Source organism: Salvia hispanica, chromosome 1 (assembly GCF_029641045.1).
Source record: "Salvia hispanica isolate PSC_SH4W2 chromosome 1, Shi_PSC_v1, whole genome shotgun sequence".
Taxonomy (NCBI): domain Eukaryota; kingdom Viridiplantae; phylum Streptophyta; class Magnoliopsida; order Lamiales; family Lamiaceae; genus Salvia; species Salvia hispanica.
In genome coordinates this window covers 58,223,409-58,289,262 of record NC_142692.1, presented here as the reverse complement: position 1 = coordinate 58,289,262, position 65,854 = coordinate 58,223,409, and the positions used below count along the sequence as shown (strand labels likewise).

Genomic DNA, 65,854 nt, shown 5'->3' with positions numbered 1-65,854 from the left:
AATTGTCTCGCTTGTTCCAGTTTATATGCATGTTTCCTGTTTCTGCCTAGATCTAGTTGTTAGCATAGCAAATTTCAATTACCAAGTCTAGTTTAAATTCCTCAACCCCAAGTTGCGTGGCAACAGCCATACCACCCAAAACCCCTTTAAATACGTACTTTCGCATCTGTCCTCGTGGGATCGATCCCTACTTCCCTATACTAATTATAGTATACGTGGTTGAGGGTTTTGAAGAGATATTCTATGTGTCCGACGACCGAGATCTTTCAACGTTCCGTGAGTTCCTAAACCCTGTGATCTAGTGGATTCTTTGGACCCAGGAAGCTTGACATTCCTTATTGTGGACGCAGTTTAAAAATATCCGAGTATCAAATGGCGCCGTTGCCGGGGATGGATGGCGTAAACTGTTTGCGTGTTTGAGGATTTGGTGTATATAGTTTAATTTCTGTTATTTTGTTTTTCTTGACAGTTTATGAACGCGGGCTCCCATTCTGGAAGTTGGGCTAGTTCATCTGGGTCAGGAAATGCCCGATACAAGTGGCAAGTCAAGGAGTCTACGTCCACTGTCACTACCAGATCAGGGTTAAGGACGGTAGACCCGTTCCCGTTCGAATCAGAAAGTGAGAAGGAGTGGAACTCATCGGGAGAAGAGGACCCGAAGTCATCCACAGAAACAGAACATTCCGAGAACGAGGGTGAGGAAGACGCAAATATGGCACACTTAGTGGATCCCGATCCGGAGATAGGTTCGCTCACCGCGCATCTGGACGGTGAGCCCGCCCACGCCATAGTCTCGAACCAACGCCGGAGGTCTATCGATATCAAGACAAATGTGCTAGGAGTTTTGCCCACATTCTCTGGGCGAAGGAATGAATGTCCTTATGAATTCCTAAACGAGTTTAGTAAGCTGTGCAGTATCCAAAAGCGACCCAACGAGGCGACTGAGGAGGACTACCGTTTTCGAGCAATCCCGTTTTCCCTTAAGGGGGAGGCTGATACCTGGCTGCTGAGGATCCCACCAGACTCAATCAACACATGGAAGGATATCAAGCTAGAATTCTTAGATTATTTCTTCCCGTCCAACAAGAAGAATGCCTTGAAGAAGGAGATCCAGGAGTGCAAGCAAGAGTATGATGAGTCTCTGAGCTCTTATTGGTCCTGGTTCAAGGGACTGTTGGATGCTTGTCCGAACCACATGATGATCGAGGCAGAGACTTACTACCTGTTTTATGAAGGCGCAAACCCTGAATCAAAGGATTTGATGAATTCCTCGAGCGGGGGTAATTTTACCAAAAATAAAGCAAGTGAAGCCAGAGAGACCTTGGGGAGATTGATCGAGGCGAAGAAGGCCTATGATATCCCGCGGAGCATATTGAGGAGGGGATCGGCCAATGCAGTAGCAGAGCAAGACGATACGAAGGTGGAGGCCAGGATAGATAAGTTGGAGAAAGCACTGTTGAATGTAATTGAGAAGTACAACCCTCACGCCCCACCGGAGAATGAGAAACCCCGGGTCCGGAGGAAAGGCAACTGCAACCTTATTACGGTCAACCCTGCGAAGGAGAGTACCAAGCCTAGGCGAATTCGATGGGAAGCTGGAATCCGGATGGAAGTTGGAATCAAGAAAGGCAAAAGGAGGCCCCATGGAGAACTCACCCTAATTTTAGATGGACTGACAATGATCAAAGTCAACCGCCTCTACTACAGATCACAAATTATGCACACCCTCCAGAGAGGCAGTCCAACTGGTCAGGAAGGAATCAGGAGGGGCAGCTGCAATTGGGATACAGGAATCAGAATCATACTAATTGGGGAAGCAGGAATCAGAACAATCCAGGGAGCTCCTATGTGCCACCACATCAGAGGAATAACCAGGGAAATTACCAGAATTCCCAACCTAACCACCCAGGGAATCAAGGATCTGGCAACCAGTACAACAACCATCAAGGGAATTATCGGCAGAACCAGGGACCAAACCAAGATCAAGGGTCGAACTCGAATCAATTCAACTCCAGACCACAAAGGAGTCTGGATGATATGGTCCACGACCTAGTGAATTTGCAGCAGTTCATGCAGAATAACCTGCATTCCAACAATGACGTGGTGCACAAAATGCAAGACGCCCAGTTGGAACACAAAGCAACCATGGACATGATGGCGGAGCAGTTTTCCCAGATCGCGGTTTCTTTGAATGAGATGCGGGGGAATGAAGGAAAACTTCCTACAACAGTCAAGCCACATGATCGAGCAAACATTAGTCAGATCACCTTGAGATCAGGACGGGGTTATGAAGGACCGACCCTGGAGACCGATGAAGACGCACCCGCACAGGCAAGTGAGGGGAAGGAGAGCCAAGTGTTTCACAAGGCCAGCCCTAGACCCAGAGAAATTCATGCTCAAGATGACCTCCAGAAGGGAGATTTAGAGGGATCTTTACCTCGAGTAGCTGATCCATTTTTCCTAGATCCAGAGCCTGAGTTAGAAAGTAAGGAAGTGAGCAGGGAAATTGGCGAAACACCAGCCGGGAGTTCCACAAATGCGGTGAAGTGAGCGAAGCCGTTTCCATACCGAGGGAAGCCAAGAAAAAGAAGGATGATACAAAGGACCTCATGGAAATTTTTAGCAAGCTGGAAATCAACCTGCCCTTCTTGCAAGCCCTGAAGATGCCTGCTTTTAACAAGTTCATCAAGGAATTCATAGCTGGGAAGACAAAGCCAGACGGGAAGATTGTGATCGGGGAAAACGTATCTACTGTGATACAAAAGAGAAGGATGCCCTCAAAATGCACAGACCCAGGTATGTTCACATTACCCATTTCTCTAGGGGACATCAGAGTCGAGCATGCCATGTGTGATCTAGGGGCGTCTATAAATGTTTTACCACTTTCAATTTACAAGAAACTGACAGGAGTTAGGATGGTCGCTACTAAGGTGGTAATCCAGTTAGCAGATAGAACTTGCATTTGTCCTGAATGTGTGTTAGAAAATGTCATAGTTAAGGTGCATGATTTTCTATATCCTGCTGATTTCTATGTTATTAAAATGAATGATAATGAGTCTGCTGAGTCTAGTAGTGTGCTCTTGGGGAGACCATTCTTACGCACTGCCAAGACCATTATTGATGTCTTTGATGGAACGATTTGCTTGGACAATAATGGGGAAAAATATACATTTAGCTTAGATGAGGGAATGAAAAGACCATTAGATGTTGAGAATTTGTATGCTATAGATGTTATTAACCCCTTGGTCCAAGAATATCTTAAGACTGAATTGATACAGGAACAAATTGGCAACTCGGAGTTAAGCCATTTAATCGACCAAGAAGTTGTAGGGTGGTGTGCAGCAATGAACACAATGGAATTGACAGATGAGGAACTAACAGAAGCCATCATAGAGTTTCGCAAAAATCCTGAGTCAGCTAGATCAAGGGGATCAGCCCATGTGGCTAGTCTGGAGAATTCTCCTGGGTCTGGAAAGAAGACATTACCTGAGATTGCAGAAATAAATCCCTTGCCCCAGGAGACGAACGACACCAAGAAGGAACTGAAGACACTCCGACCAGGTCTCAAGTATGCTTACTTGGAAGAGAATAAGGCATTCCCAGTGATAGTCCACAGTAACTTGACCAAGGAGCAGGAGAAGGAATTGTTGGAAGTAATCAAGCGGAACAAGAAAGCAATAGGGTGGACCCTCTCCGATTTAGTAGGAATCAGCCCTGATCTCTGCATGCATCACATCCAATTAGAGGAGGGTGTAAAGGTTCACCGAGACGCACAACGGAAGCTGAATCCGAACATGCGGGATGAAGTTCTGAAGGAGGAGTTGAAACTGCTCTCTCTAGGGATCATCTACTCCATCCCGAATAGTGAGTGGGTCAGTCCAGTCCATATGGTGCCTAAAAAGTCTGGAATACAGGTTGTCAAGAATGAAAAGAACGAGTTGGTGCCCACGCGGTTGGTGACTGGGTGGAGGATGTGCATCGACTACAGGAAGCTGAATGAGGCCACAAAGAAGGATCACTTTCCCCAACCTTTCATTGACCAGATGTTAGAAAGGTTAGCTGGCAAACAGTATTTTATTTTCCTTGATGGATACAGTGGCTATTTCCTGATCTACGTAAACCCAGAAGATCAAGGGAAGACCACATTCACATGCCCTTTCGGTACCTATGCATACCGAAGAATGCCGTTTGGGTTGTGTAACGCACCAGGGACGTTCCAGCGGTGTATGATGAGTATTTTTTTGGACTTGCTTGAGGTGTGCATTGAGATATTCATGGATGATTTTACCGTATACGGGAATTCATTCGACGCTTGCTTGGCCAGCCTTGACCTAGTATTGAAAAGATGCCAAGAGAAACACCTGGTTTTGAATTTCGAAAAATGCCACTTCATGGTGACTGGAGGTATTGTCCTAGGTCACGTGGTTTCTGAAAGAGGGATACAGGTGGACAAGGCGAAGGTGGATGTGATATCAAAATTACCTTACCCCACAAACCAAAAGGAAGTTAGAGGCTTCTTGGGTCACGCAGGATTTTATAGGAGGTTTATTAGAGATTTCGCAAAAATCGCGCAACCGCTCACCCATCTGTTGCACAATGATGTGGAATTCGTCTTTGATGAGGGATGCAAGCAGGCTTTTCAAATGCTTAAGGACAAACTCGTGTCAGCACCAATAATCAGGGCGCCAGACTGGAATTACCCTTTTGAAATAATGTGCGACGCTAGTGATTTCGCTGTGGGAGTTGTCCTAGGTCAAAGGATAGATGGGAAAAGTTATGTGATCTTCTATGCATCCAAGACTCTAAATCAAGCTCAGAAGAACTATGATACCACGGAGAAGGAAATGTTGGCTGTCGTGTACTCATTCGAGAAATTCCGACCCTATCTGCTTGGGTCGAGGGTTATAGTTTTCACAGATCACGCAGCAATAAAGTACTTACTGGCGAAGAAGGAATCTAAGCCAAGGTTAATCCGTTGGGTGTTGCTTTTACAAGAGTTTGATTGGGAAGTGAGAGATAAAAGAGAAACAGAGAATAGAGTAGTCGATCACTTGAGCAGAATTTTTCAAAGGGAAACGGAAGAGGCCATACCCGATGCCTTCCCTGAAGAGCATTTGTATTATCTAGGGGAATTCCCTAGACCGATCATTTGGGAGGCAGTTTTGGCATTAACCGGTCTAGGAGAATCCGACAAGGGAAAGCGAACACTAAACGCAGAACCATGGTTCGCTGATTTGGCAAACTACTTTGTCACGGGAGAGGTGCCAAGTTCAGAAGAAGTTTCCCGGGCCCAGAAGATGAAAATTAAAAGTGAAGCCAAATATTACTTCTGGGATGATCCGTACCTATGGAAGATGTGCTCAGATCAGGTGATCAGACGATGTATTCCCGAATGGGAACAAAGAGATGTGCTGAATCATTGCCACACTTTGGCGTGTGGAGGTCACTTTGGACCAAAGAAGACAGAGAAGAAAGTATTGGATAGTAGGTTCTACTAGCCGACGCTTAATAAAGATGCTTTTGAGTTTTTCCGGTGTTGCGAGAGGTGCCAACAGACAGGGGGAATTTCAAGGAGGGACGAGATGCCCGAAGTCCCGGTAATTGTCTGTGAAATTTTCGACGTATGGGGGATGGACTTCATGGGACCATTTCCATCATCCTATGGGAACACATATATATTGGTCGCAGTTGACTATGTGTCTAAATGGATAGAAGCCAAGGCCACCACGACGTGTGAATCAAAGGAGGTAGCCAAGTTTTTGAAGGCCAATATCTTCAACAGATACGGAGTTCCTCGAGCCATTGTCTCGGACCAGGGAACACATTTTTGTAATCGCACCATCGAGGCTCTGATGAGGAAATATGGTATGCACCATAGAGTATCTACCCATTACCACCCTCAGTCTAACGGCCAAGCAGAAATTTCTAATTGAGAAACCAAGGCAATACTGGAGAAGACAGTCAATCCATCGAGGAAAGACTGGAGTAAGAGGCTCGGTGATGCATTATGGGCCTACAGGACTGCTTTCAAGACTCCTATTGGAATGTCGCCTTATAGGCTAGTGTTTGGTAAAATGTGCCACCTGCCCGTGGGAATAGAGCACAAGGCGTACTGGTCAGTCAAAGAGATGAGCATGAAGCCTTCGGCTTGCGAGGAGGAAAGGAAGTTACAGTTACAAGAGCTGGAGGAACTGAGGCTGGAGTCTTATGAGTCTGCTATGTGGTATAAGGAAAGGACAAAGTTATGGCATGACAAGAATCTCCGGGTCAAGGAACTCCATGTGGGACAGAAGGTGCTCCTTTTTCAATCCCGGCTCAAGCTGATGCCAGGAAAGTTGAAGTCTAAGTGGATCGGTCCATATACCATTGTTGGCCTCCGCGCGAATGGGGCTGTAGAGATCCAGGGAAGTGTCTCTAACTCTGTCTCTTTCCTTGTTAATGGTCATAGAGTGAAAGTCTATAGGGATAATTCTGAGTTGTGTGTAGTGGAGGAAGTGTCACTGCGCGCACTCCTTATTATCACCTAGTCAGACAAGGAAGTATTCTCGATGAATTCCTGGGTCAGGTAAATGTGGATACATTTTTTTAAAATATATACACTGAACCAGGGAATCTCGGGAATACTCAAAAGGAATGTGTAAATAGTTTAATTGCGTTTTAAAAAAAAAATCGAGTAAAATTTAAAAAAAAAAGGAGAAAATCTAAATCTTTCAAAAATATTTTCGAAGCACCCGAATCCTTAGGAAAAACGTTTGTCTTGTATTTCATCCTCGACCTAGGAGTCTGGCGTCTTCAATTTCTTTTAAGTGTAAAGTCGTGGTCAGGGAAATCAGCTAGGGAAGGAGAGTCTAGAGAAGGAGTTTTAGGAGGGATGGAGATAATTTGAATTTCAAATTGGCCAATATTTATGAGAGGTGTACGGTTGCTTACATCACGCCTGCAACCGCACCATCTTTTCACCAAAAAGGCCAACCGGCAGTTTCTCTCTCCAATAATCCCAAACGACGAACCGTTTTTTCTCTCCCTTCTCTCTACTTTGTTTCTCTCTCAAGAAATACAAACTCTAACCCGATTTCTACCAAGTTTTCTTTTGATTTCAGATTTACAGTGATGGATCCAACTCAGGCCACAAGAAGTTCACAGCCGGAGGCGTACGACGCGGTTCTTCTGGCGGAATTGACCCAGAAATTGGGAAGCGTCGAGAAGGCGAAAGAGGCGTACGCCCTATTCTCAGCCATCCTGATGATATCTGCGGCTGCCACACCACCGCCGACGATCCCTGTGGATTCGACGGTCCAACCCGCAGTTCCCCACGATGAGAGGCTTCAAGCTTCAACCAGCGTACCGGACTCTGGTTTTCAACAAGAAGGAACCTCTCCAAGCACAAGCCTACTGGAAGCGGACAAGAGGAAGGCAACAGGTGAACAGGCGGCAGATGGTGGGCGGAGTGATGGTGATAAGACGGTGGAGTCCGAGAGACAAGGTAGTGAAAACCCTAACTCTGAGGGTGAGAAAAAGGGGGAAACCCCTATTCTAGAGGAAGTTGTTGAGGGGGAATCCCCTGTTATGATAGAGATTGCTAGGGGGAAACCCCTGTTCTAGAGATGATGGCTGAGCGGGAAACCCCTATGGAGACCGGGGATGAAACCCCGAAGGATTTCAGGGGAACGACCCCTGAACCAATGGAGGAGGGGGCAACCCCGAGTGATGTCAGGGGGGAAACCCCTGTTTATATTGAGGGGGGGGACCCCAATGGTGGATGATACGGAGGAAACCTCGAAAGAGCATTTGGAGGAGACGAACCCCGATACTGCTGGAGTACTAGAGCCCGTCGAGGAAGGGCAACATTTAATTGTGGATCTTATGGATGACCAGGAAGAAGACGAACCTCGGGTGGACGAGAGAGCAGAGAGGCGAAGGGCCAGGAGGAGTCTCCTAAACGAAGTAGATGACTTGGTCTATTCTGAGAAAGAGGAGTTCCCTGCCCGAGGGATAGAAGCTGACGAGGCGGAGGATCGCCGCCTGGCCAAGGAAAGGACGAGGAAAGGAAAGGCAGCTGTGACCCAGTCAAAGCGGTCAAGGAAAGCTCCCTCCGTCAAGGAGGTTGAGGAGCCACTTTCCCCATTGACCGAAGTTCCCTCTACCTAGGAACAAGCCGAGCCTACTCCTGGGACCGATTCCAAACCCGGAGAATCTGATGAAGAGTTTAACTATGAGCGCCCGGAGGTTTGGGTAACTAGGGAGTTGCTGGAGTCAATGAGACGCTTTGACGATCAGAAAAGGGCAGCCACATACAAGGAGAGATGTAGCGCATGGAAGATGGCGAAATCAAGCAAGCAGTACAATCCCAATGAGCTTAAGATGATTGCATGCGATGAGGAGTTCCGCGCGTGTATCTACGCGATCGGATTCGAGTGGTTATTGACGCACAGCCAGGCAAAGGTGCCGGTGGACTTAGCTCGGGAGTTTTTCTCGACGTTCCGACTCAAGAACACTTCTGACCTCGATGCAGACTCCATCACATTCAGGCTTTTTAATGAAGAACATGAAATGAGCATCAGGGAGTGGTCCTTGAGGATGGGGTTGTTTTCCAGGGCTGAAGATGACGAAGGCATCTGGAATGAGAGGATGGTCGGCGTACCAAAGAACACACCAGGTTTTAAAGTGCAGGCAGCATGGGAGCTGGTCACCCACTCTAACGCGGGGACGTTCAAATCCAGCTACTCCACATTGAAGACTGCATCCTCTGATTCTCCCAGACATTTATTAGCTACAATCCGATGGGAACGGCGAACTCAGCTCTGACAACCACCGACCTCTACTTCACTTGGTGTATGGCGAAAGGCGTGAAGGTGCATCTCGGCTACTGGTTGGCTCAAGCATGCCATCAAATGACAAGCAATCCCGCTCGACATATGTATACATGCCATCTCCTTGGCGCCTACCTCCAACGGAACATCAACATGAAGATAGCCAAGACCGCTCCTCTGGTCGTGATGTGTGATCCCCCGGAGACTTTCAGCGTTGAGTATTTCTTCAACAAAGGGCTGCTCCAAGCACACGACAAGGAAACCTTCTTCTACGAGGTAGGAGACAAGGTAAAGACGGAGTCGGAGGCTGTGGAGGCTGTGCCTTGTGAGGAGGTCGAGGAGCTGAGGAAAGAAGTGCAAGAGCTTGGTGGGATGCGGAAGGAATTAAGCGAGAACCGAGAGGAGGTGAAAACACTGCAGGAGAACATTGCAGACTTGGCGGTGAAGTCCTCCAAGCAGAATGAGCGGATGACAGAGGCCGTGGAGTTGATAATGAAAATGTTAAAATGGTTGGAAAAGACACTCCCCCTGACCCAGCAGAAGGTTCTTCCTGGATCCGGCAGTGAGGTCAAGCAGCCCGGCCAAGGCAGTTCTTCCCTCCAGCGAACCCCACACCCGCTCAAGCAAGTGGTCACCCCATCCGCGTCCAAGCCAGTGTTAATCCTATACAAATCAAAGTCCCTGGCGTTAAAGAAACAAGTGTCCGATCAGCAAGAGAAGGAAGAAGAAGAGTCGGAGCTGCCGGCGAAGAAGAAAGTGAAGATGACCCGACCCGGAATCCCACCCCAGTCTGGCTCTCGAGGGGGCCAGACCCAGAAGTGAATTGCCCCCATGACCAAGTAACTTTTATTTTCTGTTTAGCGTAATTTTTGTTTTTTTTATGTCTGTGTTATTATATGGCCTAGGACGATTCCCTTCTAGCACCATGAAGTAGCACTTCTCGAAATTCAGAACCAAATTCGTCTCTTGACATCTCCTTAGTACGAGGTCTAGGTTGGCTAAGCAGGAATCAAAAGAATTCCCATACACAGTGAAATCATCCATGAAGATCTTGTTAGGTTTGGTATACTGAAAAGCATGTTTCGAGCAAGTTTCGCGCGAATAGAATCTTGCTTGTATACGTAAAACTCTACAATCCATTTTTAACCCGATTCAGTATTATTCGAGCAGTCTCGCACGAATAGAATCACTATTATTATTCCATTGTGTTTGCTTGTGCATTTATAAGATGTTTTACAAACATTTAAATGCATAAGAAGTAAACAAAGTCTAAGTCTTCTGCTTAGTAGACCGGTTGTGGGCGTCGTCCACTTTAAGGTAACACGGTCAGATCTATGCAATGCTTTGCAAAAGAAAAAGAAGAATTTCACAACCTAGATAGGCTTTGGCTACCTATCGTGAAAGGTTGCAATGTCAGTCCGCATATTTCTAAGCCTTACTGAAATAAGATGACATTGGTGTGGTATAGCACTGAACGGATCTAACAGCAAGACATGTCTTTATGCTATCTACTGAAAGACTAGGTCTTGATAAAATACTATTTCTTAATCTACAGATGTTAGCATTGAGCATACGGTATTGATTATGCACTACTTTGACTTATCAAATGGTGCGGGTTTTTCGCAACCCAATAATCCTAATATATTGGGTGGTGGTGATTAATATCTAGCGGTGCTAGGATTGCTATTATGTTGAATCGTGCACGAGGTGAGTCTCGTTTGATAATATCCTCAAGAGGAGCTCGAACAAGGTTTTATTATTCGGAAAACTGGCCAGTTGGAGTTTTATTACTCTATGAATAATAAATAAGTGTTTTTCGCTAAGTCCACTCTTGGAATTAATAAGATATTAATTAATTAAGTCCATAGCAGACATTAATTAATTAATGGACATTTATATCTTAAGCGCGGGAAATAAATAATAAAAGTGGAAACCCGGATTACTTGTAATTTCGGATTTGGATGGGGAGAGTTCGATATTACTTCTATAGTGGTTGCTCGTAATATTCCAATATAAGCTTGTATTAAATTGTGGGTTCAATTTAATTAGTAAAAAGCTAATTGGGGGAGCCCATATCCAAAACCTTCCATAGATCTCTGTCTGGGCCCAAAAGGAACTTAATATAAATAGGAGAATAAAGGAGACAGAAATCATTATTATTATTATTCATAATTTTCGTCCCCCTCTACCAGGAGGAGTTCGAATATCTCTCCTAATTGGAGAATGATTTCTTCTGTCTTCTTTATTCGAGTCCTAGTATTTTGATAAGACCAGCCCACCCTGATATCGAGATACAGTTCGGGAACCAGAGAGAAGATCCGTGGTCTAGTATTGAAGATCATCACGTGGAGAAGGCGCGAGCAATCGACGATTCTTGGAGAATCAATATCGGTAACCCTAAACCGTAGAATTCATGTTTTAGGATTTACTTTCTTTGAGCATGAATTATTTGCATTCTAGCATGCAATTATCTGTTTAACATGTGAATTGATTAATCGCATAATAGGTCAAATAGATCCGTATCTGATTTATTTGTGTGGTACAAGTCTTCCGCTGTGCAAGGGGCTCCAAACCACAGCAATTGGTATCAGAGCCAATTTTTGGCTCTGATTATATGGATTAATTTCATGTTATGTGAATTGTTTGAACGCATGATTTTCTTTGATTACGTGGTTGTCATTATTTTTGAATATATGAACATAACGTGTATGCGAAGAAGCCGAATTGGGAGAATTAATTCTCCAGACTCGATTCTTACAATCTAATTTTATTGGTGGAGTCAATTTCTTGGGCCGCAATTTTTGACTTCTACCATCGGTGGAAGAGAATTCTCAATTCTTAGTTATTCCATCAAGAATCAAATTGATTGTTTTAGTTTTCAATTTGGACATGAAGCTTGCAACGTGGGATTTTACTCCATGCGCGACGCAGAACAACAGCAGTTCGCGAATCGAGTGGGAGCCCTTCGTGGGCAGTTCCCGAACTCGACGGACGATGGAGACGTCGCACACCTCGTTTCGTGACTTCGCTTTCCAAAATTGATTAGGATTTTCTCATCCTTGGTTTCAATTTGGAAAGAAATCAAGATTAATTTGGAAATAAGATTTGAATATATCTTTTGTGGATTTTATATATTATATAAGATTTGATTATGAATTAAATCATGGATTAATTAGATTTTTTTCCTTATTTAGGGATTCATATGGATTTTATTCCTAGATGAATCCTAGTTAAATTTGGATAATGACAATCTAATTTTTATTTATATCCTATGGATTAATGTGGATTTATCCCTAGACAAATCCTAGTTGGATTTAGATAATGATAATATTATTTTATTCTTATCCTATGAGTTTATATTTATTCATAGATAAATTTTAGATGGATTTGGATAGTGATAATATAATATTTTATTCTTATCATATAGATTTATATGGATTTATTCCTAGATAAATCTTGGATAGATTTGAATAATTCGAATATAATATTATTTAATTCTATGAATTTATATGGATTTACTCCAAGTTAAATCCTAGATGGATTAGGATTAATATTAATATTGATTTATTTTATCCTATGGATTTGAATAGATTTAATTCTATTAAGACAAATCCTAGATGGATTAAAATAAGTATTAATCCAAGTTATCCTTATCTTTTGGATTTATGTCCTAGATAGATTAGGATAAAGATGATATATAAGAAAATCCTTATTTAATTGGATTTAGATAAATTAATTTATCTAAGAAATCCTAAGTAATGTTTGATATATTCTGGATATCTATTCTAAATAGAATTAAGATTTGTATAAATCTTGGTTGATAGGATTTTATTTTTATCTTATGGATTATGATGGGATTATTTCTATCTAGTAATATCCTAGTGCGATTTAAATAATGATAATCCTAGATCAACGTTATCTTGAATTGTAGGATTTGATTTTATCGAGATAAAATCTAGAATAATCCTAAATGGATTTGGATAGTTTACACTATCTTGATAAATCCTAAATGAATTTGGATAAAGATTATCCAATATAAAACTTAGTTATTTAATTGATTCTCCCTTGACTAGATTAAATAATTGTCGTTAATTATCCTAAGTGTTTAAAATGTCATGCATTAAATAGATTTATCTATTTATTTGGTGTTTATCTATTTTAAGTGGATTATCTGCTTTATCTACTTATGTGATAATTATGCAAAAACCATACAAAATATCTAGGTGATGATTACAACAAGTGCGTTGTATACGGTCTCCATCGGTTGGTCTGCCAAATTTTGTGAAGCTGATTTTCTAATATTATCGCCATCTACAGAGTAGGGACAATAATCCTACGAAAACAGCAAGTTCATAAGGGCGGACTTCTCACATAATAAATAGAATGAATTAGAAAGTGGTTCCCAATATTATTGCCATCGGCAGAGTGGGGACAATAATCCTAAGGAACTGCGAGTTTCAGGGTTCAATCAGAATTTATGAGATAGCTTGGTTTTGTTATCAGCACATGAACATTGTTATGGGAGTGTGTTGTAGAAATAAAATTCTGTAATGCTAAATCTGATGGTTGTGCTTAGGTAGCATTAGGCGTATCAACCTTCAGAGGAGGAAGCAATTGATGCGTCGGTGTTGTGACCAGTAAAATTGTCAAAATTTTAATGCGTATTAACCTCCAGAGGAGGATACAATTTATTAATTTTGCTGTTGTAAGATACATAATTGTTTTGTGGTTATTTGTGATTATGTATTGAGCATGAGTATGTGATAATAAGTTTATTTGCCAAATCTTCATCATGTCATTTAATATTTGTCTGCGATCCTTAAAGAAAGACAACTTGAATGCCTAAATTATGTAGACCGGAAACGAAAATGGATGAGATTCTCATCGCTTAAAGCTTGGAGTTTATACTCAATGATTCATGTCCTCCATTTCCTCGACATAATTCCACAAAGAATGTTCGAGAATGCATTATGCATGTACTTGACAAGTTCTTTGAGGAATAAGGTCAAGCTATTTTCCTTTAAGTAGCTTGACAAGTCTTGGTTAATGACGATGAAAGATGGATATCAATAGAATCTGTCAAGATGATTCGATTGGAATATCCTAGAGTGACAGAATGTTTTGAGGATTTTTTGATCACTCAAATAGTTTCTGACACAAGTCATCGCCTAAAGTAATAAGAAATGACTACAAGAAGGTTTAACTGAAAAGTTGAAAATCTTCAGAATAATAGTCGTATATTACTGTTAGAGAAAAGTAACATGATAGATGACAAACTCATAAAGGTTGCATTTTTCTTAAGTCCCAGTTCATTTGAACAAAAGACTAGATATGGAAATGGGAGAGCCTGAATTGTCATCAAAGTTTGTTTAAAGCGAGAAAAAATGCTTTGTGGGTTGGATTGACCTATATTATAGAAGGACAATGACTTACATGACAATGCAACTTCTAAGTAAGAGATCTTGATCCAGTTAGGTTTTTGTTGCAGTGGGAGCTATTAATGCTCAACTATTGTTTTATGGTTGATGCTTAAGGCATCATAGTATTAAAATAATATAAGTGCGACAAGGTTGAGTATCCAACAACACATCAACTTCTTAATCATTGAATGATAAAGTATTTATGGCTCTTAGCCTTAAGGCCAAGAAAATACTTAGAAATTGTTCGAATTGATCTAGACTATCAAGATTTTAACATTTCGTTAAATAGCTTGAGAGTTGAGAAAGTCTATTTGATGCACTATGAGTTACAATCATTTGATATTTCAAGAGATTCAGAATACTTATAGAAGTGCAATATAGAAAGACTAGCGAGTCTTAATGGTTTACACCATAAGAAGACGAGCAAAGGGTTATGATCAGTAGTGGGAGTCTAATCTCCATTAACGAATCCAAGCATTCATCTAATGAATGGGATAGTTATGTAAGAAGGAATCGAAGTCTTTCTAAGACAAGTTTGATTATGTGATGAGTTGTACTCATTAAAATCTTATCATTGATGGGATAAACATTAAAGAAACTACCAACATCAGTACCTTCTACAAAACACGAGTTGTAGACTAGAGCGTCTCTAGTCTAGCACATCTCAAGGTGTAATGTTGTTCCAACACGTGTTGGAAAAGTGTCCAAGTGTACTGATGCATGTTTTAAGGTTTTTCCCAAATGATGTAAGGTTATAAGTTCTGTAATCTTCAAAGATATAATTCTTGTATGAAGATCTAGAGATGAACTACAAGCCTAACAGCGTGATAACTCTCAAAATAAAGAGAGAGATATCGGATTTTCCACATTACCAAGAAGTCATACCATTAGAAACTTTTGCACTAATAAAATCAACTTCAGTACCTAAGATTGTAAGAATCATATCGTAGTGGGAGCGTTCCACTGGAACACAACAAGTTCATGGGTCTAAGAGTGTCGTAAGACTCAGTCTTAGATCAACTTGAACATAATCCCTTTAACTACAATGAAGTATTGGTTCATTTGGATATTCATCCTTGAAAAGGTGATAGATTTCAAACTACAATCTAAGATAGACAACATGTTTTACAAGACTTGCAAAACTACCTATAGGTTGTGTCAGTCAGTGGGAGCTAGTAAATTTGCAAGTGTAAATATGGATCTCAAAAGGCTAGACAATGACAATGGGTTATGCCCAAAGAGAATTATCTTCTCGCTATCGTTGTGCCAGGATTTATTTGATCCTATTGTCTATTAGAACTTACATAAATTAGAATGTATGTATTATGATTGTCAAGACAGCCTTCTATAAATAGAAGTCTTGAGGAAATCATCTACTAGAACATTCTAATGGATATGTAATTAAGGGCAAGAAACGCATGATTGGAAGCTTATAAAGACCTCCGTGGTCTTAGGCAAGCATCTAAATCAGAGTATATGTGTTTTATCAAAATTGTCAAATGTCTGGAATTTGACTTTTGCCCATTGCAGTGCTGTAAGCACCAGGAAGTTGAAAGTGCATTAAATGTGGTATTATTGGTACTCTACGATGATGAAATCTACAAAAGTTGCAAACAACTAAGATTGGCATCTAGCGTAGGAAACTGGTTGTCTACCCAGCTTAAGATAAATGATTTAAGAGAAACTAATTACATTCTTAGCATCTAAGTCATTTTTAAGATGCTAGAAAGAATGTTGAGATTCTCTTAGGAATCCTATATCTACACATTGCTTGGAACATTTAAGCATTAGAAATTCCATGAAAAGGTTTATACCTCTCAAGATGGAATTGTCTTGTCTCTAGTCAAGTGTCGTTTGACGCTTAGTGAGATCAAGAATTATGAGACTAGTTTCGGAGATAGTTGTGTCATGTATGCTATAATGTGTACTAAGTTTTATATTAGTTGTGCTTATGCATATCAAGTATATATCATATTAACCATGGCAAAGGATTTTGATTGAGGTGATGAATATACCCTAGTGCTTGAGAAAGACTAGTAACTATATTCTAGTTTACCAGTCATTCATGTAATGTCCTTGGGGTTACACTGTCTTAGTTTTATGACTAATCAGTGATCGAGTAAGTCATCCTCTTAATATGTGTTTACCTTAGGAATATCTTCCTGATAGCTTTAATCGTAAGTTTGGGTACGCCTATGAGTATTATTTTTGGATTACTCTAGTAAGGCTAACTCAAGGGACACACGAGTTTATTAAGCTAAGCAATCACATATGGGGATGAAATTAATTAAAGATCAAGTACGCAGCAAAGACATTATGATGAAAAAGATATTATCAGAGAACAACCGAGCAGATTTTTCTTTCACTTAGTGAAATGAATGGTAGTTCTATATATCTAGTACAAAGACCTACTTTGAGTATAAGTGGGAGAGTTTTTGGCAGTGGGTATACTTGAAAGCATGTTTTGAGTATAAGTGGGAGATTGTTAGGTTTGGTATACTGAAAAGCATGTTTCGAGCAAGTTTCGCGGGAATAGAATCTTGCTTGTATACATAAAACTCTACAATCCATTTTTAACCCGATTCAGTATTATTCGAGCAGTCTCGCACGAATAGAATCACTATTATTATTACATTGTGTTTGCTTGTGCATTTATAAGATGTTTTACAAACATTTAAATGCATAAGAAGTAAACAAAGTCTAAGTCTTTTGCTTAGTAGACCGGTTGTGGGCGTCGTCCACTTTAAGGTAACACGGTCAGATCTATGCAATGCTTTGCAAAAGAAAAAGAAGAATTTCACAACCTAGATAGACTTTGGCTACCTATCGTGAAAGGTTGCAATGTCAGCCCGCATATTTCTAAGCCTTACTGAAATAAGATGACATTGGTGTGGTATAGCACTGAACGGATCTAACAGCAACACATGTCTTTATGCTATCTACTGAAAGACTAGGTCTTGATAAAATACTATTTCTTAATCTACATATGTTAGCATTGAGCATACGATATTGATTATGCACTACTTTGACTTATCAAATGGTGCGGGTTTTTCGCAACCCAATAATCCTGATATATTGGGTAGTAGTGATTAATATCTAGCGGTGCTAGGATTGCTATTATGTTGAATCGTGCACGAGGTGAGTCTCGTTTGATAATGTCCTCAAGAGGAGCTCGAACAAGGTTTTATTATTCGGAAAACTGGTCAGTTGGAGTTTTATTACTCTATGAATAATAAATAAGTGTTTCTCACTAAGTCCACTCTTGGAATTAATAAGATATTAATTAATTAAGTCCATAGCAGACATTAATTAATACTTAATTAATTAATGGACATTTATATCTTAAGCGCGGGAAATAAATAATAAAGGTGGAAACCCGGATTACTTGTAATTTCGGATTTGGATGGGGAGAGTTCAATATTACTTCTGTAGTGGTTGCTCGTAATATTCCAATATAAGCTTGTATTAAATTGTGGGTTCAATTTAATTAGTAAAAAGCTAATTGGGGGAGCCCATATCCAAAACCTTCCATAGATCCCTGTCTGGGCCCAAAAGGAACTTAATATAAATAGGAGAATAAAGGAGACAGAAATCATTATTATTATTATTCATAATTTCCGTCCCCCTCTACCAAGAGGAGTTCGAATTTCTCTCCTAATTGGAGAAGGATTTCTTCTGTCTTCTTTATTCGAGTCCTAGTATTTTGATAAGATCAGTCCACCCTGATATCGAGATACAGTTCGGGAACCAGAGAGAAGATCCGTGGTCTAGTATTGAAGATCATCACGTGGAGAAGGCGCGAGCAATCAACGATTCTTTGGAGAATCAATATCAGTAACCCTAAACCGTAGAATTCATGTTTTAGGATTTACTTTCTTTGAGCATGAATTATTTGCGTTCTAGCATGCAATTATCTGTTTAACATGTGAATTGATTAATTGCATAATCGGTCAATAGATCCGTATTTGATTTATTTGTGTTGTACAAGTCTTCCGCTGTGCAAGGGGCTCCAAACCACAGCAGATCTCAATACACGCCTCTAGTAGATCTGAGAAGATACTCATCATGCAATGCTGGAAGGTGCCAGGTTGATAAGGCTAATTTCATGCATCGGTTATATGGTGAAAAGCACTATATTTTACTGGGTCTAACACAGTGTTTAAGCCAGGTGTGTGACAGAATTGCTAGATCCAGGAGATGCTGGAGGAAACGGACTAGCGAAGGAATGAAGGAAAAGTGAGCAAAATTAAAGGAAAAAAAAGAGGCTAGAAGAAGGGAGTCAATAGCTGAGGGCAACAAAGTCTATCTATACCTCGCTGGGCCCCACTTCAACGCCTATAAATAGAGGAGCATGCAACACACAACATATACGATTTTATTCCGCTCTTAGCTCACACACAACTCACACACTTGGGAAATGGGAGTTCTGGGGTAGTTTAGGGTTTTAAGGGGTCTCATCTTCAGAGGAAGTCCGTCGTAACACCGTCCGCGTGAGGGCGAAGATACAATCTATTTACTTTCGGTTCTTTTGCACTTATTTCGTTCGAACTTCACTTTTGGAAGTCGATTCGGTCGTTGCTGTTACTGATTATCTATGCATTTCCTTTAGTTTCTGTTATATTTGTGTTATCTCATGTTGATCTATGTTGATCCTGTTGTTTGAAGTTTTATTTCGGCAAGTTGCATGGTAATCTCTGTTTTTGTCACTTTGGTGCTTGATCTGGGGAATTTGGCGGTAGATCTGTGGTGTTGTTGTTGATCGGAGGTTGTTTGGTGATTTTGTAGTTATGGAATTTTTTTGGCCGGAGTTTGTGTCGGATGCTTGGATCCGGAGTGGATTTAGCATCCGAGGTTGGATCTGAACAGGGGAAGTCGAGTTGTGCATGGATTTTGAGTTTTCTGTTTACTTTCTGTTTTACTTCGTCTAGTAGCCGTAGATCTGCTTAGTTCGTAATTGTTTTTTTTTGTTAATCACTAAAATCCAGTCTGCTCTGTTTTCCGATTACGTTTCATACATGTTTCTTCTGAGTTTTGTGCAATTAGAATTGAAGAAGATGATGTCGTTGTTAGTTAGTACTTTAGTTAGTTGTTTTCCCAGCTTTTCGTCCGTACTTGCTTTTTCAGTCATGGTCCCCACCGTCAGTTTATTTCCCAGGTCTAGGTAGTTTAGAATAGTTTCTTAGATCTAGTGATTGTCTCGATTTCATTTTACATGCATGATTTTTGTTTTGCCTAGATCTAGCTGTTAGCGTAGCAGATTTCAATTCCAAGTTTAGTCTAATTTCCTCAACCCAAAAAAATGGGTGGCAGCAGCCAACCCAAAAATAATTTCCAAATCCTTGAGCGTGTTTATTACGCATCCATCTCTGTGGGATCGATCCCTACTTCCCTGTGTTAAGTTTTAGTATAAGTGGTTGAGGGTTTTTGAAGAAGTATTATGTGTGTCCGACGACCGAGCTTTTCCAACGACCAGTGAGCTCCTAGACCCTGTGATCTAGTGGATTTGCTGGACCTAGGAAACTTGTTATTCTTTTCTGTGCATACAGTCTAAGCGAAAAACTCGTATCTTCGCAGGTGCATTGCACAAACCAAATGGCATTCTCCTGTACGCGTATGTGCTGAACGGGCATGTAAAAGTAGTCTTCTCTTGGTCGTCGGGGTCTGCATAGATCTGGAAATACCCACTGTATCCGTCAAGGAAACAAAAATACAGCTTTCCAGCCAGTCTCTCCAGCATCTGATCAATGAAGGGTAATGGAAAATGATCATTTCTAGTGGCTTCATTCAACTTACAATAGTCGATACACATTCTCCATCCGGTCACCAGCCGAGTTGGCACCAATTCGTATTTATCATTCTTGACCACTTGTATCCCTGACTTCTTGGGTACCACGTGGACTGGACTGACTCATTCACTATCCGGGATGGAGTAGATATTGCCTAGAGATAGCAGCTTTAAAACTTCCTTAAGAACTTCCTCCCTCATGTTCGGATTTAGCTTTCGATGTGGATCCCTACGAGCCTTTGCACCTTCTTCCAATCTGATATGGTGCATGCAAAGATCGGGACTAATTCCTACTAGGTCTGAGAGAGTCCATCCCATGGCTTTCTTGTTCCTTCTGATCACCTCCAGTACTTCCTTTTCTTGTTCCTTGGTCAAGTTGCTGTTGACGATGACTGGGAACGTCTCATTTTCCTCCAGATATGCATACTTGAGGCCCGGCGGAATTGTTTTCAATTCCTTCTTAGGTATACTCTCCTCCTGAGGCAAGGGATTCTTTTCTGTTGCATCAGGTATCATTCCCTTCCCTAACCCAGAAGCATTTTCCATACTAGCCACATGGGCTGATCCCCTTGACCTGGCTAATTCTGGATCCCTGCAAAATCCGAAACACCATTGGCTAGCTCTTCGTCTGTCAACTCCTTTGTGTACATTACCTCACACCAACCTGCTACCTCTTTATCAATAGAGTGGCTCAACTCTGAATTATCAATCTGCTCCTACATTAACTCAGTCTTAAGATATTCCTGGACCAGGGGGTTAATAACATCGATAGCATGCAAATTTTCAATATCCAAAATTTAAAAGTATATTTACCATATGAAATATTCTTTTGAGTTTGAGTTTAATATAAATGATTAAGATAAAATTATTTTTTTAATATGATATACACCATCTATTTCCTAAACACATGAACTTTGGAAAAGGCACGAGTTTCAATGTAAATAGCAAAGTAAGGGAATTCATAGTGGTTGAGCCTATCTCACACACATCTCATAGTCTATCTTCATTTCCTCCTGCCACATCATCATTTTTATCCCATAACCTATCTCCCTGCAATGGTTGAGCCTATCTCACAAGTCATCTCATTTTCACATCATCACAACTTTTCTTTAATTTTTTGTACTTCTATATTTAATATGTTATCAAATAAATTAAATTAAAATACCAATATACTCCCTCCGTCCCATTTTAGGAGTCTCGGTTTACTACTTTTGGGTATCCCACTTTAGGAGTCCGGGTCAGAATATTCCATAATTAGTAATAGGTCTCACATTCCACTCACCTTTTTCCACTCACATTTTATTATAAAACTAATATATAAAAGTGGGACCCATATTCCACTATCTTTTTTCACCTACTTTCCTTTGTATTTCTTAAAACACGTGTCGAACTCAATCGGGACTCCTAAAGTGGGACGGAGAGAGTAATATAATTTGCAATCTTCATTGTATTATAATATTGGAAAAAAAATTGCAACGAGAAGCAAACTCAAATAAATTAATGTATGCATTGGATGATTAAAATAACGATATTTATTTTCATCATCATAACCATCAACTATCTACTATATCTCCGTCTTATTCAAGATATTCACCTTTCATTTTTAGTTTGTCTCATTCAAGATGTCCATTTTCTATATTTGAAATAAATATTTTTCTCTCATCTCTCCTCATTAATATATTCAATCACATTTTCCACTTCACTTTATCACATATAACTACTCCACCTAAAACTCCGTGTCATTTATGAATGTGGATATCTTATGTGAGACAGAAGAGCGCAGGAATACATATCAAGTAACAAGGAAAATGAAAAAGGGAACAAAAATTAAAAAATAAAAAAATAAAAAAAGGAATAGCCGATGATCAGCTGTCTCGACTCACAATTGGCGCCGACTGGCCGCCGGTCTCGGGCTCTCGGCACCCTGTCCATGGGCGATTGCTGAAGGATTGGCGGTTTGGGGAGGTGACAGAGGGCTTCTCTTCCGAGCTGATCTCCCGTCGTGTGATCGACTCTCCATAATGAATGTTCTAAGAAAGAGAAGGAAAAAATGGATAAAGTAAGAGAGAGAAATAGAAAAAAATAGTGAAATTAAAGAAATTTTATTTTTAGAAGAAAAGGGAAATACTATTTGAGTTTATTACAAATAGTGGGGAAACTGTATTAATCCCAATTATAAATGTCAATTGAATTCCTAAACTTTCAACCGAACATCTCCTGCTCTCATTTTTTTTTTTTTTTCAAATCACACCCTAATTTACTGGAAAATCCTAATCCCCAAATTGAAAGAACATTGAAGTGGGTTGCATTGGGTTGAGAAAGACAAGAAGAAAATGGAAGGGAGCTCACATCTAAATCAAGTTCCAAGTGAACCTGCTGTGAAGCGTTTCAGGATTCTCTGGCGTGTTTTTCTGCTTTTCAACTTCGGTCTTGGCGGTGAGTTCCATTAGGAAAACTATGGACTTTTTTCTTGCCATTTTTAGTTTAATCAGCGATGATGTGCTGTGATTTATGTTTCAATATCGGAACTATGATTTCAGATGTATAAATTGAGAGTTTGGCTTGGTTGATTTGCTGGTTCTTCGTTTTGAAGAAAATCACGATTCAAATATTGGGTGAACTGCTAAATCAAAGTATTTTTATGACATTTTGTTTAAGCTCAATGATCTTTCAAGTATGGATGCATATCTTTGCCTATCTTGGTGTGTTTGTTGAAATATCAGTCAACAAGAGTTTTAGATAGTTAGTTTTGCTTTTGGAGTGACTGATTTCTATTGGCAGTATACACTGGCTTCACATAAAAAAAATCAAGAACGAGTAATTTTGTAATTTTCCATTTTGTAACTTCCACTGGGCACTTGTCTTGATGAAGAATTCAATTTGAATGGTACCTACGGCCTCATGATTATTGATTCATGAACTAGCGGAGTTGTGATTGTTGAATTATATAGTAGTATATTAGGGATACACAAGTTAGAAGCAACTGCTATGGTGGGGGAGATTGGTAGTTTCATGAGTGTGTTATTCGTAATTATTATTCTTTGCTTCCACTGTACTGTTAAGAAAAGTGAGAGGGTGTGCCATGATTCTTTTTTTTCAACCTTGCAGATATATGAGTTTATAGGACCTGGAGTATTGATAGCTTATATATGGTTGTTAACGAGTTATTATGGTAACTATTGGGGGCAAGCAATCATGTTGGTGCTAGAGCTCCTAGGCTAGTATCACCAGATATTGGGTTGTGTGTCATTATAATATGCTAATAATTATGATAGCTATGAAAAAACTATAGTCAGTCATGAGTCAACTAAGTTTGCATCCTAGAGAGTTATTTAGTTGGATAAAGAAGTTGGACCTTTCTTCTTGTCAGCAAAGGAGTATGTTTTCTGTTACTATCTTATGCTTGTATCATAAATAATTATGTTTAGCGATTTTTGTTTTGACCGGGGAGGCTGAGAGGATATCTGGATAGCATGTTGCCTAAGACTTTGTGGCCTATGAATGATCTGGAATCGAGATAAGAATTAAGGTTAATGATTATGGTTGCATTGTTTTGTTGGTAGCAGCATCAATTCCCAGAGCTAAGGAAAAACAAATTGGTGATGTTTCCGGAATTTCAGAGGTTAAAGAATGCCTGGAAGATCACATTTTTTTACGAAGGGGACTCATGTTTTACATTCTTATAAGACTCTGTGCCATTAAGGAAATGACCCCACAAAAACAAAATGACAACAGTGTGGTTGGAAATAGTTAGATGATTTATCATAGAAGTGATGGAGCTATAGAAGAGACTGCGGCATGAGTGTAATTATTGTGATTTATAACATGAACACTCATGTTTCCGGATGATATACTGATCTAATGTCATTAAATAAAATAACACTTGACCATTACCTCAGACTAACTGGCTTGTTTTGCTTGTCTACTGCAACTGACTCCTCTTGTCAGTCAGATTGTTTTCGTGCAAGTTCCATGTTGTGATCACTTTTCTAGACCAACTTGTTCTCGTGTCTTTGTGCTCTTGATTTTACACTTATACGAAGCCCTTGATGCTCAGAGGGATCTGATATTTATTCATTTTTGTATTTGCAGGGTACATGTTTGCACAGGGTGGTAAGAAAGAAAGAGCGGAGAAAAAAGCCATAGAAGAGCCTCCTCCTGCCCCTCCGACCACAGTGACTGCCCCTGCCCAAGAAGAGCCCATAATCATCACTCCTCCTGTCGAAAGGCCCGTGCCTGTGCGGCCACCGGTTCCCGCGGATCAGCAACGTGAGATCTTCAAGTGGATATTGGAGGAGAAAAGAAAGGTTAAACCTCAAAATCGACAAGAGAAGAAGCGTACTGATGAAGAGAAAGCGATTCTTAAAGAGTTCATCCGTTCAGAGACAGTCCCAAAGATTTGATGTCCAGTGACTAACTTGTTGTGCTTGCTGCTTGTCATTAGATAGACTTTGTAATTTTGTAAGCATTCAAAACATCTTCATCATTTGCATTTGACTTGTAAGAAAATCACAATTTTATTGACCTGAAAAATTGTTTAATTCTTTTGTTAATTGAATGTGTATCCATCAATCGAGAATTGACTGTGTATTTATCATCTGATTTGTTCTTTTTATAACAATTTGCAATTTAACTTCTTTCTTGCTTTTCAACCCATACTTTTGTTTACCATGAGGTTTCCATATTATTAGGAGTAATAGTTGGATGTAGGTATTTAAGATTCCACTATTACATCAGGGGCAGGTGCATTATATGCATATTTGTTAAACAATGATAACATGTCACAAAATTCAAGTTGCAATATGACAAAACAAAAAGGAAATCAGGGGGCAAGCTACTAATCATCTTTGAATTGAATCAATATGGTATGAGAATTGCCACATTAGTGTAATACAAAGTTTGCATATTATTGTGTTATACACAAATTACTAAAAAGTTTTCTTTGATCTACAAGTTACTAGTATATCTACTTTGCATTCCAGTTAATATTAACAAAAGAATATCACTGAAAACTCAAATACTCAGTCCCTACATTTTGACATAGTATGAGTTTTAACGAGTATAATAAGTACTATGAGTTAGCGGAATGCGAAGTCTATTTACCTATAGGGATGAAAACAAGGTGACCACTTCGCAATCACTCATCCCGTGGACGCCAAATTCCCGATGATTATGCTATAACTGGCTCGCGAAAGCCACATAATCGCCATCTCTCACCACCTCAATATCATCAATCTCTGCTCCTTTTTGGTTCAACACTCTCACAAAGGGAGCACCATATCTCTTTACACCAATCTCCTTCAGTTCCTCAAAGCTACGAGGGCGCAACACGAGCTTCCCAGCAACATCTCCCTTCTCCGGGCAGGTGATCGTGACCCGGGCAGCAGGTGCCACCGGGGACAACAATGCATCGTCCCCGGTCTGCGCAGCTGCCCTCATGATCCCAAACAGAGAGTTGTTGTAGTTGCTGGTTCTTCTCCGCCTCGTCGTCGTCCGAGACCTGATCCATGATCCGTCCGCGTGATTCACAGGTAACATGATCGGATCGCTCTTGAATCTCCCCAAGAAACGGGCGCCATTGGGCCGTGCTTTCTCGTCAGCATCGCTCTTGACTCTGTTATACGAGGCGAAGAGCTCCTTGATGTCGTCGTGGCCCTTCTGGTCGGCTAGTTCCCTCGACGTGAGGCCGTTTTCATCCGCGAGGTCCAAGTCAGCGCCTTGGTTGAGGAGAAATTTGACCATTTCAAGGTTGCCTTGACAAACAGCGATGTGAAGCGCTTGGCGGCCATCATGGTTCGGCCAGGTCACGTCCCCATCGCGACAGACGATTTCTTTAAGAAGATCCAAGTCGTTGTTCTCTGCCGCTGTGCAAGAAAACATGCCTATGTCACCAGAGGACAATTTGGCACCGTTGTCGGAGAGTAGCTTGATGACCGGTTTATGGTCCCCGAGCATGGCTTCCCACAGTGGTACACTTCCTTCTGAATCTGTTGAAGAGATTAGATGAGAAGTGGAATTGAGCATTAACAACTTTATATTGACTAATTACCTCTGCAGTTGGGATCAGCCCCAGAGTTGAGCAAAAGAAGCACACAATTTTCATTTCCTTGAGATGCTGCAATGTGCTGAGCATGATGAAGAAAGGTGTTTTAGAGGCGAGCTAAATGAAATTTGGTTAATCAAATCGAAATTGTACTCACCAGAGCTGTTCTTCCGTTATTGTCTGATTCATTTGGATCAATACCTCTCTTCAACAAATGACGCATCAACGATTCGTCTCCTCTAAGTGCTGCAAAACATAGGGTGAGGGGCAGATCCTTTCTTCCGTGTGCAATCATATTCTCGATATCCAACAAAATCCCCTCCATTATCGGGTCCTTCGCTTCCTTCAAATGCTACAAACACCATAGATTTCATTGCTTAAATGTATGTAAGCCAAATGTCATCTAAACTATTGAAGAAACACTCAGTTCTAGTAATTCTTTGTTGTTTCTGTAGTATGTGCAGAAACACATTTGTATGATGAATATCATATCCAATGTAATGTGTGTGTATATATATATATATATACCTGCAAAAGGTTATTCATGATTATTGTCCCATCTCCAACATTGGCTTGAAGAATGTTCAGAAATGTAGTGCGGTTCAGCCGTAATAGCTGAGTTAACTTTTTTGTTCTCACGGTGAACAATTGAGGCCTATAACAAAGTACACCAATCTCGCCACAAAGCTCACCGGTTCGTGCCTCGCCAACAACCTGCATTGTTGTCACAACCAAGATCAGTCTTCTTGTGGGTATAGACATTTATATTCACAAATATATATTGAACCCATTAAACAAACTTACATTTGGAACTCCATTTTTCATGACTATTAGCTCCTGAAAAAGGATAATGAGAAAAAAAAGAAAATAATTTCCACATGTTAAACAAAACATAGTGCATAATGAATGAGAAATTTAGAGATCAACTTTACGGATCCATTTTTTTACCACTGCCCCATTGACCAGAATATAAAAGTCTGTTGGCGCTTCATTCTGCAAGATCACATCTTCATTGGGAGCGAAATATTCCGCCCTCATCTCAGAAACCTATAAAAGAGTGGCATATGAGAGTGATGCAAGTGGTGAAGAAAAAAATGATTAATTAATTCTAAAATGTTATAATGAATTTACCAGCTGAAAGAGCAAGTCATTGGAGACTTCACGAAACAAGTAGACCCTATTAACCAAATGGTGGAAAAGGTAGTGCGAGATACTCGACCTAATTGCCTTTGGAAGTGAATCGAGCGTGTCTTGTCTTTGAAGCCCCTCTGAGTCAGTTCTAAACTTCAACGACAAATGAGATATCATCTGCTCTTGAAGGCGAGAAGGCAGTTGGTTCCTTTGTGCAAAACTCGTAGCAGCTTGAATTGTATCCCTCTATTTTTACATAAAAAAAATTGATTACAAAAATCAGTAATCTGACCCAATACTCATAGAAAACAACTTGATATGTTTCGATTGAAGTGACTTACATAATGTCTGGTCTTACTAGTGCCATGAACCACCAAATTCGTCATATTTCCAATCAAATATGCTGTGAGTCCGAGGTTGAAGAGCATGTAGAAAATGGCAAACATCATCTCTTTTGAATTCACAGCATGCAAGTCTCCATAGCCAACGGTGGAGAGGGTTGTGATGGACCAATACATGGAAGTAACATACCGAAACCATAAACTTAGTTGGCGAAAATCGACTCCAGGAGGCATTGATTTACCAATCCAAGTGTTTGATGGATCGTCATTATGAGTAGCAAGCAAATAATTGAAGCATCCAGCACAATGAACGGAAAAAATAGTAACCTATACACAACAACAAAAGATGTATAGTTCAATAGCTAAATCATTTATTTTAATCAATAAGCTAATGATAAGTGTATACATTATAATATACTTACGCATATCAGCTTTGCACACCTCACCCAAAAGTAGTTAAAACTCTTATTTTTCTCCATTCTGTTTATTTAAGAAGAGAAAGAGATTAATAACAATACATAAGAATCTTATTATGAGATGAGAATATATGGTTTTACCTAGCAAATAGAGCACTAACTCGTCTAAGACGCCAGAGACGAAGCATGTTGAATAAGCCATATTCCTTTAAAGGCCGAGGTGAAACATACCAAACAAGTTCCGAAGGGATTGTGGAAATCACATCAAAGGCCAACCAAGAAGTTGCATATTTCTTTGCAATCTTCTTATGATCGTCAACAAAAAGATATGTGCTTCTGTCCAAGTAAGCTACGAAGAATGTGAGGATGATATCAATTGCGAAGAATCCATTAACAACATTGTCCAAAATAGACATAGGCCTCCTTGGTCTATCAAGAAACCCAAGCTCAAATGGAGACGCCCATGCCGTGTAGATAACCAAAATAACCAGAAACGCTTCCCAAACCCTGTCATATCAATCCAAGCCTAATGTGTTTTCAGTAAAAGAAAATTATTCTTTACATTTTACAAGCTATGTATAAATTTCAAGTTTAAACTACAAAAGCAAAACTACAAATAAAGTTGTTTATGCAAGAAAATGGTCTGTAAAATGCCATATTCCAAGAAAACTGAAACCAAAACCATAAATAATACACCTTCCGTCCCTGGAAAAGTATTAACATTTGGTTCGGACAAGTTTTAATGGATAACTGGTAAAATAAAAGAGAGAGAGAAAAATAAAAAGTTTTTAAAGTATTGTCAGTGGAGAATGGATCTCATAAGTTTTCAAAATTAAAAAGTTCATTTTTTCAGTCGGACTAAAAAGAAAAGAGTTCAAGCCTTTCGGAGTGAGTAGTAAGAGATTTATGAGATTTAAGAGATTTTTCAAAAAAAAAATTGAAATAAAAAATAAATAAAATTAATTTACAGAAATATAACAAATTTTCAAAAAGAATATTTTATTATAATAATATTTTTTTAATAACAATCCAAAATTCTAAAATTTTAACTAATAAAATAACAATATACTACTGGCCCTGAAAATTTGATACAGTTTACTATTTTGGTCCGTCCCTGAAAATTTGATATACTTCACTTTTACCATTTTTTGCAGTGGACCCCATATTCCACTAACTCATTCTTACTCACATTTTATTATAAAACTAATACTTTAAAAGTAGGACCCACGTCCCACCAACTTTTTCAACTCACTTTCTATTATATTTCTTAAAATCCGTGTCGAGTCAAAGTGTAGCAAATTTTGGGGGACGGAGGTAGTACTATTTAACATTAATATTTTAATACAAAATATTACCTTTAAAAATTAGAAAAATTAATTGGAATCATTGGCCCCCACCCGACCATGTAGCTCCGCCGGTAAATAAGAGATTCGACAAGCATGTTTTTTGAAGCATAGTATAATACTATACTAAAAGTGTAGCCAAAAAAGTAAAAAGTTGACAATTCTTTGAAAACGAATAACGCAGAGTTAAATTTTGACCAGAAAAGACATACTAGTTGAATACAAACAAAAGGCAATATTGGGATATATCGCTACAACAATAATCCGAAATTGGGGGAGAAATTTGAGCAACTAGAAATTATTGATCAATAAAAAGTACTCCGTATAGTATTAGTAACATCTACTAAAACTAAATAGAAATTTGTGAATCTTAAAAAATAACATGCATAAAAACAAAGTAGTAGCATGTAGAGAAGGGAACCTATAGCGGCGATCATGAGGAGAGATAACGAAAGAGCCGAGTTTGATTCTGCGATTGCTTCTGGCACCAAGAGCGGGAAGAACTGTGGTGGTGAGGCTGTAATGGCTGCTGCCCTCGTAGGACTGCTGGTCGAAATCGGGCTGTCGGCACGAAGCTCTTCGGCTAAAGAAATTGTCCATTGTTAGTTAGCAACAATTTGTTGTGGTTGTTATATGACTATATGCAATTATGCATAGGCATAGTTCATGGAAATATTATGTAGTATGTATTTATATAGTTGTGACGGCAGGCAGGCAGGCAGTTATGAGCAGATTCAAGGAAAGGTCATTATGACTAAACAAATCAATTTCTTTTATAATGTTCCTACAGCCACATATCTGTTGGTTGGGCTTTTTTTTTTTCTTTAATCTTTTCTTTTTGCATTTTTTGTTCACTTTTCGGAACCCTTGGCCCACAACCTTATAAAATTTTAGTATGTTTTAATTACAGATCGATAATTCCTAATGACCAATTACTATTAATTAAAATTAAATGTTAAAACATTGTACAATGATAAGGGAGAGTTTACATTATTTAGTAAGGTAGATTGAAACTTTAGCTAGGGTTATTATATTTATAAGGCTCTTGATAATTTCAACTTTTTGAGATAACCTACTTACGTACTTCTTATTGAATAATAAATCATTGTACGTATTTAAGTTCATAACACAAATAAAGAAAACAAACAATAAAATGTAATTCAATTGCTGGTAAGATATTTGCTCTAGTTAATAAATACACATTCATGTAATCATGTTGTTCTTTTTTCCATTTTTTCTATCATTCTATTTTTGTTAGTTTTCATCTTTAAGTTTCCATTTTTTATTATTTTTTTTCTTTTTAATTTCTTAAATTTAAGGTGTACTACTATTTTGTGTTGTGCAATTTAAAAGAAAAATATTTTTATGTTATTTGCAAATTTTATTATGTACTCTATCCATCCTCTATTAAATGCTGCAACTATACAAATTTAGAATATCCACAAAACAAAATATTAAATTTTATTTTTACTATTTTAGTAAACAGATCTCAAAATCCAATAATTTATTCGATTCATATTTATTATATAACTTATAAGATTTGTCATTACGAGGGTGTCGAGGGAGGGCCATAGCTATCTAACAATTTTGAAAAAATATAAAAATTTTATTATTATAAAAAATATTCTCTCCATCCCAAGGTAGTTGAGACATTCTTTTGGGCACAAGATTATTTAAGAAATGTTCTCTCCGTTTCACTCAAGATGTCCACTTTTCCATTTTAGTTTGTCCAACTCAAGATGTCCATTTTTCATATTTGAAAATAAATCCATATTTTCTTTCTCCTCATTAAAATATCCAACTATTCTTTTTTTTCTCACTATTTACTACACCTAACAAGTAACAATTCCTCCTAAAATTTAGTGTCATTCAAGAATATGGACATCATAAATGGAACATATGGAATATAAAATTAGAACATTAAACTATATGTTCAGTGAAATCAAAGAAAATTCTATAACTCATGGGTCAAAATTCCAAATTACTTGAAACTAATATATTTATAAGATGTATATATTGTGGATCTTAATTTTTTTATGATTTTCTTGAAGCAATGTCATATTTTACGCATTTCACTCATCTTTTATTATTGAATTAATATATGCTAAAACTAATTAAGAATATTGAATTTTTTTACTTTTTATAATAATTATGATTCACATTGTATTACTTTTCTCACTCATTTTTTTTTATAAAGAGAAATAATTTTTTAAAATTTACTCTTTTATAATGATAAATATATTTCTTAAAATTCGTATTAATAACGGAGAGAATAAAATGCAGTTGTCACTTCACATGCATGTTATCGTGCCATTTGCAAAGTTATAATAGTAGTAATAAGGAAATAGTACCCACCACTTTAGCTCTCCAATTGCCATTTTCTTAGTTTCGCCTACCAATATATGCCATTCTCTATGCTTTTTTTTGTTATTCGTTCTTTTATATAAATTAATTTATAAATTAAGACCGCCTTTCAATATCAGTATTTTTGTTGTTTATATGTCTAACTTCCCGAATCTTATTTCTACAAGTTGTCATGACATGTCTTGTACGTTTTCTCTTTTGCAATTACTCCAAAAATGTATTATATCAGAGTTGAAATAATCGAGGTTTCCAAATGCTACATGTAAATAACAAATGACATTTTCTTGTTACATCGTTTTTGTAAGTTGGAATCCGTGAAACACAAAGGGAAAATGAACTTATATTTTGTTTTAGACTGAATTATATTGTAGCTTCTTGGATAATTTGGTTCTAATGTTTTCGGTCACTGAGTAATTTTATTAGAACTAATTAATTCTTGGACATATGGTATAACAGCACCTCCAGCGGCTCCCTTCCCGTCGCCCTTCGAAGAAGCTTCTGGGAAGGGCGTCGAGGACGTCCGCCGTTGAGGCATGGAGAGGCGGACGCGGACGTCCCCTGAGGACACGGGAAGGGTGGGCAGACATTCGCCATTATGGCAACACGCGAACGTCCGGCGTGGACATCCGCCATTTTAATTGAAAAAAAAAAAAACTCTATATATACGGCTCGTTGCAAACTCTGTATATACAATTTTTTAAAAAACTCTAACGCATGTATTATTGTCGGAAATTAAGACATAAAACAAAAACATATCATACCGTCGGGACCCCCGTTCAGCTAGCAGCAAACTATAGAGATTCAAGGCATAACATGTACTTTTTTTAGTTTAAATATGTATGCTTTTTTTTAAATAAAATCATTGCATTTTCCCCGTCCGATTCCATATCGAAATTTTAATTATGTAACGTAAATTGAATATTTGTGAATTTTTTTTATTGGGGGAAGTCCGCGTGGGAACGGCAATGGGAAGGGCGGATTGTGCAGTGGGAAGTCCTTATGACGTGGCAGGAGGTGTTTTTGGGAAGGGCGACGGGAAGTCCGTCCCATGGAGATGCTCTAACCAAACTGAAGAGACTTTTGCACTATTTTATAGATATTTTTATCCTTTTAGCTATTTTTTTTAAATGAGGACAAAATTATCTATTGCTATATACGGGATTGATCAATTGCTAACTCACTTTCTAGTTGCTAACTACAACTAATTTAATTTTCGTTTTTATTAATTAAATCGAAAAAGATAAAAAAAAAAAAAAAACCTACCAAATTAGAGTTTTGGATGAAAATGTCAATATAGTGTATTTGAAAATATTAACACAATGCTTTGAGAATGTCAACACACTGCTTTAAGAATGACATTCTACATGTATTATATTTACATATTTAAATATACTATGTTGACATTTGTTGATGTACGAAAAAATTGAAAATTTTCAAAAAAAATTCAATTTTTGACATCGGAACATATGCAAGTGAGATCTCGTTAGAATCCTTATGAAATTATCTGTAATTTGATATATGTTGTGCCAAATAAATTTAAATCGAGAATGATATATGCGTTTTAAAGTTATGGGATATTTTTCAAAAGTTAGTTACAAATAATTTGTTGTAAATTGACCTTAATACCCTTATTGACGTTTTTTGTTGATCGTATTGACATTTCAAGGCTGATGATCTAGGCCCTTGATTTGAATATCTAATGGCTATTATTTAATTGTAGATCTAAGGGCTATTATTTAATTGTAGTTAGCAATTAAGTATTGAGTTAGCAATATAACACTCCCCTTGCTATATATATGTATCCACTAATATGGAGTGAGTGTGTTATATTATTAACTCTCTCTTAAATTGCTAACTACAACTAAATGATAGACATTGGATCATTAAATCAAGGTATAAGATCATTCGTCTACAAATATCAATATGATGTAAAAAAAATGTCAATTGGGGTATTAATGTCAATTAACAAAAAGTTTGTTATAACTAACTTTTAAAAATTATCTCCAAACTTTAAATGATTATAACTATCTCAATTTATATTATTTTTTTACACAAAATATATCAAATTAAAGATAATTTTATAAGGATTCTAACGAGATCTCACTTACATGCGTTCCGATGTCAAAATTTGAAGGAAAAAAAATTGAATTTTCGTATTTTTATTGTAGCTGATTAATGTCAACGTACCTATGGTAATATGTCAATACAATGCATATACAATGTCAATGCTAAATTGTGTTGACATATTTCAATTAATCGTATTGATATGTTTAATACACTATATTGACATTTTGATCTACAACCTAATTTTAGTAGTTTTTTCTCTTTTTAAATTTAAACAATAACAAAACAAAATTTTTATAGACCACTTGAATTTTACAAATTTTATGATTTTAAATTAATTGTAATTAGCAATTAAAGAATGAATTAGGAAGGGTTACATGAAATTATATTAATTGTAATTAGCAATTAAAGAATGAATTAGGAAGGGTTACATGAAATTATATTAATTGTAATTTTGGACATTTTTCACTTTATTTTTTTTTCTTTTTGCTTCTTTCTTCTTTTTCACTTTTGTTAATTCTTTCTTCTTCTTATTTTGTACTCCTTCCAAAAATATGAATGTGAAATATCATAAAATATCAATAGTGGTAAAATTGAAATACTCCTATATGATTGTGTTATTATTGTTTTTATATACCTATGAATCTAAAATCCTAAATGAACGAGTGATTATTGGATTAAGTCCTAAACTATTTTATTTGAACAAAAAATTGCCTTAAACTTTCATTATATCAATAAAATAATGAAAAAACCATTAAATCATATTAACAATAATATTATCATAAAAGTAAATATACAAAAGTGTTAATAATCATAACTAAAATCTATACATAAAAATTAAAAGGGCATGAATTAGTTGATAATTCACCTATTTATTGGACATCTTTTTTAATTAGGCTAATTATTGATTGAATATGCTTAATTGATTTGTGATTATAAATTTTAATATTAATTAATTTATTTCAATTTTATATTATGAGATTAAAAGGTAAAAAAGAAAAAAAGAAGAAATAATTAGAAAAAGAGAAACTAAAATTACAAAGAAGATACCCTAGTATTTAATATCATTTCAAGTACCCTTTGAATGAAACATATTAATGGATAGAGTGGACTACATAAATGGTACATGATCTTTCACTTTCGCATATAAATGATACATGAACTCTTATTTTATATCGTTTTTGGTATCTATAAATTACATTTTTGGTACCTGATGCAATTTTGACCCCAAAATGCCCTCTAAAAAATACATATTTCCATTTGTATCATTAAGGTTATTTTGGGCATAAAAAACTAAGTACCAAAAGTGATATTATAATTTCTTCACTCATTCTTCTCACTCTTTTTACTATTATTATTAATCAATATTAAAATTATTATTTTGATGTTATAAATTAATAATTAATTTATTTTTTAATATCATTCAAATATACTTAATTATAGTTATAGTTATAATTATATTTAATTATTGTAATAATATTATTGTTATAATACTAAAATTAGTTGTAATTAATAAATAATAATAGTATAATTATTTAAATTATGAATCACACAATATTATATAATAATAATAATAATTATTATTATTATTATTTTATATTAAATTAATAACTAATCAATATAATCTTAATAAAAATTTAAAATTATGAATTATATTCATAATGATATTAAGAGTTGAATATTTTTAGTTAGGTGTTTCAACCATAAAATGAGTATAAAACAATTCAATACAAAATATTTAATTGATTTAAATATTTTAAATAATTAATTTAATTAGGTATTTTGTTCTTGATTTATATTATGAATGCAATTAGATGTATGTATAAAACACTAAAAAGAAAGAAGAAAAAGAAGAGAAAAGAAAAGAGAGCAAACATAAACTAATGAGAAAAAGAAAGAAGAAAAGAAGATAAAATACTAAAAAGAAATTAGAAAATGAAGAAAAAGGAAAGAAGGAAAAACTAAAGAAGAAAAAAAGAAATAAGAAATGAAGAAAAAAATAATCACATGTTTGGTATACTATTTAATGGAAATTTCTAAAATTATCCTCCATAACAAAATAATCACAAATTTGGTACCTAGGGTTATTTTTGTTACTGGGTACCAAAAACGATATACAATAAAGATCAGGTAATATTTGCGTGCGAAAGTGAAAGATCAAATATCATTTATGTAGTTCACTCTAATGGATATATAATCGATGAACAATTCTGCCCTAACATTAAAGCACATTTTGAATCATTTGATATTTTCGGTTCAAATTGGTTGACTACATTTTATGGATGTATCCATTCATTTTAATACTATGCTAATATAAGTAAGAACAGAATGGTACATAAAATTAAATCTTATACTTTGCAATTCATGGATATGAGTTCTGTAAATACTGTTACCATTGACTCTGAAATAATATAGTATTAAAATGAATAATTTATTTCGAAAAATAAAAAATAATTATTAAAAGAGTTATAACATGAAAAGTTATTTAGCTTATTTTAAACTTTTTATAGAATTACAGTAAATAGTAAACAGAGTGGCTCTCTTTAATTAAAGTCATGTGTCAAACTCAAAGCTTTGAATTAATTAATGTTTCAAGAAAAACAGCCACGCGTTGACGAGAAATTTTATTAGTAATAAATTTCAAACATGTGATGAGTCCCCACGGTGAAAACATGTAGTCAAAAGGCGTCATATTTTGGAAGCTTCTTACTATTTCCTATGCGGAAAGAAGCCCTAATTAAATACTAGGACTTATTTTATACTATCACTAATTATTCAATTTCTCATAATTTTAGTAAATAAAAATTTATTCATTTGCTAGAAGACGTGGGTCGTTACTTGGGTCTGAATTTTTATTTTTTTTTGGGTAAAGTGGGTCTGATTTTTTAGTTGTTGTTTCATCGATTTTAGCAGCATTTGAAGTGTTGTTGGACCTACTTACCTAGTTTTTTATTTATAAGAAATCATTTAATTAATTTCTAAAATTAGTAGAGAAGGGATAATAACAATATAATGATATTCACGCACAAATTTAGTTATATTACAAAATATCGGGTTGCAACTTGAAAGTAGTAGCATATTCTAATGAGTTAAATTACAAAATATCTGATTGCAACTTGCATGTAATAGCATATTCTAATGAGCTAAATCATGTGTTAACTTTTTTGTGCCACGTTTACACAAACTTTAGTACTAATTCAATCAACAACAAACCTAGCAGCTATGTATTCAATATAACATGCGGTATTTTTGAAGAATATAAAATTCCAACAATCAAGTCACAACATCTTAATTCAAATAATATAAAGAACAAATTCCTTTTCTTTTCTCTATTTATGCTCCCTGCCTAGTACCTTCTAGTGGCAGTGGCGGATTTAGGGGGGGGCAGGAGGGAGGGGGCGGTCGCCCCTTCCCGGCCGTTCGGAGAGCCTAAACTTTCCCTTGAATCGAGCCGAAAATAGCATATCCGCCCCCTCCGTGGAGTGTAGAAATATACTTTGTTTTCAATAAATGGCATATAAAATGGAGTACTCTAATGGTTTGTGTGTTGATTTTTTCCTAAGAGGTCTAAGGATCAATCCTCAACAAGAGCATATTTTTTTCATTTTTTACTCTTTTAGTTTATCAATTCATATTTCTTTCTTATCATCAAAATAATACCTTTAAATACTTTATAAAATCTATTCATATTATTTAAATACTTTATAAAATCTATTCATATTTATTTCTTATCATCAAAATAATACCTTTAAATACTTTATAAAATCTAAACTTTTACTAATTTGCCTATATTTGCATGCTAATTCATGTTTATATTTTATTAACGAAGCTAGTGCTACTTAAATATTAATATAATATTATTTATTTAATTATTAAAAATATTAATAAATTAAATATTAAATATTTAAATATTAAATTTTCGCTCCCATCATTATCGAGGTCTGGATCCGCCACTGTCTAGTGGTGCTAAAGAAAAGTGAAATGTGAAAAAGGGAGAGGTCAAAATGTGTAGGTTAGGAAATATTCGCACCTAACACACACATGAATATTTGTTTAGTTGTTCATTCAAGTCAAAGCAAATCTCTGAAACAGAGGGGATTAATATATAAACCTCCAAATCTTTTTAGTAATTTAGTATATAACCCCCATCGCTGAAATGCCACGTGCAGGTGCAACATAAAACCGTTTTAACTGTATAGAGAAGTTTTGGTTATGTAGAAGATTTCCTTCAACGCCTTCACTATTTATTTGTCCAATACTTTTCACCCCCATAAATAGGAGCAGAGAAATCAGTGACCAAAAATTTATTTTTCTCTGGCATCAGTAGTCATTAATATATTTATACTCTTTTGTACTCACGGCATCCCATTAAAGATATCACACTGTATATGTAATTTTAAAAGGTTTTATTTTAGTTGTTAGGTAAAGAAAGAAAATATAATTTTTATATTTGTGAGAGGATTTAAAATAAAAATGAACATAGCATTTTTAATGGGACAAAGTAAAAAAGAAAAATGTGACATTTTTTATGCGAATATAAGGAAAGATAGAGGGAAAAAATAGAGATGATGGTATTTCAAAGGCAAGATCCCACAATGATCCTCGAAGTCGTTGCTGACTACCGGCTGTGGATGACATGCGTACTTTGGGATTGCCGGATCGAATAACGACATCAACGTCCTACAGTCATCGCCCCTCTTAAATTACCCGTGCCTAGGCGTGGGTCCGACCATTAGTTTCGTAACCAACGACAACCAGCATGATATGGGCTACTGTTTGGCTATGGAATATACCCCAGATAGCCCGCATTTGTGAAGACGATCAAATGCCCAACAGATCTAAAAAAAATTATTTTGCGCAACGATAAGAGGCTGCGTGGAAGGATGTGGAGCGGGCATTTGCTGTGCTCCAGTCGCGATGGGCTGCGGTGAATGGTCCGTCACGACTGTGGTACGACGACTGCATTGATGATGTCATGTATGCATGTTCATCATGCATAACATGATAGTCGAGAATGAAGTTCCAGAACTCACTGATTAGGCCAATGAAAATGGTGTTGGACCAAGCCACGGTGTGGCCACCGCCCCTGTACGCATGGGTATACCCAACGACGACGCCGAAAGGGTACAAGCATTTGCTACTATGCGACAGCAAGAAGCCCGTATTCGACTCCAGCGCGATATAGTCGAAGAGTTATGAACACGTAGGATTGCACATTGATATCGTTTGTATGTTCTTTGAATGGTTGTTTTAATCGTTGTATTTTTTTTACAAAAGTTGTAATACGACGAAGGTTTTCGAATTAGTACTATAAACTATGTTTTTTTCTCCAATTTAATTTCGTATTTGTTGGGCTAGGGTATTGGCTAGGGAATTATTTGTATTTGTTTATTTTTTTTAATTGTAGTACTCATTTTAAAAAAAAATTGTACTCCCTCCGTCCCACAAGAATATGCATTCTTTCCATTTTAGTCCGTCCCACAAGAATATGCACTTTCCACTTTTGGAAACTATTTTCTCTCTAATGAGGTGGGACATATTCTCCACTAACAATACTTTTATTACTTTTTCTCTCTACCTCTCTCTTATTTTATCAATTTTGCATTAAAACTCATGCCGAACCCAAAATGCATATTCTTTGGGGCGGATGAAGTAGTATGTTTTTAATTTTATTTTATTGAATTATGTTTGAACTTTCTCCATTTTTTTTTCAATCTATTTCGTATTTGTCATTTTAATTTGATGGTCTAGGCATTAGCTAGACTATTGCTAGGATATTGCTTGGTTAGGGATTGGCTAGGCTGTTGCTAGTCCATGATGATGTGGCAGAAGGAGTTTTGGTGAGACTATTGTTAAGCATTTGCAAATCCACAACCATTGTGGATGCTCTTAGAGCATCCGCAATGGAGGCTAGCTTACATTGCGGCCGACGAGAACAATTTAGGCTAGCCGATCGGCGAGCTCTAGCCGATTCGCGGGCGCTAGCCGCCATTGCAGACTCGAAATCGGCGAGCGACCGTCTAGAATTAATTTTTTTTAAAAAAAAATTCCGAAACTCATACGTGAATGGCGTGCGGCAACTGGGTGCGAATGTGTGGAAGTAGGAGGATTTTTTTATGTATTTTTTTAATTATGTACTCCCTCCGTCCCAGAAAAGTTGACACACTTTCCTTTTTAGTTTGTCCCACAAAAGATGTCACATTTCCCTTTTTGAAAAAAGTTCTCTCTCACATGAATATAAAAATTATATTTCCTCTCTCCATTTAACACACAAAACAAAACCTCCTAAAATCCCGTGTCATTTTCAAAGTATGCCAACTTCTCTGGGACGGAGAGAGTACTTTTTTTTAGGATGTAATTTTTTTTTTTAATTTAAATAAAATGATTGCATTTTTCCGTATCTGTGTCGTAAATTAATTCTGTATCTGCGTGATTGTAATTTATAATATGAATTTGTTATTTTGTTTATAGCGGCTAGTCCTAGTGCTAGTCCAGTTTCTAGTCCACTATTGTGTAATTGGGTGTCTTAGTGATGTGGTAGGTAGTTTCTAGTCCTGATGACGTGGCAGGAGGTGTCCAATTTCTAGCCCAAGAGCCATTGTGGATGCTCTTATGGGTTTAACACTTCATTCCAGTATGTTTTTACTTTTCGGGGGATGGCCAAAATGGTAAACGAGTCTATTTTTTCGGAAGTATATAATTTTCAGGAATAGGAGTATTTATTAAGTACTACCTCCGTCTACCAAAATTTGTGCCATTTTTCTATTTCCGTCCGTCCCCCAAAGTTCGTCCCATTTCACTTTTATCATTTTTGGTATTGGGCTTCATCTTCCACTAACTCATTCCTACTCACATTTTATTATAAAACTAATATATAAAAGTAGGACCCACAATCCACTTACTTTTTCAACTCAATTTTCATTACATTTCTTAAAACATGTGTCGGGTTAAAGTGGTACTCCCTCCGTTCCAAGGAAGATGACCCCTTTCTTGGACGGCACGGGATTTTATGCAATTTTATTTTGTGTATTAAGTGGAGAGAGTAAAGTAAGAGAGGGGGAATAAAGTAGAGATAAAGGGGTTTCCATTTTAAGCAATGAGTCATTTTGATTGGGACAAACCAAAAAGAAAAGTTGATCATCTTCAATGGGACGGAAGGAGTACAAATTTTGGTGGACGGATGTAGCAGAATTTAAACAAAATATATTTAGTGAATGAAATAAATGTACGTCAGTCATATATGTATATTTAAATATGACTATTTTTGTGGTTTAGCCGCCTCGGAACAGGCGGTTCCTACGCTGTTCCTGTTCCATCTTTTTCATGCCATAACTGGTCCACGTCCTAAAAATTCACGGTTTGTGGTTCTAGTTTTGAACCGTAACCGACTATTTCAATTTCAAAGTTAACCGCAGTATGGGCATCTCTAGTGGTGCCATCGAAAACCACTGATTCAATAAAAGATCCTTGGCGTTACAAAACCAAATAGACATTAAAAAAATGGGTAACGCCCAAAATGATACAACATTAAAATTTTAAAGCAAACACATAATATTCGTATCAAATCATCACTCAAAAGACTATTGTACATTTTATCTTTTCTGTGAGTTCTCATCATCTATACGGGAAACCTGCCTACAAACAAATTACAGAATCAACATATCCTAACAAAGCATCGACACCATCCTAACAAAACTTGTGTACTGGATTTCTTCCCATTAAACAAAGAATTTCACAACTCCACGACCCAAAATGTCAACAAAAAAATATGAATCAAAATTCAGACCTACCACTTCTTCTATATACCGCCCTGCAAACGTGTACGGAAATCCAAAGAAGCACAAACCAATTTCCCAATGAAAACGGTGATACTGTACGAAAGCAGTCCCTAAGCACAGCGTGATAAACTTCAAGGCCCAACAAGAAATCATCGCCTTAATAGATCCCCAGCAGAAAATGCATCCAATGATTGGAACATACTTGAGTCAATGACAAGAAGAGAAGATCAGAAGACAATGACTTGGCGAATCTTGGACGAAGGCATATAAGGAATACCCTCCACCACGAGGATCATTGCAGTTGATATTTGCACAGCTTATCCTTAACAGGTAGCTCCAAAGCAGACATGCATTGTTCCCATGCTCCATCCTTGAGCATCTGGCAACATTTCAAGTAATCAGTGATTCATTGATCATTCTCACTTTCTAAGTCAGGATTTAGCACTGAAGAATTATCAAGCATATCTTCTATCCAGCCATGGATACTGTCCAAATTCTCCTGACTAGCAGTATAATTGACTAAAGAGCACAAATTCAATTTCTAGATTGTTTTACGAAATTGCTGCATGATATTCACATCATTTTTTCCAACCAGTTGCGTTGAGGGTCATGCAATAATATCTCCATGTTATGACAAGACAAGTCCTCAGTCTTCAGTTTGGATCTAACCCTTATTATTTTGTCAGTGATATAACACTTGTAATGTTTTTAATTTTAAAACATATTTACATATCAATATCTTCTGATCAATACAGCATGGCAATTAGTCAACAAAAAGAAAGAAAAATACCGTAGGATAGGAATTGAAAATATTAATACAATATTACTTACTTGTTTATACCCATGCAACACCTGGCAGACTTCATTGTGTAGGTCCTCACTCCTTATTTCCTGGGAACATAGCATATCATAAAATAAGAAAAAAGACTTGTCGCATATTCCACACAAAGAAATTAGTGATGCTTCACTTACATGCCAACTTGCAATTGCCTTGCACATAAAGAGAAGATAATTTAAGGCCCCGGATGGATTTGCTCTAACCTGAAACCCATTGATATCATGTTGTCAAATCATGCTATAAAGGAAGTCACTATCTGAATACCAAGGGCAACATGAGAGCATAAACCTCTTACCATTGCACATAAACCTCTGAAAGCATCTTCCTTCTCTATGTCATCTCGTATCCTAATATTATTCCAGGGAAAAGATTTTTAACTAACATCGAAATGGAGAAAACTGGCAACAGATTTAAATATTCAACAATTTTTTTCCTACTTAGCACAGGAGATGTATTTCAATTTAATTCAGGAGACAGGCGAGTATTTCAATTTAAAAAACTGTGCCCCATAAAAAGGTGTGCCAAGCATGAAAGGAGATGTATTCTCTGCACTTTCCAGTGACTGATGTTCTAACTCATTTTGAAATACGCAATTGGCCTTTATGGCACCTTCTCTTGTAATGCAATAGATGCAATAAACTGATGCCTTAGCTACTCTTAATACATAGAATCGCCTAACAAGTCTCACTTTTTATGAAAATTGAAATGCTAAAGAGAACTTACATGGACAAAGCAATACACCATGACTGCATGAAATGCTCCATGTGTGGTGAGACAAGTTCTGGGCAAACCCATGCAAGCCTTCCAAGTGTAATGGCTGCATTCTCAATGAGTGATTTATTGAGGCCCTGAAATATCAGCATAAGCAGCATGAGAAAAGAAATTAGACAAGTTTAACCATAACATTATCACTGATTCCAATTTGCAGAAAACTAAAAACCGTATACGCTGGCCAACCAACTTGAGCATACTTCAGAGTCTCTTATGTGTGGATCACAAAAGTCAAAAGGAAATAATATTATATGACAAATTGGAAGTACAGAGGCAAACATAGTTTTGATACTATTTCCTACTACTGTGGCAGTTGTGCGCCACATTCTTCCTTGATGAACTACTTTGTAAACAATATTGAACAACATTAAGTATCTAGTATTAGTCTTCTAAATCATTCAATGGATTCCAAGCCACATGCCACATATAAAGCAAGCCTAGACTAAGTATCAGTCTTCTAAATCATTTGTAATGCAGACACAGAAATTAGATCTTGTTCCCAAGTAAGAGTAACAATGCAAGAACACATGACAGATTAGGTGAGAAGTTGATTTAGTAGGTATGATGGAAAATTGCTCATAATTGAAGAAGAAGCATGAACTACCTGAGAGGACGAATTTTAATATAAATCATAATCTCAATTCCTTTCAAGGAATAGAAAGTAAAGCCACCCACACACTAAAGGCAGAGTAAAATTTAAAGCACACATATTAAAAGTCCAACAAAAGAAAGAATCCAGGTGGTTACCTCAGGATGTTGAAGTACTAGGACCAAAGCTGATACCACAGTCAGAACTACTGGAGATATCTCTTTGCGAACCTGATGTTTAAATTCAACCAACAAATGTCAAACCTCATTTAACATACGAGGAGAGAATTATTTCTGCTTTTAAGATAATAGACTCCCCGTTTGCTATTCAGGGTGAATTGTTAAGAACAGGTTTGCACGCAAAGACAATGAGTAATAAAAACTAGAGGAACACTGAAGAACAACACATGCATAGCAGGGAAAGTTAAATCAGAAGGTTAATGACCTATATGAACGCAGAGTAAGTTCAAATAATTTATACATGCAGATACATGCTAGCGGAGGTACTTCCTATTGAACAGCAAAGTGTTGAACTGGAAGGCTTCATGGATCAACTTGCTGTCAATAGTTATCAGCAATCATTTAGCATTATTGTGAAGGCATTTCACAATTACTTCTTTTATCTGACAGCATAAGCATATGACATCCAGGAATGTTCATGAACAAATTAAGAGATTCTGCATTATACATACAGATTATAACATTTATCAATTTCTTACAATTCACAGATTATAAGGCTTGACACCAGGCAAGAAGGATAATACCTTTATTGCTAGTTCACCAATTGCCCAGCATGCATTGTTGGCTACAGATACCGTTTCCTTCAGCTTTGGGAGGTTCTGCTGAGAGTGAAAGGTAACTGAACCATTAGAAAGGAAGATCTAATACAACACAAGCCAATGAATCAGATAAATGATTCTACTTACCAATTGCTTAGCAGAAACATCAAGGAACTCAGCTAATCTTGGATGTAAATGAACAGGACAGACCTAATCACATCATCAAAGAAAACCCTGTTGAAAGGATGCCCCAGCTAGGGTAACTAGTTGGACCAAAGCAAAAAATGAATCTTTCTAAACTTACTCTAGCAAGGTCCCCCAGCAGCGCAAAAGCACTTTGTCTGACATCATAGGCATCATCCACACAGCATTGCAGCAGCAAATCTCGTAAATTACTTTGTGAAACCTTAGTCACAAAAACAGAGTAAAAATGATAAATAGGAAATTTTGAGACCCAAAAAAATAAAATATACAAGAACACAGATGGAATGAACTCATAAGCATAATTTTATGCTATTTCCAAGTTGCATCCAGAACTTGTTACTTAGCAAGTAAGAGTCAAAGTTTGCCAGCAGTATCACAGAGTTCAACAAAGAACTACTCAATGTAGTTACTGTTCAGTAAAATGCTTATGCAATAAGAAATCAATGGGAAGAATATAACACTGAACCACTAACATCACATAGTATCATTAATACGTAGGTTCTCTCCCATTTAACATTCAAAGTACCTCCAACTATATAAGGAACCAACATGACCAAATATAGTAGTCCAGTGCAAGGGGCGCCCCACAAAGAAGATTTCTCCAAGAATAAATTTGCAAAACAAGATGAGTACATGGTGCTGCATCACAACATTAGACATTATCGAGGAAAAAGAATTACCAAACTCTCAATGCCAGGACCAAGACCCTCAGTAAGTCCTGAGAGAAGATCCAAACAGCAAACTACGAACTCTTTATCATATGGTGTGCCAGCTGAAACAGGATTGGCCTGAATGGAAGACATGCAATTCTTAGTGTATTTCATAGCAAGAAGAAAAATGAGAAAAAAATCCAATAACCTCAAAGTATCAAGAGATTATGGGAATATTAATTAAATGTAAAAAAGTCAAGTTGATCCAGGGTATCCATTCTATCAAACTGAAATGCATCAGGCACATTCTAACTATTATATTTGAACATTTTTAAAGTGAAAGAACCAAATAGTTTAATCCCTTAGGCTCTACTGATGATTTATTTAAGTTCGGATCTCGTGCATAAAAAAAATAAAGCAGAAAGAAGTAACAAGTCCAACCAAACCACAACAACAGAATCAGGCTACAATTCAAGTAAATGCTAACTTACTAAGTAACATGATACTTGAGATAATAACTCAGTAAACAGCTAGAATACTAATTCAAACCTTGGCCAGTTGTTGAGTCTGGATGATGCTTATGCACCTCTGATACACTGGTTGAGCAAACTGCGAAAATCCAGTACCCAGTGCCTGAAAGAGACCATGCTACTCAGTTTCTCTTCCACTATCTTGTCTCAGATATATTCACAACATTCAACTCATATAGTTTAGCCCTATTTGCACAGCAACAAGTGAACATATTCAAACATATTATTGCAAAGAGACTACAATTTACCTGTGCTATTGATGTAAAGCATTCAAGGAGTGGGAAAAGATCTTTGTCAGAGTCTGAAAGCTGCTGCCACTTTGTAATCAGTGGGGGCATCAAGATTTCAAGGTATTTAGGCTGCAATAAATAAACATTTTTTGTCCTTACATTGCTGAACAAGGGGGAAGACTAGACGTGTTGAATACTCCCTCCGTCCCATAATAGATGTCACACTTGGGTGATGGCACGAGATTTTAGGAGATGTTTTATGTGAGAGAGGACTTTTTCCAAAAAAGGAAATGTGACATCTTTCATAGGACAAACTAAAAAGGAAAGTGTTCTACTTTGAGACAGAGGGAGTATATAGAAAACCAATACCGTTGAACAAAACATACTATAGTAAATTACCAAAAATATGTTTAGAACAAATTAGTCTCCCAAAATGGTGATGACCAAAGACATTCAGACAGAAATAATAACACAATTGAAGTGCGCAATTATGAACAGTGTAGACCTGATTCAGTTCGCCACCAACAGCATCTGCTAATGTCCCCAGAGCATCATATACAATTCTGAGATTCCTTCTCTGTAGACAAAGAGGCTTGTGAAAAAAGACAAGAAATAGAAAAGGGAGCAAAATGCGCAGTGGGAAAGTTACACATGTTTTGATTAATAAGAAATTTTTAAGCTTCTAACCGCATAACAGTGATAAAGAGCATTCAGAAGAGGAAAACAAACGTACCTGATATTTCCCAAAGGCCCACATTAAGTGTTGCAGAATGATGTCCAATCGTGGTACCAACTCTTCTGCAGCTTCCTGCAAATACAATAGGAAAAACATTAAATGAAGAAAGAAATAACTATGAATCAATCAGACCAATAATATGAATCCATTTACTAAAAGCTTCTTGAAAGACAAAGTTGGAAGAAGAGACCTCTTCAAGTGTTGCAAATGCCGAACAAGCAGCTTCTTGAACCCTCTTATTATCATCCACTAATCTTCGTAGTAAACCCGTCAAAACTTTGTCAAACTGATCATGACCTTCTTGATGAGCTCCCTACAACAATGAAAGGAAGGAGGGGGGTGAATGTAAACTCAATAATCTCATCACGGACACCAAGTGAGCATAGGACCAATAAAGATGAAACAAAAATCAAGAAAACAGGTTTAAAAAACAATAGACCACTGATAATCTGGAGCCAATCGACTGTAATTCTGTAACAGAAGGCTGAAGATATGATAATTGCATGGGTGTGTGATTAGATGAGCAAAGTGGAAAGCACAAGTGGCAATATATTTCCCCAACTTAAACAGAAATACCCAAAAGACTGTCCAATTCTGGGAAATGAGAGAGATTTCCCCAATATGAAAGCACACCAACTCAAAGATTCTTCTTAACTGCAGGTGGAAGGCAAGGAATTACATTAAATTACCTCAACAATATATTTGCTGAATCGTGATAGTGTCCAACAAGAGATGCTCCTTATCAGAGGATACTTGTCATCTAAGAGAGGAACAAGAAATGCAATAATCTGCAAAAGAATATAACACACATGAATCCAAGAAAATCAGATGACGAAAAGCTACAAAAGTATAATAATCTAGATTTAACTTCTGAATAGAACAAACTGATGAACCAAAAACACATTAAAGGAATCCGCTCCAAGAAAACAAAGTAGCAATACAACCAACCAGGATGATAATACACATTAAAGACCGATTAGGCAAGAGCTTTTATCACATGAGGAAATAGACAGATAGCCAGCTTGCATTGAAATTGGTATGACAAGGGGACGAGGAGGGTATAATTGAAATTACAAGGCGGATTAAAAAAAATAAACTTTCAAATATAGAAGAAGTAAAACACTGGCCACATGGCAATTTAGAACCCTTTCAGTGTAAGATTGGATATACTAGAACACCATTTGAGATTAATTTGATTCTATTACTAACTAAATGTAAGATCATCCTAACCAACTAATCCTGATAAAATGAAACTATACTCTTAAGAATCAAAGGGACGTGACTTCCATTCAAAACAGTACTTTTGTTATGCCTCACATCCCTAAAACCTCTTACAAATCAAAGGGGTGTTGGATAATTAAACTCCGTGTGGGAATGGTAATAACGTACATATGAGACCTGTGAACCAGAATGCTGAACCAATCCAGTTTTCTTCTAAGATCGTGATGCAGATTGCAAATTATTTCTACTAAACATAAATCTCGGTACTCTTATTTCTTCCCTCACAGTTCTAGCAACCAATTACCACCAGTGGTGTTAGGAGCATGGGGGACACTGGGGCGATGAGGTAAATATCCGGGCCTGGGGCGACGGGGTATGGCCCCACGAATGGGGGTGCACTAACACCTGAATTTTGTTTATATCTATGCTTTTACATACGGGATCATTCAATATATTATTTAAAAATTTTAAAAGATTAAATATGTCTAGATCTCTTTTCACCAATGGATGAATTCGAAAGTCACGCATGCAATTATATAGTAGAATTTTAAGAAACATAATGTAAATGAAACAAAATATAAAGGAAAGCAACTTGCCCAGGCTTTAAGTACTATCCAGCATATGCTGGCAGGGTAGTATTAACATGAAAGGGGGAATATATATGCTTTCAGATACTAAAAGGGGCTCCAACAAATGCAGCTTTATGTAAGCCAACAAACAACAAATAACTCTTGGTAGACAAAGCAATGAAGCATGACGAATACAGCAACATTAACAAAGTGCATGTTAAACCCAGGATAAGGAGAACAGAAATTACAGAACATATTGATAATCTAACAAGTCATAATGCACATATAGAAGTGTGTCACTAAAAATTACCTGAGACAAATGTGGATACAGGCCGTTAATACATCCCTCGCCTATTGCACCAAGGGCTAAAACAGCAGCTTCCCTATCTTTCCAGGCTTCATCACCAGTAGCAGACAACTTTGCCTGCAAAGAAGCCAACCACGATCTTTATCACCATTAGCTTCCCTGTGTGTCCTGTTAAGTGTTAATTACTGTTTTTTGAACCTTTCATGTCCAGAAACTCAAATATGTAACTGAGGTATTTTGTATCTCATGAACTTATTTAGTTTTATTCAATTAATGTGTTATTTAGTAATATCGTACTCCCTGTGTCCCATTAAAAATGAAACGTTTCCTAAAAATGAAAACAATATCATCTCTACTTTTTCATCCCTCTTACTTTACTCTCTCTTCAATAACTCACAAAACAACACAATAAAATCTTGTGGCGGAACATGTTTCATATTTAATGGGACAAGGGAGTATATCAATAAAAACGACTTCAAACTTGAACAGTGACATTTTCCATAATTAACATATCAAGTCAAGCATAAAACGTATCATGTACACCTGACAGGCTGACACTACAATGACCCTACTCTTTGAATAGTCAATTATTTTCCATGATATTAATATGTATCCAATATTAGTGTCAAACAAGTGTGAAGCTTTACATGCATTTGGACGACCAGCAATCAGGGCAATGCAGCATTCTTGAAAACCTCCAATATATAACCATTATTTAGCAAATGATTATGTTTAGTAAACTCCATCGGGATTTGAAATAAATATTTAAAAAAGAAATTAAAAATAAAAAATCTCAATGATATACACCCTGGGAGATTCTAACAATGATGAATCATGAAAGGGAAAGTAACTAAGAAAAATAAAAACAAGAATGGTTCAATCAACAAAAATCATCACCTGCACAATGGGCATCAAGGTGGGCAAGATCCTATCTCCAAACACATTGGACAGGAAGTCCAGAGCAGCTGCACTGCATTTACGTAAGTTCCATACATTTACGATATCATCATCCTGAAATTACAACAAAGAAAGCACTCACTTAAATATATTAAACAAAAGACTTGAAAGTGGAACAGTTAAAAATATGAAGAAATGATGCAGTACTAATGAATCTGTATTAGTATTGTTTAGAGCAGAAGGGTGAGCAACCCAATTCCAGTCCTATTGGTACTAAATGAGAGCAATCCCAGATTTTGAGCCAATTACATGAGCACTCCTAGGGTTATTTCCACATTTATTTTCCATAGTTGTCTTACTAGTTAGTAGTTGGATTAGCACGGGTGTGTCAGGCTGTGTTTGAAGGACAAAGCTCAACATTTGCATTTTTGGTTTCCTTCTTATTTAAGTATAGGGTTGTAGTCGTTTCTGATCATCTTATAGAACTTTGAGACTGCAGATTTGTTGGGAGGCTACACTGTGAAGATGCTTTCTTTTGCTTCAAGTTCATTCAAGCTCAGCACATTATTTTGATTCATTTCTTCTTTTATCTACTTTGTCCTTTAACGTTACCAATTTGGACCGACTTGCCCTTTCACCACATTCATTATCCAGACGCACAGCATCAAGGATTCGTGGCCTGTGATTGCACCCCACAAGGTAGTTCTGCAAAATCGATCAGTTGACCAGGAACGATCGTCTCGCGCAACTTATCCCCTCTGTTCTACATGACAGGCCTGGACAAGGCCCCAGAGCTGATTCTCCAAGACAATTCATGCATTCACCTACTGTTGCGGTTGTGGGAGACCAGCCTCTTCAGTAAGAGTTTCCACTTTTTAATGGTGATGATCTAATATCTATACCCAGTCTGGCCAAAAAGTATTTCTTCGTCCATCAGACTCCTGATGCTCCCAATTCTTCTCATTACTAATACTGCGGCTAGCCACTAGCCTTGATTGCGATGGATGGCATTTCCATACACCAGGGGTCAATGGGTGCTTTTCTGTCAGGCCAGGTATTGCTAGAGATGTGCCCATCCCGGACTTACTAGGTTAATATGGGTAGTTACCCCATGGTCCATGATCTCTACCACCAAAGAACCAATAAGAAATATCATAATTACCTCATCTTCCACATCCTCCGATCCATGAAAGCGAGATGCGTGAAAACGAGGCTTCAGATCCTGCATTAACTAATTTCTGAGGGACATGTATCATATCAAAATACTGTGACCAAATGAACTGTTAGGATTGCAATATAACCTGCTCCCTATCTGGAAGAGCTCCGTCCTCCTGCAAAAGGACAAGTAGTGAAGAGAAAACAAAGGGCAGTAATTTCAATAAATCAGTGAAATCGAGGGTTGAGACAATAATTACAAAATAAAAATAAAAATAAAAATAGAAATGAACCTCGGCCTCAACAATAGATTCATCATCATCCGAATATGCCATGTTTGAAAGCAAAATCTGTAAAAGTAGGGTAACATATTATGGAAAAAATTGGTAAAGTTATTAGATAGAGAGGAGTGCAATCAAGAAAGAATCATACTGGAAGAAGACGTGGTAAAAACTCTTGCAAGTTTTCAGGAGGCAGTTCAGCTTCACAATAGGCAGACCTGTCAAGCAAAAGCTAGCTACTTAACAACAAAGATAGATCTCAACATCCAAGAGTTCAAACCTAAGAGGAGATGAAAGACAGGGGAAAATAAGGAATATCAAATATAGCAGATGCATGGGAAACAAATGGAAGAACTCGAGTTCCTGTATTTATATGCATGAGAATATATACTGATAATGTTATAGCTAAAACCATTAACGTGATTTACTATGTGTTAAACACTACAGATAATGTTGTCATGCAGCAGATATAATGCCGGAAACTTAAGTAAAATATTTAGTCAATCACTCAATTGAACTTCAAAATCTTCAAAATCAATTATTAACTAAAACTTCATCCACCAGAGAGAATCCCCACAAGAAAGAAAGAGAGAAAAACAACCACATAGATTGTAAAGGTAGTCCAAAATTTAAATATACAATTCACTTCATCTTGCTTTTTCCCTTTCTAACCCTACATAAATACTGATTTACAATTAAGTAAAAGTAATCCAACAAAACATTAACCATCCATATTTAATGAAAACAAGAGCTTCAAAATATTGGATTCATGGTTGAAAGAAGTCTTATACAGCAATCATTAATCGAAGTTGCAGAATTTTTTACTTGTGATACAGAACTGTTAACTGAATAGCCCAATATTTCACGAAAATAAAGTGAAACTTGGTAATATATCAAAATCACAACAAACTTCATCACTTGAAGGCATATACGGTTTCTTAGTGGTCAGTACTGTATTATATATCTTGAGAGCAACTATTTACCAAAATTCACAGGCCTCTAGAGCCACTTCATCATCTTGGTCTTTGTTGACTACCAACATATACTCGATGACGTTCCTTAAATGTGGCTGCAATATATGTTTGAAATGGTATCAGGAACATTAGCAAAAATATTTAGGGTGAGTAACAGAGTCTGATAAGTAGATTATTAGGTCAAATTAACAAGGTAATAGCAAATAAGAATTGGATGATTGAGGACATTCGAAACTTTAAATACTTATATGCATTGAAATATATACAAATGAATTACACACCTCCAATGCAGCAGAACGAACTTCAATTAGCTGAACAAATGCAGCACACACCTGTCAAGCAATGAGTGGAAAACTCTAATTATTCAATATATATTACCTAAAAATTGGATAGCCTCGAAATAATGTATGACCTACCAACAAACCATATTGGCATATAATAGAGAAAAGGTTTTTTACCTCAACAAATCCTATGTTCAATTAATTTGAATAGGCACACAAGAAAAGAAAGACTATACATTTGAACATGAATTGCAAAAGTTTAAACATGCAACAGGCAGGCAATGACAGATCCCATCAGCTAAATTAAAACAAATGCATAAACAATTATAAACATTATACAAAACATAAAAGTGACATAACACTTGAACAACCTATGTCCGTTCAACTTTTATACCCCCTCCGTCCCACTTTAGGAGTCCCGGTTGAGTTCGACACGGATTTTAAGAAATACAAAGGAAAGTTGGTGAAAAAAGATAATGGAATGTGGGTCCTACTTTTATATATTAGTTTTATAATAAAATGTGAGTTGAAAAAGGTGAGTGGAATGTGGGGCCTATTACAAATTATGGAATATTCCAACCGGGACTCCTAAAGTGGGACACCCAAAGGTAGTAAACCGGGACTCCTAAAGTGGGACGGAGGGAGTACATCCTTTGGCACACATCCACAGGTCATTGGTCATTGATCATTGGCATCAAATCACACCAATTTAGAACCCTAAATAATTAAAGAATTCCTTACCAGCTTCCGCACCTCCGGAGTTGGGTCATTAGCAAGAAGAAACAAACCTTGCAAATATTTATCCATAGACACATGTAGAACCTGCAGATTGATCAGAACAGAATTTTATAACATTTGAAAAAGTAGCTAAACAGACACATAAGAAACTAATGTTTCCAAGTCCAATTGTGATGCACTTACAGTAGGCATTAGCATAACATACTGATTCACCGAACCCAAGGCAAGTTTTCGCAGTGTAGCATGCGGTGACTGGAATAGCTGTTTATGCACAAGTGATAAAAAAATATGAAACTCGATAATCATTGGTTAAGCTTTGGTAGACATACGAAAGGAGGGGCAGCAAGAAAAGCATATCGTACAAACCTGAAGGAATCTAGGAATAAAAGCATTAATGGGCCGTTCAGATAATGCAGAAATATCAGAATCAAGTACTTGGGGAACATCTTCACAAATCTGCATTGAATTGAAAGATATATTAGAGCATTCGTAATTGCAGAACTACATAATATGCTTCAGAATTCTTTTCTGAAAACAAGTTATAGAAAGGAAAGGTGGACATCTTGAATGGGACGGAGGGAGTAAAAAAAATATGAGCAGCTCTTTTTTCTTTCTCCGCGAGAAATATAATTTGAGAACAGACAAAGGAAACCAGCATGAACAGTATAACTACAACTGCAAAAGCTATCAGCAAAGAGAATCCCAACAAAATATCTTGTGTTACTCCTATGCATTGCATCTTATTGAGGCTAAGAGATACAGAATGGTACAGTGTGCTTATTCAGATAATCCAACAATGCAGAATGAACTTATGATAAAGAAAAATGATTTAAAAAATAAAAGTGAAACAAAGGAAACAATCTAGGATACTGAAATTCATAAATAGCCAGAAAAATCAAGGTATTATACCTTAGACAAAGCATCCATAGCACCTTCCATGTGATTGAAATCATTACTATCTAAACACTTTACAAGCGCATGTAGCAATTCAGGCCACTCAGCAACTCCCCCAATCTGAACAAAAGTACTAGTAATGGTCCCAGCTGTAGACCGAATTTGTTTATCAGCTGCTGCCACACAAGGTAACAACTCCGTCTTTATATATTGTTGGTTTGCATGCGGCATGGTTTTCAATGCACTTCTAAGGTTGTTTTTCAGTAGAAGGCCCGCTGCTTGCCTGACCTCAACCGAGATTCCCTGTTATATTACATTTACATATAATTAAATTGACTAAGACAGCACATGTTCAACACAAAAGGCTCACTGGACACCATTTATTAGTATAAGCAACTGGCCAACCAACATCATCAAGCCAAAAGTTCTCACAACCCACTAGTTACATAGTTCAAGCGACCACACCTATCCTGGCCAATCCAAATGTGGAGCTCACTTCATAGAAATTTGTTTGATTAAGCACTCGGTATCACCTTGAACACCTTCCATTTTCACAGTATTATCATGTCAGTTGAAAAGAAATGACTTGTACTACTGCATCTTCCAGTTAAACTTTCTGCTATTTTGTTTGACTTAGTAGCACAACTTGCTGAAAAGTTATTATGCTCATTCTAAATCCCCACCAGAATTTATCTAACTAACATAGAACATTACAACAGGTGAAATCTTAGCATTATCCAATAACAATCTGATAGAATTTCAAAACACGACCATATTTGCACAATCTGATACAACAATTCCCCCCCGAACTTAATCTGTTCCATTTTTAACTGAACCTAACAAGTAACAGCAGTCATTAAGACAATTCAGCCTCCAATCACCACAAAATTATAAGCAAAGTCAATGTTCAGAGTTAAGGCTCATATCAACCTCCGCTCGCGCGAAAATGAAGGAGAGATAATTATTGAAATCGGGGAACTGAGAATAGTGCTCTAGCTTCTGCCAAATCACCGATTTATCATCGGCGGTGGGAGCCACCTGCTGCTCTAGAAGCCCACAGATCTCCCTCAGTCCATCCTCCTGCGGCACCCACGCCACCGCTTCGCCACCGGATGCCATCCCTTACTACTTCAACGCAAAATTGAATCCCGCTTACCAAAGCAAAAGAGATTGAGACGATTTTCAGACAAGAAGTTGAGAGAGAAGAGAAGCAGAAGCAACGATGAATTTGAAGGCTCTGTTCCGAGGAAGAAGAAGAAGACAGAAATTTTTCAGAGAGAATTTGGGTTTTTTTGGGCTTTGAAAAGGCGGGATCCGATGCGGACAGGTGCAGAGAACCAATTAGGGAACTTGTAAATTTGAAAGTGGGCCCCGCAGCAAGTGGGCGGTGAATTGCGGGGAACAAAGAAACCATTCCCAGTTGGCTTACTTTTTCGAATCAATCAAATGGCAATGTTCTCATTTTTGCCACAAATCATAAACTAGTCATGTTTTCCCAAATAATCTATATGATCGAAAATTATAGTTATTTCATTTTTCCTGATTGAAAATTATACTAACTTCGTTCCATAGTAGTGAAGTATTTTGCTATTTTTGATAAGTTTCATAGCTAGAGTCATTTCCTTTTTAATAAAAATCAAAAATATTTCTTCTCACTTATTTTACCTACTTAATTCTATCATCTCTCTACCTTTTTCATTTTCTACTTTATTCTTCCTTTACTTAGAGCATCCATAATAGGATTATCCTAACAATAGCTCAGCCAAAAACTTCTCATGCCACATCATCATGCTCTTTTCACAGCCTAGCCCAGCAACAGCCCAGCCAATGCTCTAGCCCTACGAGAAAAAAGAAAACACAAAAAACAACAACAATGAAATGAATGGAAGAAAAAAACATAGAAAAAAATGAAATGGGAATAGGGTATTTTAGAAAAAAATTAAAAAATAATCGACTAACGCCTTTCGTCCACGTCTGACCTCTCGTCTGCCTCGCTCTCATCCTTGCCGCTAGCCGGTTGCAATAGTGGACTAGCCGCGCCAGCTAATCCACTATTGCGGATGTTCTTTACTCACTTAACACAATTTTTCTTAATTTTTATGTTGGAATTAATGGCTCCACTACTATGGAATGGAGGGTATATTTCATTTGGCCTAAATTAATTAAGTCTTTTAAATATGAGATTCAAGAAGTTGATATTTTTTAAGTAGGAAGAGAATAGTACAATATAAATCAAAATAAAATACTTCCGTCGTCTCCTAAAAATAAGACTTTGGAAATGACATAGATTTTAAAGCAAAATTGATAAAGTAAGAGAGAAGAAGAGAAAAAATGGGTAAAGTAAGAGATAGAAAGAGAAAAAGTAGTGAAATATTGTTAGTGGATTGTAAAGTCTATTTCCGAAAATGAGAAGTTTCTATTTTTAGGAAACGGAGCAAAAAGAAAAGTTTTTATTTTTGAGAAACGGAGGTAGTAAGAAACAAAATAAAGTATGAGAGCTAAAGAAATAAGTAAAGTAAGAGTGAATAAATTTTTTGCTAAAAAATGATGCAAGTAGTTTGGGATGGCCCAAAATAGTAGTATAGTTAATCAATTCATATTATGAATAAAAATTAATAATATTTTTGTTCCTAAGTTAATTGAATACATATTTCTTTTGAAATATTTCGAGTTAAATGAGTCATTTCCACTTTTAACGAACTCGCTTACTTTATTATCTTCTACTTTATGCTCTCTTCATTTATTTTCTATTATATTTTATTCTTTATCTATTTAACACAAAAGTTGCATGCTTTTATGGGTTAAACTTGTCGATTTTGATTGTATAACATGTGAATTATAGTCTATACTCCCTTCGTTCACGAATCATGAATAAGAGTCTCATTTTTCTATTTTAATTTGTCTACGAATAGGAGTCACGATTTATTATTACTACTATAAATGGTAAAAGGTCCTGAAGTAACCCGGTCGTGCGTGTTGTTTGCATGCACCCTTGCACATGCTCTAAAATTGGACCTTATTTGATGGATTATATAATTAAAAATATATTTTCATGTATTAAAAATTGATATAGATATTTATACCCATGGGATCTTATGTTAGCCATTTATATATAATCAAGAAAAAGTATCAGAATATTGCATAATAAGTAATAAAAATAAATATATTATAAATATTTATGACTACATGCTCACATGAAAATGCAAACAAAACTATGACAGTAACTCAACTCTTTCTTTCTCTTCTGAAAAATTAAGCAATTAAAATAACTAAAAAAGTTTGATACAAATGTTCCAAAATATCTACATCCTTCAAAATTCATAAAATGAAATGTATGAAAAAAATTCAGAAAATTCGCTTTGGACTATAATGTTATTAAGTTTCCTCATACACAACAGGAACATTACCAGCATTACTAGTACAAATAACATGAAGAGAGAATCATTTTACAATATAGAGTTCTATTAGAATTAGGAATGTAAAAATGGATATCGGGTATTATCCGGTATTAGATACCCGATATTCAAAATCGAAAAAGTCGGATAATTAGATACCCGAAATCCGATTTTTCATGTATCAGATCATCGGGTTACCCGATATCCGATCGGGTAGGGTTGACAATTTTTGGCACGACACGAACCCGCACAAAATCAATGGGTATGTGTCAAAACTTATTGAGTTCGTATCTTTATCGTGTCGACACGATAACGACACGAAAACTCCGTGTCGTGTTCGTGTTACACGTTAAGAAATAGTAACATTAATATATTATAATGATATTATTTTTTTATTTATTATAAAATTTAAATTTAATATTAGAAATAATATTAATACAGTATATTATAATATTATTACTATAGAGTCGTTATTGTGTCGTGTCATATATTTGTTGTTATCGTGTCGTGTAGACCCGAAGTGGTTCGTTCCGGTAATGGGTTCATGCCGTGTTCGTGTCTAAGGGTAGCGAGTCGTGTTCATGTTCGTATTTGGAGTTTTCTTAACGGATCGTGTTCGTGTTTGTGTTTGTTGTTATCGTGTGTGTCGACACGATAACGACACAACACGCACGATTTGTCACCCCTACGACCGGGTATACCCGAATTATCCGATTTATTTTCTAAAATTAATAAATTATGTTTTTATTATAATTAAATATAATTTAATTTCTTAACTACAGTTTAATTATTAATAGTTAGCATATAAAATATGTAATTTAATTGTTTAATTACATTTTAATTTCATTGGCTTGTGATCTTATGAATTTTGAATCTTTGATGATATTATTGTTAGATCTTGATTCTTACGAATTATTGAATTGTGATATTTATAAAGGATGGATGTTTGAACTTATGATTTTGATGGTTATTGACTTATTGTGGATGGATGAAAGATGTTAATATGTAGTACTAACAATATAACTTATGAATTTTGTATTTTTCAAAGTTTATAGTTATTTTCTTTTAAATTCGAACTACTATAATTTTGTATTCCTAAAAGTTTGTAGTTGTTTTCTCATGAATACTACTTCATCTTTGTATAAAATTCAAATTAAATAATACTTTCTCAGTCCCAATTTAAGAGTCACAGATGACATTTAAGTCCGTTCCAGTTTAAGAGTCACATTTAGAATCTACCATATTTGGACATAAAATTTAACCTCATTATTCATCAAATTTACACTCAAATGCAATTATTTTTACAAAAATAAAACAAAACAAAATCTTAAACATACAAAAAGTCAAAAGGATTTCACTTTCCACTACCTAACTTCAATTATTGCACACTCCAACGACCACTACCCCACTTCAATTATTACACACTCAACCAATTTCTTAAAACCCGTGCCATAACTAAATTTTACTCTTAAACTGGGACGGAGGGAGTATTAAATAAATTCTAAAAGTTTGTTGTTAATTTCTAAAAATAAAAAATAAAAAAAAATCAAAATTACAATCGGGACTGGATACCCGAGTTGAGAATCCGAGTATCCAAAATCAAATTTGAGTCGGATATCAGATATTGGATTTAAATTTCAGGATCGAGTACGCAAAGATTTCATATCGGATATCCGTTGGTTCCCAATTTGACAAGCATAAATTTAGAATGATAACCATCTCTTAGTGGTACTAACTACAACTGGTTTGCTAGAACCAAAAATCGGTGGACATGATTCTATCTTCGACTGATGTCAAACTTCAATGCAAAAATTTTCAATAAGAGTGTATTGATGTCAACTCAATATGTAAAAATTATCAATTGGTAGTATGAATAAAAATTGAATTTTGTTTGGTATAACTAATCATTTTCTTTCTCTTAAAAATATCTTAAAACTTTGAACTCATATAATTATATCAATTTAAATGATTTTTTCACAAAACATATACTCCCTCCATCCTAACTAAGTTTCGTATTCCTTTTCGAGATGTCCCAACAAAGTTGAGTCATTTCCTTTTCTCATAAAAACAAAACACTCAATCATTTCTCTATTATTTGTTTTCATTTCTTATATTTTATTTTATTTTCATTTAATCCATTCAAAACAATTTCTTAATTTTCCTGCTCAAAAAATTTTGCCTAAACTTTGTTGTCTTAATTTTCTTGCCCAAAAGGTTATGCCTCAACTTTGTTGGGACAGAGGAAATATATAATTAAAGGTAATTTTATAAAGAACTAAACGCGATACTAATTGCATATATGATAATTTTATATGAATTTTAATACTGCTATTAATAATATTTTTTATAATTAATATACATAAGGAATGGTATTAATATCCCTTTTTATATATTAAAATACTATTATTTTCTAACTTACATATGATATCATTTTAATGAGGAAAAATTTCCTAGTTTAAGCATATAATGATGTCCATATGAGTTGGTATGTCCCACCAATATCTCTTTGATAAATAGAAATAAAATTAACCTACATTTTGCATATGAAAACTTTTCGAAATGGATTTAAAATATTGTTCTAATATTAACCTGTTTCATCTTGCCATGTTCGAGTCTTTTTCTAATATTTATATTCTAATATTTTATAAATTGCAAAAAATGGTATCAATCTTACAACAATTTTTATAATTATGTCCCTGAACCAAATTAGATTATTTTTAATGTTTTATGAATTTGATATGCTATCTTTTTAAAACAACAATCACTCTTTATCTCAATTGATATTAGTGTCACATTTTTACTTTAGTTTCCTATTTTTCTTCTCATTCTATCTTGTCTTAATAATTATAATATTTATTTTCTTTTCTTTAGTAAAAATTCATTATAATTTAATTAATTTGTATCTCAATTTCATCTTTTAACTAAAAACCACCATAAATGAGTTTGGCCCTTTCATACAATTATACTAATAAAGTACTAATATATAAGTACACGAACTAGTAGACACTCTATATTTAATATTTTATTTATTACTAAAGATTCTTTAAATTCAAATAATTATAACTACAAAAACATTTATAAAATTGTTGGAGCAATCGTGTGATGCTTATTTTTATAAAAATCTTATGATACTTGTTGTTGCTTTTTACAAGTTTCATATGCATTATGTTGTGCTTGTTCAACATATTGTGCATGAAGTGTAAGAGCCCGCCCTCCTAGGATACAATAAATGCGGCTGCTGCTATCAAACGGATTCCAAAGAAGTAAACATAGGCTAGGGTTTCATTTAAAGAGTATTGACCAAAATAATTGAAAGAATTATCAGAGTATTTAAAGCAATAACTTAACCTAGAAGTTTAAAAGAAAAAGAAAGGTATCATAAATGACGATCAAAATATCTTAAGAGTACGACATAATATCCAAGACAAAGTCACAAGAAAAAGGCTAAGGCCTCAAACCGAAGGCAAGATGCAAATATTCCAAAAAGAAATTCTAAAGTGTATCAAGATTCAGCGGAAGGCGACCAAGAGAAAGAATAGCTATGTATGAAGACACAACTACGCTTGAAGTTCAACATATCCATATTAATTAGTTATCATGCTCAACACCCGCCACCGCTCGTCATCGTTCAACCTGCACATAAAGAAAACACATGCAGGGCTGAGTATTTTGAAATACTCAGTGAGCTCATTGCCAAAACATTTTATAAGTTATGCCACCCTTACCAAGTGAACTCGAGTTTTAAGCAGTTAAGAGAAATATCACGAGTATCACAAAATATATTTTCATAGACTGGCCAGTCAAAATAATCTCCCATTTTCTCATCAAAATAACAATCACAACATTCCATGGTGCGACGAAAGTGTGGCCACACTTTTCGCCCACGAGACCGGCCGACTAGCAAGGACGGCTCTCGATCCCCTCGTGTACACAGCCTGGTAGGGCTTGCGGCCCATACTCAGACCCGATTCGTATAAGCATATACAATATCACATTAAAACAAACATAGGCATGGCATAACAGTTAAACCTCCCTTATAACACCAAACAACATTTTGATAAAATAAAAGAGAGTTTTTAGACTGCTTAGTTTTCAAGTAGTGTCACTTTTCCGTTATCCGACTTCGCAACCAAAGTTTCACCTTTTAATCACATAAGCACATATCACAAATTAGGTTCAATACTACTCAATACCTTTTTCCTTTTCCCATCGATTTATCTTATCATTACTAATTAATCAAGATTATCTTTATCACACAAGAATATTTAGCCATCAAACACACACTACACAACACAACAACACACACACACACACACGCCACGCACACACACACACATGAACATATTCCCACATCCCTTTTATCTCACTTTCACTCAACCAAGATGCATGAGGGTTCAAGAAGACCGATTAATCGGTTAGAAGAAGAAAAAAGAGAAGAAGAAGAAGAAGAAGAAGAATAAGGAGAACTCATAAACAAAATACCTTTTTAGAGAAAAACGATCGGTAGAAACAAAGTAGAGACTTGGTTCTTCAAGATTCTTGGCGTTCAAACTCTAATTCTTCTCAAAGGATGACAAAATATTGGTGTGTGGAAGAAGAAAATTTGAGAGAGTGAGGGGGGGGGGGGGGGTTTGAAAATTATGGGGGGCTAGGGTTGGGGTTTTGGTTCTTATTTATAGAGCTCAACAAGATCTTTAGGTAATTAGAATAGAATATTTGGTAAGATTTTATTCTCCACAATTAAATAAATAAATATTGTGAAGTAGGGAAGAAGAATTAACAAAAATAGATCCTAGGGCAAATCTCCTAGTTTTCGAAAATTAGGCTATTTATTTAGCCAAGATTTTGTTTTGGTATATTTTACGGAGTAGAATAAAATATCATGGAGCAAAATAAAAATAAGAATTCTCCCAACTTGGGATGGAAATAGGCGTCCCTATGCCTATTTAAATAAGGCATGGATTTTTGAATATTAACTAAAATAAGGTAAGGCAAGATCTCTTGAGGTATGGAAAGATTTGGTAGAATATTTAAATTCTAGGTATGGAAGGAAATCAAATAAGGGATTAACTAAAATAAAATAATTCCTTCCTTCCCACAATAGGTGATTTTCGAAAATCACCAAGAAACAAAGGGGCTTGATTTTTTTCTCTCTTCAAAAGGAAATAATTGGGTCTTGGATTTAATTTGGATACATATCCCAAGAATTAAATTAAATCCGGAAAAATAGAATTCCTCCTCTAAAATCAAGGGGGTCGAAAATCACAAGAATTGGGTGGCAAGTATTTATGGAAATTTTCTCTAATATTCTCACACACCCTTAGATAATTAATTTACCACATAATCTCATAAATTAATATATCACATGCCAAATCAATAAGTTTGACTTTTCAAACTTCCCGGTCAAAGAAACTCATGCAATAAATTCACTTATCAAATAATTCACATCTTCCACGTCATCAATAATTAATTCTAGGGCTCTAAAATTAGGGTTCTAAATTCTGAGATGTTACATCCTACCACACTTAAAAAAATTTCATCCCGAAATTTGGTACCTTTATGGAAAGAGGACCGGGTATAGTTCTATCATCTTATCCTCACGCTCCCACGTGGCTTCCTCGGGCCCGTGGTTTCTCCATTGAATTTTCACGAAGGCAGTGGTTTTATTTCTCAAGGTTTGGACCTTTCGATCTAAGATTATCTGGGGTTGCTCCTCGTAGCTCAGATCCGGGCTTACAGCAATATCTTCGTAACGAATCACATGCTTCGGATCGAACACGTATTTTCGCAACTGCGACACATGGAAAACGTTGTGCATATTCCCAAGGCTGGGCGGCAGCGCTAAACGATAAGCTACGGGTCCTACTCCTTCTAGAATTTCATACGACCCGATAAAACGCGGTTTCAGTTTGCCCTTGACTCCAAAACGCGTTATCCCTTTCGACGGGGATACTTTGAGGAAAACTTTATCACCAGCGTGGAATTGTAAGTCCGTCCGTCGAACGTCGGCGTACGACTTCTGTCTGTCCTGAGCTTCTTTCATTCGCGCGCGGATTTGTCGAACGATTTCGACCATCTCTTCGACTGCATCGAGTCCAAGCGCTCTTCGTTCGCCAACTTCATCCCAGTAGAGCGGAGATCTACACTTTCTCCCATAAAGTGCTTCATATGGCGCCATGCCGATCGTTGCTTGAAAGCTGTTGTTGTAGGCGAACTCGATCAAAGGGAGTGCGGTCTCCCAACTTCTGCCTCGGTCGAGCACCACGGCTCTTAGCATATCCTCGAGAGTTTGTATCATTCTTTCGGATTGTCCATCGGACTGTGGGTGAAAAGCGGTGCTAAAGTTTAAGCGTGTTCCAAGCTCGCGCCTTAAACTAATCCAAAATTTCGAGGTAAACTTCGGGTCACGATCAGACTTAATCGTCACTGGGACTCCATGTAATCGTACGATCTCTTGGATGTAGATCCGAGCTAGCTTATCCGATCCATGGGTTACGGGGATTGGTATGAAATGCGCACTCTTGGTAAGTCGATCTATGATCACCCAGATCGCGGTGTTCCCTTTGAGGGTCCTTGGTAAAGCAGTCACAAAGTCCATAGCGATGTGCTCCCATCTCCACTCGGGTATCTCAAGCGGTTGTAGCTTCCCGTACGGTCGTTGGTGTAAGGCTTTCACCTGTTGGCAGGCTAAGCAGCGCTCCACAAAAGCTGCGACATCTCTCTTCATGCCGTTCCACCAAAAGGACTTCTTCAGATCCTGGTACATCTTTGTGCTCCCAGGGTGAGCAGTGTATGGGGTTTCGTGGGCTTCGCTCATGATCTCATTCTTGAGTCCTTCGTCGTTCGGCACGCATAGTCTCCCTTCAAAGGTGAGAGCGTTGTCGGATGCCTCGCTAAAATTTCCGGATTCACTGGTTCTCACCTCGACTCGAATCTCCTCAAATCTCACATCTAGTCGTTGTGCTGCAACGATCCTCGTTCTTAGGTCAGGTTCTACTACTAACGCGACGATTCGACCTTCCATGGTATCGGGTGTTCTAACTACTTCTATCCGCAGCTTACTCAACTCTCGCACTAGGCTTTCCTCTGCTGTCAGAAAGACAGTGAGTTGCGAATGGTCTCTACGGCTTAAAGCATCTGCTACTACGTTTGCCTTGCCAGGGTGGTAGTTGATGCCACAATCGTAATCCTTCACTAGCTCGAGCCATCTCCGTTGTCGCATGTTCAGATCCTTCTGCTCTAAAAAGTACTTCAAACTCTTATGGTCTGTAAAGATTTCACACCTAACTCCGTAGAGATGGTGCCTCCAAATCTTTAGGGCATGTACTACTGCGGCTAACTCTAAATCGTGGGTGGGGTAGTTCAACTCGTGCGGTTTCAACTGTCGCGACGCGTAAGCGATCACCTTGTTGTTCTGCATCAACACGCATCCTAATTCGACCTTCGAAGCGTCGGTGTAAACTACGTAATTCACTCCAAGCTCTGGCACGACTAACACTGGTGCGGTGGTCAGTTTCTCCTTCAAAAGTTGGAAACTCGCTTCACACTCCGGCGTCCAATTCACCTTGATTCCTTTCTTGAGCTGCTGGGTCATCGGTCTCGCTATCTTGGAGAACCCTTCTATGAACCTTCGGTAGTATCCTGCCAAACCCAGGAAACTCCGAATCTCGTTCGGCGTCGATGGCGACTTCCACTGTTGCACCGCCTCAACCTTGGCGGGGTCCACTCGGATTCCTTCTGCTGACACGATGTGTCCTAAAAAGTTGACTTCCTTCAGCCAGAATTCACACTTGCTGAATTTGGCGTACAGCTTCTCCTTCCTCAACGTCTCCAGCGCGATTCGCAGGTGCTCCGCGTGCTCCTTCTCGTCCTTCGAGTAGACTAAGATATCATCTATGAACACTAAGACGAACGTATCTAGGTACGGGTGGAAAACTCGGTTCATCAAGTCCATAAACACGGCTGGGGCATTCGTCAGACCGAACGGCATCACAACGAACTCATAGTGACCATATCTGGTACGGAATGCAGTTTTGGGGATATCCTCCTTTCGCACTTTCAGCTGGTGGTATCCGGACTTCAAATCCATCTTAGAAAACACTCCGGCTCCTCGGAGTTGATCGAACAGGTCATCTATCATCGGCAAAGGGCACTTGTTCTTCGGGTCAATTTGTTCAACTCTCTATAGTCGATACACATTCTCATTGACCCGTCTTTCTTCTTAACGAAGAGCACCGGTGCGCCCCATGGCGAAACACTGGGCCTAACGAAACCTAAATCCATGAGCTCTTGTAGCTGAATCTTTAATTCCTCTAACTCCT

The 65,854-nt window shown here is 36.8% G+C and overlaps 3 protein-coding genes across 5 annotated transcripts; 1 reads left to right on the top strand and 2 right to left on the bottom strand.

Annotated features, from left to right (window-relative positions):
* Positions 1-22,219: 22,219 nt before the first annotated feature.
* Positions 22,220-24,652, top strand: LOC125219790 (uncharacterized). Its single transcript, XM_048121857.2, has 2 exons — positions 22,220-22,451; positions 24,108-24,652. The coding sequence occupies exons 1-2, from the start codon at positions 22,349-22,351 to the stop codon at positions 24,416-24,418; spliced, it is 414 nt and encodes a 137-aa protein (XP_047977814.1). The 5' UTR covers positions 22,220-22,348; the 3' UTR covers positions 24,419-24,652.
* A 185-nt stretch (positions 24,653-24,837) lies between these two features.
* On the bottom strand, positions 24,838-29,977 carry LOC125220317 (potassium channel AKT1-like). 2 transcript variants are annotated; one of them, XM_089067168.1, is made up of 11 exons: positions 29,711-29,977; positions 28,088-28,453; positions 27,953-28,010; positions 27,531-27,857; positions 27,190-27,435; positions 27,007-27,105; positions 26,863-26,895; positions 26,587-26,772; positions 26,216-26,410; positions 26,065-26,140; positions 24,838-26,002 (listed from the first exon to the last, which is right to left on the bottom strand). In XM_089067168.1, exons 1-11 carry the CDS (start codon positions 29,887-29,889, stop codon positions 25,191-25,193), a joined length of 2,577 nt encoding a protein of 858 aa, XP_088923294.1. In that variant the 5' UTR covers positions 29,890-29,977; the 3' UTR covers positions 24,838-25,190. The 2 variants fall into 2 exon arrangements, with proteins under 2 accessions (XP_088923294.1, XP_088923297.1); XM_089067171.1 differs by having other exon boundaries at positions 28,088-28,472; positions 29,711-29,836.
* An 11,232-nt stretch (positions 29,978-41,209) lies between these two features.
* On the bottom strand, positions 41,210-55,447 carry LOC125222400 (transportin-1-like). 2 transcript variants are annotated; one of them, XM_089067148.1, is made up of 29 exons: positions 55,069-55,447; positions 54,154-54,441; positions 53,611-53,700; positions 53,428-53,505; positions 53,248-53,328; positions 52,507-52,557; positions 52,235-52,320; positions 51,403-51,469; positions 51,264-51,320; positions 51,117-51,146; positions 50,978-51,037; positions 49,816-49,929; positions 48,922-49,035; positions 47,511-47,609; positions 47,012-47,134; positions 46,819-46,893; positions 46,591-46,662; positions 46,104-46,214; positions 45,875-45,958; positions 45,356-45,463; positions 44,776-44,877; positions 44,619-44,681; positions 44,457-44,534; positions 43,852-43,923; positions 43,057-43,181; positions 42,629-42,680; positions 42,468-42,536; positions 42,327-42,386; positions 41,210-41,874 (listed from the first exon to the last, which is right to left on the bottom strand). In XM_089067148.1, exons 1-29 carry the CDS (start codon positions 55,255-55,257, stop codon positions 41,788-41,790), a joined length of 2,685 nt encoding a protein of 894 aa, XP_088923274.1. In that variant the 5' UTR covers positions 55,258-55,447; the 3' UTR covers positions 41,210-41,787. The 2 variants fall into 2 exon arrangements, with proteins under 2 accessions (XP_088923274.1, XP_088923275.1); XM_089067149.1 differs by having other exon boundaries at positions 44,457-44,531.
* Between the last annotated feature and the right edge of the window lie 10,407 nt (positions 55,448-65,854).

Bases quoted from the DNA above. Each gene is read 5' to 3' on its own strand.
- LOC125222400 (XM_089067148.1), bottom strand. From the start codon at position 55,257: ATGGCATCCGGTGGCGAAGCGGTGGCGTGGGTGCCGCAGGAGGATGGA. The intron at 49,930-50,977 runs GTAATTATGATA...TTGTAATTTCAG, and splicing joins CGGAGGATGTGGAAGATGAG to GATGATGATATCGTAAATGT. The intron at 45,959-46,103 runs GTAAATTGTAGT...GGTCTCTTTCAG, and splicing joins GCTTTACATCAATAGCACAG to GCACTGGGTACTGGATTTTC.
- LOC125220317 (XM_089067168.1), bottom strand. From the start codon at position 29,889: ATGGACAATTTCTTTAGCCGAAGAGCTTCGTGCCGACAGCCCGATTTC. The intron at 27,106-27,189 runs GTAAATTCATTA...ACTCTTTTATAG, and splicing joins ATGACTTGCTCTTTCAGCTG to GTTTCTGAGATGAGGGCGGA. The intron at 26,003-26,064 runs GTAATTAGTCAA...TCTCTTCAACAG, and splicing joins GGCTGATCCCAACTGCAGAG to ATTCAGAAGGAAGTGTACCA.
- LOC125219790 (XM_048121857.2), top strand. From the start codon at position 22,349: ATGGAAGGGAGCTCACATCTAAATCAAGTTCCAAGTGAACCTGCTGTG. The intron at 22,452-24,107 runs GTGAGTTCCATT...TTGTATTTGCAG, and splicing joins TTTCAACTTCGGTCTTGGCG to GGTACATGTTTGCACAGGGT.